Raw genomic sequence first — 67,694 nt, forward strand, 5'->3', positions numbered from 1 at the left:
ATAGTAACTTTCTGTTAAACTTGGATACAAGGCGAATAGGTATAAATAGTAACTATCTGTTAAATTTGGATACAAGGTGAATAGGTATAAATAGTAACTATCTGTTAAACTTGGATACAAGGTGAATAGGTATAAATAGTAACTATCTGTTAAACTTGGATACGAGGTGAATAGGTATAAATAGTAACTATCTGTTAAACTTGGATACGAGGTGAATAGGTATAAAAGTAACTATCTGTTAAACTTGGATACAAGGCGAACAGGTATAAATAGTAACTATCTGTTAAACATGGATACAAGGTGAATAGGTATAAATAGTAACTATCTGTTAAACTTGGATACGAGGTGAATAGGTATAAATAGTAACTATCTGTTAAACTTGGATACAAGGTGAATAGGTATAAATAGTAACTATCTGTTAAACTTGGATACAAGATGAATAGGTATAAATAGTAACTATCTGTTAAACTTGGATACAAGGTGAATAGGTATAAATAGTAACTATCTGTTAGACTTGGATACAAGATGAATAGGTATAAATAGTAACTATCTGTTAGACTTGGATACAAGATGAATAGGTATAAATAGTAACTATCTGTTAAACTTGGATACAAGGCGAACAGGTATAAATAGTAACTATCTGTTAGACTTGGATACAAGGTGAATAGGTATAAATAGTAACTATCTGTTAAACGTGGATACAAGGCGAATAGGTATAAATAGTAACTATCTGTTAAACTTGGGTACAAGGTGAATAGGTATAAATAGTAACTATCTGTTAAACTTGGGTACAAGGTGAACAGGTATAAATAGTAACCATCTGTTAAACTTGGATACAAGGCGAACAGGTATAAATAGTAACTATCTGTTAAACTTGGATACAAGGCGAACAGGTATAAATAGTAACTATCTGTTAAACTTGGATACAAGGCGAACAGGTATAAATAGTAACTATCTGTTAAACTTGGATACAAGGCGAACAGGTATAAATAGTAACTATCTGTTAAACTTGGATACAAGGTGAATAGGTATAAATAGTAACTATCTGTTAAACATGGATACAAGGTGAATAGGTATAAATAGTAACTATCTGTTATACTTGGATACAAGATGAATAGGTATAAATAGTAACTATCTGTTAAACTTGGATACAAGGTGAACAGGTATAAATAGTAACCATCTGTTAAACTTGGATACAAGGCGAACAGGTATAAATAGTAACTATCTGTTAAACTTGGATACAAGGTGAATAGGTATAAATAGTAACTATCTGTTAAACTTGGATACAAGGTGAATATTGAACGTGGCGCCATTTTTACTGTGGTTATGTTACTCAGCAGGACACTCAATATTCTCCTGATATTCAAGTCTAACAGATAATATCTATCCATCCCTGCATAAGATATGGAAATAAACACTGACATGTTCAAGAAAACATAGAGCAGTCTTATTGATATCAGGACGGCAGTTTTAACGATCAAGGAGAAGACTGGACAAAAGGGAAAGAGTGATGGAGGACTAACAACAAGGCTGGAATCCAGAGGGTATTCCAGGGAGTGTGTGAGGCAGATGCTAATAGTGTGTATGTGCATGTGTGAATGCAAAATATCAATCCGGGTAAATTCTCGTGTCTGAGATCCACAACTAATAGTAGTGCCTCGGAGCAGCAGACAGGCCGTGCAAGGCGCCCACAGTCGTGCAGAAACCCCACGACCAAGAGAACAGCCAGAGCCCAGGGCTCCGCAACCCCAGAGGAACACCGAGCCAACAGGGGGACCCAGAGGCCCCTAAGGAGCACATCCCAGTCCCCAAAGCACAAGCCGGAGCCGCACCCCCGAGGCGCATCCCCACCACCAACCCCCAGGCACAGGGTGCACCCATGTGCGTGGGACCTAGCAGCAAGCACAGACCGCCGACCTGAGGCTGGGCCTCGCGACTGATAGACCAACACATCGCCGTGACTACCCACCCAGCGGACAGGGCCCCGCCACCCCCTCACACCGCAGCGCCCATCACAGAAAAACCAGGCAGCGGAAGCAAGTCCGACAGCCACTACCCGCTCCGTGGCCCTCACCCACGACGACGAGCCGCCACCCGGCGGCCCTGGAATTCCCCTGGTAGCCCTCAGCACAGCAGGTAAGACATCAACCAGCAAGGAGGACAGAGCGATCCACCTGGACAGGGGTGCCCTCCCGGCCAACCACCCACCCACCCACCCACACCAACCCGCCCATCCTGGTAGTCCCAGTGCTTAATGTGCACTTGTGTCGTGGAGTTAAAATGGCGGAGTGCTGGGGGGGGGGGTGTCCAGGCTCATCACACCCCTCCTGCCTGACCTGGTAGTGTGTGTTGTGTGGAGTGCAGTTTGTGTGGATGGCTGTGTTTACTAAACCAGTGTGATTGGGATTCAAATTTATTCTCGCGGTACAGGTGGGGACGTGAGCGTCGCCAGCCAGATCTCAGCCTCCCGCACCACCTCCACCCAAATGGCTTGCACCTCACCTGTCCCGCAATCCCGAGGCTTGTCATTTGGTGTGTGTGTGCGCTGCTTATCAGAATCGGAGTCAGAAATACTTTCTTTATCCCCGGGGGGAAACTGGATAATTCATGCATTATTATATATCATATAAATTATGCATTCCAGAGCAAGGATGCATAACCCACGGTCTTCTTGCTGCGAGGCGACCGCGCCGCCATGCTGCCATCACCGGATATTTTCACGCATTTTATTTTGGACAGGTGTCCGACCACGTGGCCTACAGGTAAACCAGAGTTTCAAGTGCGTGCTGTCAACATAATCTCCTCCTGGTCAATTATCTTTATCTTCAGTAGGGATCTTCACCCAGCGACTACATTCGATGGGATTATTGACATCCAAACACAACAAAACATGTGACCCACCTCGCCCATCCATTAACCTCTGGCAGAGAAACTACTCACAGGTCAAGCAGATGGTAGAGATACTGCTGGTCCGGTTCTCCAGCTCCCATTAATCCCAGCAGACTTGTGGGATGCCAGATCTGTTTTTGAGATTGGCCAACAATCCCTCCAAAAAATGTTCTGCTGTATCGGTTGCGGAGGCAGGACTTGTACAGGTATTTACAGCTCCGTGATTACTTTTCTCAAAAGATAAAAGGTTCTGATCCAAGAGAGATTTCTTGATGCATATAAGTCAGAAAGCAACAAACATCTTATAAGTAAGTTGTACTATCGCATCACATCACTGAGTAAGGACTCTACAGACTGTGAAACAACGATGGGAACTGAGGACATGTGGTTGGATGCAGTGGCGGCTGGTGCTAAAAAAAATTTGGGGGGGGGGGCACAATTTACCTCGGCACAGCACACCCGACAGCTGCTGCTTTAATGTCCACACAGCCACAGAGTTACTAGGAAGGACAATGTAGCCTGTCGACTTTATCAGGGTTCGTAGACTTTGGATGATTGACAGTCGAGACGAGGCGTGGTGGTGGATGTGAACATGACTGACAGCCACGAGAGTTGTCCAACATTAGATTAAACCAAACATGAAAACAACACCAATTCGCTGCCGATAAAAGTGGGAGTGTCTGGGGCGGCACAGAACTGCGCCCCCTGGAAAATCTGAAGAAACCAATCAGACAGCAGCCTCAGGTCACCTGCTCGCCACAAGTTTGAGGGCTCACATAAGGTATGGTATGGGCGGCGCCCCATCACCCAGGAAGTATATGTATTCAGCTGTCTCTACACTACATCACAATACGTACATGTCAGAGGACACGTTTTTTGCGAGACCGAAATTCGTGTATATGGACACGTATTAGTTGCCACTGGGGCCGCAATCCCGTCTTCTGGCCACTGGGGGCGCAAGAAAAAGGGCGGACAGCGTCATGGTGGCAGCAGTCCTGGGCAGACCTAGTAGGCTACAGGGCGCCCCTAGCGGCATCTGTGAGATAAGTGTCAATGAACACGTATAAGTGACTTGCAGAAGCGTGTCCATACACACGTAAAGAGGAGGCGACCGGTCGGCTATTCAGACAGAAACCAACCAAATACCGTTTGGAACCAGTATTTAATGGCATTTAATGGTAGATTTTCACCTCTTGATATTTGAGGGGGGCGGCGCCCCCGGGGCCCTGTACTGGCCAGCCGCCACTGGTTGGATGCCTGGAAAACGCAGTCGTCCTCCACCAGCTCCCGGACCCGGAGAGACTTCTGCTGGAAAACCCTGATTTTTCTTTTTTTATCAGCCCTACACAGAGGTCCAAACCAACCGGCGCTCAGCTGGGCTGCTGGAGGGGATGTGGAGGAGTCATGGCTGATCCCGCTCGTGGTTTTTGGGTCGTGTCCCTCCATCCAGACGTTTTGGCAGGAAGTATGAGTTATCGTCTCAAAAAACCCCGGGTTTCAGCAGCAGTGCTACATTCTCACCCGTGCATCTTGGACGTGTCCCTGGCGGACTGAGGACAACTGATGTCTATCTTCTGAAGATCCTGCTGGCGGCAAGTAAGGAGGCCATTACAGAACGCTGGCCTCAGAACAATGGCCCTACTATTGGGCTCTTCACCAACACTGTCAAACAATTACACCTTTCAGAACAGATGACGTACTCTGTCCGGCTCCCAGAAGAAGTGGGAGGAAAACGCTGGGAGAAACGCTGCAGTGATCTGGCCAGTGAGGAGGAGAGCTCACAGTTATACGAGACATTCTACCTCTTGTTGCTGTAAAATACCCAGGAATAAAAGCACTGTAGCAAACTCGGGGGACAACGCAACCACAGGAACTGCCGCGGCCGGGACGCGAACCCGTATCGCCCGCACCGCAGGAGACATCGCTAACCGCTAGACTAAAGGGTCAGACCCGCGAGCCACGGCCAGCGTGTCTTCTTATCCATACACGTTACACTACAAACAAAACCCCAAAAACGTGTCGCTCTGTGACGGCTCTAGTGAGGCACGGACTGGTGGGAGTACACTGTCATAACCAGGGCCGGCGTGAGGCAAGCGAGCGCTCAGGGCAAAACAACGGAAGGGCGCCCCCGTGTGGACGCCACAAAACACGTGGTAAAACGCCTCATATGACTGCCAGCTGTTTAACGCCAGTACGCTGTTAACACCAACATGCAGGTTCTAACAACGCCCCCGACCGCACAACGACGGCAAATAAGCAGGTTACAGGCGTCTAGGGAATGAACGAGGCGCATGCGCCGTACGGCTCACAGGCGCGCGCGCTGCTCACTGGCTGAACGTCAGCGGCAGGCGCCGCCGTGCGCGTCGCTCTGACAGCACGTTTTATCGTCATGGAAACACGACGTTCAAGCGCCCCCGTGGTTCTAAAGACCTGCCGTCAATTAACACCGAGGTTATTTGCGAAATTAAACACACACACACACACACACAGCTCCCCCCCCAATTTATAATAAAACCGTTATAATGACCAGCTCCCATATTTTCATATTATTGTTTCATATTATTTGGCTCTTGTATCTTTTCAACAACATTTCATGTTCATGTCGACATTGAAATGATGTAACGTAACACAGTGACACACACTCAGGCCTAGCCCCATGCACTCAGGCCTAAACCTAGGCCTGGACCATGCACTCAGGCCTAGCCCCATGCACTCAGGCCTAAACCTAGCCCATGCACTCAGGCCTAAACACAGCCCATGCACTCAGGCCTAAACACAGCCCATGCACTCAGGCCTAAACACAGCCCATGCACTCAGGCCTAAACCCAGCCCATGCACTCAGGCCTAAACACAGCCCATGCACTCAGGCCTAAACCCAGCCCATGCACTCAGGCCTAAACCCAGCCCATGCACTCAGGCCTAGCCCCATGCACTCAGGCCTAAACCTAGCCCGTGCACTCAGGCCTAAACCCAGCCCATGCACTCAGGCCTAGCCCCATGCACTCAGGCCTAAACCCAGCCCATGCACTCAGGCCTAAACCTAGCCCATGCACTCAGGCCTAAACCCAGCCCATGCACTCAGGCCTAAACCTAGCCCATGCACTCAGGCCTAAACCTAGCCCGTGCACTCAGGCCTAAACCCAGCCCATGCACTCAGGCCTAGCCCCATGCACTCAGGCCTAAACCCAGCCCATGCACTCAGGCCTAAACCTAGCCCATGCACTCAGGCCTAAACCCAGCCCATGCACTCAGGCCTAAACCTAGCCCATGCACTCAGGCCTAAACCCAGCCCATGCACTCAGGCCTAGCCCCATGCACTCAGGCCTAAACCCAGCCCATGCACTCAGGCCTAAACCTAGCCCATGCACTCAGGCCTAAACCTAGCCCGTGCACTCAGACCTAGGCCTGGCCCATACACTCAGGCCTAGCCCCATGCACTCAGGCCTAAACCCAGCCCATGCACTCAGGCCTAAACCTAGCCCATGCACTCAGACCTAGGCCTGGCCCATACACTCAGGCCTAGCCCTAGCCCATGCACTATCGGATAACAGGTGGACTCACCCCCTCATACATGGACCTTTCTGGATTTGGCTGCAGCAGGCTCTTCGGTTAGCTTGGTGTAATCCGGTTGGCGGGATATTTGGTGCTCAACTGCAGTTTGGGCCAGTCCATTCAGTCGGTCTTGAGACAGCTGACCACAAGCAGGTTTTCAGGAGTTTGAGTTGAGAGCAGCTTCTCCCGCCTGAGGCTTTTGTCTTTTCGAGTGTACGACGTCTGTTTTGCGCCCCACTTAACTTCGACGACCGTTTCATTTTTTTTTTGGTTTTGTTTTTTTGTGTTAGCTAGCTTATGAACACACAGACACAGTATGCTAGCAGTAGCACACGCCAACGTTGAGATGGAGAGAGCGCAATTTTTTTTAACGGTGGCGCGGCGCCCTTTGGCGCCCCTAGTGGCTTGGCGCCCTGGGCAATTGCCCAGTTTGCCCAGCGCATGCGCAGTCCCTGGTCATAACATTTGGATATTTTGCTGGAAATCAGTAGTAATGGAGAAGCGATAGGGCCCCTCCAGGCACAGATGTGAGGGTCATGCGTGTGCGCCTCACATTTGCAGCTTCGCCCGGTGAGGACAAGTCCGCGTGCTGCATGCGCTCGAGGGGAGCGTTCACCACACGTGATGTTTGACATCGTATGTTTGATATCATATCATATCATATGATATCGTATCATATCATATCACTTCATATCATATATCGTATCGTATCGTATCATATCATATATCATATCATATCCTATCATATCCTATCCTATCATATCATATCATATATCACTTCATATATCATATCATATCGTATCGTATCGTATCATATCATATATCATATCATATCCTATCATATCATATCATATATCACTTCATATATCATATCATATCATATCGTATCGTATCGTATTGTATCATCATATATCATATCCTATCATACCATATATCATCTCATATCATCTCATATATCATATCGTGTCATATCATCTCATATCATATCATATTGTATCATATCATATCACTTCATATCATATATCGTATCATATCATATCATATATCATATCATATCATATCCTATCCTATCATATCATATCACTTCATATCATGTATCGTATCAAATCGTATCATATCATATCATATATCATATCCTATCCTATCCTATCATATCATATCACTTCATATCATTTATCGTATCGTATCATATCATATCATATCATATATCACTTCATATATCATATCATATATCATATCATATCGTATCATATCATATCATATCATTGTAAATAGTTTAAGTAAGTATTTATATTGTAAAAATAATTATTTCTCCCCGATATGGCTGCAGTGTTTACTACGAATGAACAGAGTTGTGACCTTAGTCAATGTTTTTTGTTGCGCTAAACTAGCTAGTTACCGTTATCTAGCTAGCTGATGCTGTTCTGACGTTGGTTATAACGTGATGCTAACGTTACTTGTCGGAGAATGTTCAGAAACTTCCGGAACCGCGTTAGCTAGCTAGCTAATGCTAGTAATACCGCATTTTTTTCTCGTACATGCGAGTATAACCGTTAATAAACGATGTCAAACGTCCCCTCGTGTAGGCTACAGTTTGTTATCTGCTCAGATTTAGCTAGCATCAATGGCTTTTCACAAGACTGTACACTCGAGAATATTTATGGAAACACTTGTAACCGGTTACTTTGTTGCCCGGTGCGGGATTCGATCCGAGTGTACTGCACCACAAGCCGACGTCACTAACCGCTCGGCTAAAGGGTCAGACCCGTTAGCTAGGGGGCTAACGTGTCCTTATTAGTAGTTTACACACTTTTAAAGATTAGATTGTAATCGGGAAAAACGATCCAGCAATCAGCCCCAGTAAGTTTAACTCCGAAACATTATTTTCTATTTATTTGGCAATTGAAGAGGAATGTTTTGGGTCATGTGGTACAACCCGCACTTGGCCCGAGCGACTCTAGCGAGGCAGAATCGAACGTGACCGAATTAAAAGTCTCGCTGGGGTCAGGCGCTCTCTGCTGGTGCATGGGGCACTCATCCATTCATCCATCCATCCATCCATTCATCCATCCATTCATCATTCATCCATCCATCCATTCATTCATCAATTAATTAATTAATTAATTAATTAATTAATTAATTAATTAATTAATCAATTCATACTGTCTTACCCTTAAGAGTAAATACACTGATAGTCACCTCTCCTCCCAGACTTACAAAATCGTTGCTGAGTCAAAAGACCTTTCAAAAGACAGCATCATTTTAGCATTTAAACCCCCCTTCCAACCCCAAATAGGGTACCCCCCCCCTCCATAACTGGTCACTCAATTCGAGCACACAAATATAGTTTAGATTGTGTGAAATTCGTGCATTTGTGTGCGACTTTGTGTATGTTTACATGCCTTTGTGTGTCGGAAGTTCGGGCCACTGCAGCAAGGGGGCGGTAACGGGAGGTTTTAGCTCTCCCAGCTGGTAACTCTTTCTAATCTGTTGTAGTGACGACAGAAAGGCTGTGGTGACGCTGCACTATACACTCCAGTGTAGTGCGTTTGTGATTTACCGTCAGCTGTTCTTGTAATTGGGCGGCGCAGTGGTCAGCGCGGTCGCCTCACAGCAAGAAGGTCCCGGGTTCGAGCCCCGGGGTGGTCCAACCTTGGGGGTCTGAGTTTGCATGTTCTCCCCGTGTCTGTGTGGGTTTGCTCCGGTTTCCCCCCACAGTCCAAAGACATGTAGGTCAGGTGAATCGGCCGTATTGTCCCTGTGTGTGTTGGCCTGGCGGCCTGTCCAGGGTGTCTCCCCGCCTGCCGCCCAGTGACTGCTGGGATAGGCTCCAGCATTCCTGAGAGCAGGATAAGCAGTTTGGCGGAGGGGTGGAATTTTTCCCTCCTTTTTTATCCCCTTTTCCTGCCCTCAATTGTTCCCGGCCAATTACCCCACTCTTCCGAGCCGTCCCGGTCGCTGCTCCGCCCCCCTCTGCCGATCCGGGGAGGGCTGCAGACTACCACACGCCTCCTCCCATACATGTGGAGTCGCCAGCCGCTTCTTTTCACCTGACAGTGAGGCATTTCACCAGGGGGACGTAGCGCGTGGGAGGATCACGCTATTCCCCCCCCCAGTTCCCCTTCCCCCCGAACGGCCGACCAGAGGAGGCGCTAGTGCAGCGACCAGGACACATACCCACATCCGGCTTCCCACCCGCAGACACGGCCCATTGTGTCTGCAGGGACGCCCGACCAAGCCGGAGGTAACACGGGGACTCGAACCGGCGATCGGAATGGACCGCTACACCACCCGGACGCCTTTGCCTGTTTTTGTTTTTATTATATATATAGTCTCTATGTGAGTACTAAATCTTGTGAAGAAATAAACAATAATACTCTTTCCTGCACAATACGCACAGCAGACCAGAGGTTATGCCCTGAAATTACAACAGGGGGGTCTTCAAGTGGGCCGCGAGCCCATTTACATATATCCATATAAACGGTCCTACATGTGTAATAATTAAAAGACAAAAAGTAGTTCCATGCATCCTTTATTCCATAATGAGCATTAAAACATCCAGTGTTGTGTTGGGTCAGCAACACACATACTAACAGTTTATTTTCACGGCACATTTAAGGCTTTTATTCGGTCTGCTGTTGTTGTTGTTGTTTTTACACCTTCACCGAAATCTGATTCTACTTGCCTTTCTGTGTCTGATTTGCATATTGCAGCTCCAGTGTTAAAATCAAGAGGACTAGAAGGACCCTTTACTCGGGGCTTATATATATATATATATGTATATATGCATATGTATGTATATGTATAGAGGAGATATCTGAAGTATTACATGACATAGGATTAACCTTACAAATCATTTTCAAACACAGTGTAAACCTATCAACATTTATACTGGAAAACCTTGTAAAAACGTCAGTATCAAAACAATAATTCGGACTAAAGCAGGGTTTCCCTGCCCTTCACGGGAGGGACTACAGTAAAACGTGCTGAGGAGCACGTCCTCCGAACCGCCTCAGCCCCGGCGGCTGAACGGCGGAACGGAAGGCGGCTGGAAAACCGATCAACAGCAACGGAAAAATCAAGACGATGCTCGGCTTGCCTACGCCTCCATCCTTCACACACAAATCCTTCCGGTTCAAACCAAACCGACTCGTTGTTCCTTCCTTCATTTGCAACAGCGTGACAGCGATACAATCAACACGCGCGTACGCGCCCGCGCCACTATGACGTCATCTGCGCGCGCGTTCATTATTGCCGGAGCGGCCCGCTCCCGTTTCCTGGTTAACAACGCGGGTCTTTGGAGTGAGAACCGGGATGAGGGCCGTCTAATGCCCCTTTCCCGCTACGTGTCCCGGCTCGGCTCGGCTCCACCTTTTTCCTTCCGTTTTCCATTACTGGAAAGTACCCGCGCTTTGGTAGCTTTTCTGGTACCAACTTCGTCAAGGTTAAAAAAAAAAAAACTGGAGCGGGAACCAAAATCAATGCAGACCTCTGATTGGTCAGAGACCGTCACGCGTCATTTTGCGTCATCAATGCGCGCATGGGCTATCATCCGCCATTTTTAAACACCGAAGCGGTCGAAATCTTGAATTCATTATGAAATTTTGGGGGGGGGGGATGGAGAGCCGAAAATCCGGCTACACCTAGGGGGCGCTGTTACGGTAATGGAAAACCACACAGAAGCGAGTCGAGCCGAGCCGGTGTAGTGGAGAAGGGGGCATAATAATCCTGGTGTTCAACCACTCATGGCTCCAATACCCGACCACAGAGGATGAAGAGGAGTGACTTGGCTCAGGAAAGACAAAAGGGGGGGGGTGGGGTGGGGTAAAAAGTGATCAAAGTCCATTTGGTTTTAGTACCCTTGTCGTCATTTCGGGTTTTCTTCCAAGCAGTGGGGTTGTCACAGTGATGGACTTGATTCCTCTAACGAATAGCAGCAGACGCGGGTTCTTCTGGAGAGCCCGCCAGAGTCGACGGGAGCGTTTGGGAGGGACGTCCACAAACCTAAGGCTTTGCTTCGTAGTGCCAAATGACTCGACTAAGATACGTGCACGCCCGAAACCAGACAGACAGGTGGCGGGCGGCGTGTAGAGTGGCGGTCCTGGGATGGGGGGATGGTTCACAGATCAACGAGGGTACATGTAGATGTTGTAAACAAACGCCTCTTGCGGTCGCGGGTGAACCCAGCGCCGTGCTCCCGGGCAGCTGTGGTTCTGTCTGATACCGCCGTCCAGCGCTTATTACACAAGACCTCCACCTAGCAAGACCAGCCGCCACACACAGTAGATGCACAGGGAGCACACTGAGTCACACACACACACACGCACGCACGTACACACACGCACAAAGTAGTTTTTTTCGTTTCTCTGGAAAGCAGAAAAACCTGGAATGCAAATTTTCGTAAGAAAAACAAACGATAAAAAACACATCTGGAAAATGAACCATTACCTGAAAACATCTGCACGTCAAAAGTGCATGTGTACAACCAACCCTGATTTTTAAATTATAACACAGAAGAAGAAGAAGAAGAAGAAGAAGAAGAAGAAGAAGAAGAAGAAGAAGAAGAAGAAGAAAATGTATATCTGAGGTGTGAATTCTGATAATCTTCCATCAGGTACAAAATAATAGAAAAAACAAAAATCAAGCATAATCATCATCATCATCATCATCATCAGAAAGTCTCTTACGCAGAAGAGAGGACTGCGTCTGTGAAATGGAGTAGTCAGCAACTTAAAAATGGCCGAGACTGAAACTGCGACACAGGAGTTGTAGTTGTAGACGCGCCTCACCAGAGAGGTCGAAGTCGACGACAACAAGCCGAGAAATGAAAGAGAAAAGCTGCGCGCACCCGAGGGCGGGAGTTGAGTCCAGATCCAGGATCAAGTGCAAACACTTAACAGCCCCTCACCTCCGGGCAAACCAGGCCCAGCTCGGACATATGAGCGTATGGACTACAAGGAATTGGCCTACGGTGGACTAGGCCTGGCCCGAACCCAGGCTACATCTTAACAATTCAAAGTCATCTCGTCTTCATTCTCCTTCACATACGGAACTGCAAATGGCTCCTCGCACCGAGGAGGGCGATGTGATGATCAGTCCTAACCAGACACTGTCCTCCTCCGTGTCCACTTCTGTCCATCTGCTTAAAGGGAGTTTAGAAGATGAGGAGGCCTTCTTGAGAGTGTTGAGATGCAGCCCCGCGCCGAGGCGGTCGGTCTCAGGAGGTGGGAAGCTCGAAGGAGATGAACTGCTTGAGCCTCTCCAAGTACTGAGCGTAGAGCTCGATGTCGTTGTGGCCGGCGCCCTCCACCCAGAGGGGCTCCACGGCGCGAGGGCAGCGCTCGTACATGGCCAGGCCGTGAGAGAAGTCGATCACCTCGTCCTCCGTACCGTGGATCACCAGCACCGGGGACGCCACCTTGGACACCTTGTCAATGCTGCCAGGAGACAAGAGAGAGACAGCACATGTTAAGAGAGGAAAAAAAACGAAGGACCAAGATAGATAAACCCAAAAAGGAGGAAAGCAGACAGAGACAGAAAGATTGAGAAAGAGAGCGACAGAGAGAGAGAGAGAGAGAAAGAGGCCGAGAGAGAGAGAAAGATTGAGAGAGCTGAGAGTGTGAGAGCGAGCGAGACAGAGAGAGAGGGAGAACGAGAGAGAAAGAGAGTGAGACAGACAGAAGGAGAGAGAGCGAGACAGAGAGAGGGGGGAGAGAGCGAGAGAGAGAGAGAGCGAGAGAGAGAGAGAGAGAGAGAGAGAGAGAGAGAGAGAGAAAGAGCGAGACAAGAGAGAGAGACAGAGAAAGAGCGAGACAGAGAGAGAAAGAGCGAGACAGAGAGAGACAGAGACAGAGAAAGAGCGAGACACAGAGAGAGAGAGAGAGAGAGAGAGAGAGAGAGAGAGAGAGAGAGAGAGAGAGAGAGAGAGAAAGAGCGAGACAGAGAGAGAGAGACAGAAAGAGCGAGACAGAGAGAGAGAGAGAGAGAGAGAGAGAGCGAGACAGAGAGAGAGAAAGAGCGAGACAGAGAGAGAGAGAGAGAGCGAGACAGAGAGAGAGAGCGAGACAGAGAGAGAGAGAGAGAGAGAGCGAGACAGAGAAAGAGCGAGACAGAGAGAGAGAGAGAGAGAGAGAAAGAGCGAGACAGAGAGAGAGAGAGAGAGAGAGAGAGAAAGAGCGAGACAGAGAGAGAGAGAGAGAGAGAGAGCGAGACAGAGAAAGAGCGAGACAGAGAGAGAGAGAGAGAGAGAGAGAGAAAGAAAGAGCGAGACAGAGAGAGAGAGAGAGAGAGAGAAAGAGCGAGACAGAGAGAGAGAGAGAGAGAGAGAGAGAGAGAGAGAGAGAGAGAGAGAGAGCGAGAAAGAGCGAGACAGAGAGAGAGAGAGAGAGAGAGAGAGAGAGAGAAAGAGCGAGACAGACAGAGAGAGAGAAAGAGCGAGACAGAGAGAGAGAGAGAGAGAGAAAGAGCGAGACAGAGAGAGAGAGCGAGACAGAGAGAGAGAGAGACAGAGAGAGAGAGAGAGAGAGAGAGAGAGAGAGAGAGAGAGAGAGAGAGAGAGAGAGAGAGAGAGAAAGAGCGAGACAGAGAGAGAGACAGAGAGAGAGACAGAGAGACAGTGGAAAGTGTAACGTCCATCAGGTGGCCATCTGCAGTTTTCTGCAGTGGTTCCAGTAACAGCGGTGTTGAAGTGAAGTAGCGCAGCACATCACATGGCCAAGCTATGTGTGAGGAAGAAGAAGTGGTTACTATAAACGCAGCTGCAAGAATACTTTCCACTCACATCTCAGGATGATTGATTTGAAAGAGAACTTAATTTAATCGTAATTACAATTATTCTAATTATGAGTTAACTTCCCTGCCTCGTTCTTCTATTTCTATCAGCGGCCGTGTCTCATTCTTGTAGGACCCGCTCTGCGGGGAGTGGTTGCTGTGTGGGGTGTGTTGAGTGGGCCTCTGCCTCTCGGTGGGTGCATGGAGAGCTGGTTTCCCTGCTGCTCTGCTCCCGCTGGACTGGGGCAGCGTGTCACCACATGCACATGATGCACAATATTCCCTTCTCAGCCTTTCAGCAGCACCACGAGCAGTAATATCAGGGGTCAGGAATATTTATTTGCATTTCATTCCATGAACCTGCACACATGAAATGACACGAAACATCGTTTCCCGCAGCAGTACAACACAAACACAACAACACATAGCCACACTATGAAAACTACAAAACACATATATCCAACAAAACAAAAAAAATCACTGTCCAAGAGAGCGAACGCCAGGATGACTGTCGGAACTGCCGGTGTGCATGAGCTAGCAGTTAGCTTAGCCTGCCCCACTTCCGCGTCCTGTCAGACCGCCCTCTGTGTTTCCTCCTCGGGCGCAGCTCTGGTCAGGGCCGCGGTCCCTGGGCCCACCGGATGCAGCAGACCACGCTCTCCCAGCCAGACACCTCCGACACACCTCCCCGCACTCCACACGACGACACCAAAAACACAGTAAATGCTAGGCGAGGCCGCCGCCAGACCGCCCGCAGTTACGGAACTGCTGGTCTGCATAGGTTAGCAGTTAGCTTAGCCTGCCCCGCTTCCGTGTCCTGTCAGACCGCCCTCTGTTTCCTCCTAGGGCACAGCTCCAGGCAGGGCTGTGGTCCCTGGGCCCACAGGACAGAAGACCAGCCTCCCCCAGCCGATCCAGCACCAGCTCTCCCAGCCATCAAATGAAGACACAAACTTAGATGTGGACAAAGACACTGCATGGACGGTACTGGGTGAGGCCTCCGCCAACATGAATTTGCAATATATATCATATACTATATATAATATGAATATGTTATTTTCGTTAGCATGTGATAAATGTGGAATGAGCTGGAGCCGCTGTGCCGACTCATTTTGAAAGAGTAACGGCCAACAGGGGGAGTCCCACTTCCTTGTTTACCAGTGACATCGTTAGTCGGCCGAACAATCATGTAGCTTCAATAACGTCATTGGTCACCTGGTCCAGCGGAGCAATCATGTAACTTGATCATTCCATGATCAGCCAGTCACAGACATTCATGTTTGCAGGGCTGGCCCGTTAGTCCAGTCCAGCCACGAAGGTTTTGAGCAGGTGTAGTCAAGGCTCACACTACATACTGTCACGACCACAAATGTGCAGTCACGACTCACGACCAAAATATGGATGTTTTATCAGAAATAAAGTACACCGAGTCATCAACTAAGATACCATGATAGTGTCTGGTTCAATTAAAACTAATGAATCCTTAACTTTGAAACCAGTATGATCAAATTTATACCCTTCACGAAGAAATACAATGAATCTCATGAAATAGATTTACTTTTTAAAAAAAATTGAATAGTTATTGATTTACTTGGGAAAACATTGATGAAATAGCACAAAAAAAATATATTTACAAGGTAGATGTAAACCAAATCTTCTTCTTATACTATATATTATAGTGTTTTGGTAGTGACACATCTTGGGAGAGAGAAAAAAATCCCAAACTGAAAATACCAGGGGTGGGAAAAGTCACAAATCTCACGATTTCCCTTCAGGACGATACGGTGGACGCCTGGATAAGCAGGAGACTAAACACCATGGCAGTTCTCCGTTTTTCATTTACTTTAGGAATTCAGGCCCAACGTTTTGGCATCATCAAGGCACGTACTCAAACGTAATGCAAGTGCAGAAGCTCTAACAACACTTTGTGCCATCTTTTCTTGTTGTGTAACACAACTGCATTACGTTAAAACTTTAAAAACTACTAGAACGACCATGGCGGTCATTATGACCGCTTCGGATTTTCAAAGTTTAATAATTTTGTGAAGGAAAAGAAAGATACAGACCCGCCGCTCCCTGAATGCTCCTAAAATTGCATGTATTTGCATTAAAATGAGTTTTAGATCAATTGCACAAAAAAGTTGTGATAAGATCTCCCTAAAACGACCACCAGCGGTCAAAATGACCACATGTAATTTGTGTGTCATGTCACTATTTATGACGTGTGTTGGTCGCATCATTTCCTTCACACCACTGAGTTCTTTTTTTACATTTCCTGTTTTACAGGCCTTGTTACGTTTGTTAGATTAGCAATATGTGTTTTCCATTTTGTTTTTCGGGTGTTATTTCCAATGTGTCTGGGTTACGGCCGCCGTTTCAGACGCAGCATGACTACCACCGAGGCATCGCAGTATTTACAGGCGTTGGACAGCGGCCATTTTAACTTGTTTGACAAATAGTATTGTAATGATCACAGATGTGTAGACTCGCTAGCCCACGGACCCTTTAGTCGACTGGTTAGCGCAGTCGCCCGTGGTGCAGTCGCCCATGGTGCGGGCGACCCGGGTTCGCGTCCCGGCTGCGGTGGATTCCCGGCTGCCTCCTGAACTTGCTACAGTATTAAAGTTGTTCAAATGTTAATTTTGGCATCAGTCGTTTCCTAACAGACATACTAACATATGTAATGCATTAACATCTCAGTTGGGTATTTATCTTGACAGAATATAGAGTTTAAAAACCGGCGGTCATTTTGACCGCCCATGGTCATTTTATGTAGGAGTGAAATCCCAGTTTTTCTGAAACGGGGAGCGTCTCGAACCGTGAAGACCGTATAGAATGATTCGGAATTCGATCCAGTATCGTCCCACCCCCAGAAAATACAATGAGAATTAACTGCACAATTACAGGAAATGTGCACCTTGGATATCATACAATTTACATACATACAAAGTTTGGGGGGGAAAGACATTATTTATTTCTAGATGCTTCCAACTCTGATTTTGAAACAGTTCTGTAGAATGGCCCACGTAGAGAAACCTCTGAAAGGACTAAATGATGCTCAGCTCTTCTGTACAGCCTCTATGGAGAGGACCCAGCGCTCTCTGTGCGAACCCCGGTCCCTGTCATGCATACCAATTCCTCGCTAATCACCCCGGTCTATCAGTAAGTGTTATGGCTCAGCCTCAGTGGTGCCCTGCTATTCACACAGAGGTGAGTCGGGAGATTAGCGTTGGGAATCATCAGGAGCTCATTACATCCCAGATGGACTAAAACTACTGCCATGTTCTCTCCACACTCAGGACGTAAAGACAGACCATGGCATGTCCAGAGACTGCCATCACACACACACAAACACTGCATATGTATGCCTATAAGCACAAAGACACACAAACACAATCACGCATACACATTTGTTCACATCAGCAAGCGGAGCCAACGGCATTCCCTACCCAGTGTGATCCAAGTCTCACCTGCCAGATTTAACGGGAATCCCCAAACTGGGGCAGTTTACAATCTCCTGGACATGGCACCAAATGGCCATCCACAAGATCTCCATGTTTTTGTTTTGTTTTGGGTTTTTTAGCCCATTTCCTCACCCAGGTCTCAGGTGTGGAATGAGACCACAGGTCAGAGAGACCTCCACTGGTGTCAAACTGAGAATGAAACAGCCCATATACAAACACTAGGGCTGCCCCGGATACCATTTTTTGGGCTCTGAAGGTTTGGTAGTAATCAACAGTGAATATTTGGAGCTTGGGGGGGACACGACTCGGGAAGAGCTCAGCCAGATATTTCTCCGTTGTTGGCTGAGCTGGACGGCACAGCGGTGCAACACGTGTCTTTCGGTTTAATTAAAAACGTTAATTGACAGTTGGAGACTTAAATGTTCCTCCCTGCTGTATGTGGTCTGTGCGTGGGTGCTGGAAACTAAACAAATAACAAAAAACAGAACAAGTACAAGTGCGTGAAGAACCGAGGCCACTGTCCACAGTGCCATCTTGATGAAATGCCTCCTAGACTACTAATGTTGGGATCAGACTACACGAAGTCAGCCCCATTTTGACATGATTTTGTGATTGCCGACAAATTTCCTGCGTTGGACCCAATTACGAACGCCGGGAACGATGAGCGGGCGTCTTTACCTCGTGTAGTGTGACATAATTGAAGAACAGCGATGTGGCGTCTGAGACGCCCCAACACCCCGACGAAAAGTCTGGCATGTCAGAGAGTTTGTGAACCCTTCAGAATTTTCTATATTTCTGCATAAATATGACCTAAAACATCATCAGACTTTCACACAAGCCCTAAACGTTACACAACTCTTACATATCAAATGTTTAAAAAGCATAAAAATAGGCAATAAGTGTTTAAAACCACTACTTTTTCCTTTCCGGTTGAATATTCCACATAAATTCTCCATTTATTCTGAAAATACAATTTATGCTCTTGATGATAGTTGTAACAGGACAATAAGTGCACACACTCCACTCAAACTATCTGAGCAGCAAACACGAATTAACATCTAGTCAGACTGTTTCAACACAGATAAAATAGTTCATTTAAATAAAGTGAAATAACAGCAAACTGAATTAGTGTTGCAGTGAACCAGAGCATAACAAAGGGGCCATGAGTAGAAGTAAAAAAAAAAAGTTAAATGAATTATCATATTTTTTTTTAAATCCTGGTTCAGTTTTTTTTTTGGTTTGGTTTTTTTTTTTTGGACATTTTCCACCTTTATTAGACAGCGATAGTAGAAAGAGACAGGAAAGGCAGGGGAGAGAGAGGGGATGACATGCAGCAAAGGGCCCAGGCCGGATTCGGTCCCTGGCTGCTGTGTTAAGGACTCAGCCTTATGTGGTACCACTCTACCAGAGGAGCAACTGGGGCGCCCCATGAATTATCATATTTACTAAGTGTCCCAAGACATCCATCCATCCATCATCTTAACCGCTTGTCCTGCTCTCAGGGTTGCGGGGAGCTGGAGCCTATCCCAGCAGTCATTGGGCGGCAGGTGGGGAGACACCCTGGACAGGCAGCCAGTCCATCACACACACACACACACACACACACACACACACACACACACACACACACACACACACACACACACACACACACACACACACACACACACACACACACACACACACACACCTAGGGACAATTTAGTATGGCCGAGTCACCTGACCTACATGTCTTTGGACTGTGGGAGGAAACCGGAGCCCCCGGAGGAAACCCACACAGACACGGGGAGAACATGCAAACTCCACACAGAGGACGACCCGGGACGACTCCCAAGGTTGGACTACCCCGGGGCTCGAACCCAGGTCCTTCTTGCTGTGAGGCAACCATGCTAACCACTGTGCCACCATGCCGCCCTGTGCCAAGACATGCAATATAAAAAAAGAATTAAAAAAAAAAAACAATTGTAAATATGCCTGCTACCAAGGGAAGTCACACTCAGCTGACAAAGGAAATGTACACGAGGTTTAAGTAAACCAAATGAAATGGCCTTTACTGTAAAGAACACAGATTGCAAACACATTAGTTCAGAAACCTATCGATGGTTGGGTTCTGACCAATCAGAACCATTATAATTACCAAGGGTTCTAGATACCCAGTCAATCACTCTATTGACAACAACAGTAAAGATAATAAATTGCCTAAACCATTTCTGGTATTATTATTTATTTAGGACATGGTAAAGTCTAAGATAGGTCAACTAAAGGCTTACTTCCCAAACTCCACTGTCTACTACTACTACTACTACTACTACTACTACTACTACTACTACTACTACTACTAGTACTTTCGGCTGCTCCCGTTAGGGGTCACCACAGCGGATCATCCGTTTCCATCTCTTCCTGTCTTCTGCGTCTTCCTCTGTCACACCAGCCACCTGCATGTCCTCCCTCACCACATCCATAAACCTCCTCTTTGGCCTTCCTCTTCTCCTCTTCCCTGGCAGCTCCATATTCAGCATCCTTCTCCCAGTATACCCAGCATCTCTCCTCCACACATGTCCAAGCCATGTCAATCTTGTCTCTCTTGCTTTGTCTCCAGACCGTCCAACCTGAGCTGTCCCTCTAATATACTCGTTCCTAATCCTGTCTTTCTTCATCACTCCCAGTGAAAATCTTATCATCTTCATCTCTGCCACCTCCAGCTCCACCTCCTGTCTTTTCGTCAGTACCACTGTCTCCAAACCATACAACATAGCTGGTCTCACTACCATCTTGCAAACCTTCCCTTTAACTCTTGCTGGTACCCTTCTGTCACAAATCCCTCCTGACACTCTTCTCCACCCACTCCACCCTGCCTGCACTCTCTTCTTCACCTCTTTTCGGCACTCCCCTTTACTTTGGATTCCCCAACTCCACTGTACGACAGCTAAAGTCTGTGCCTCCAGTCCGCACACATACCTACACACATCCTTCTGTGTTTTCAATGTCAATGGACATCAAACCACTGGAAATGTTTTGACCAGTGCTTGATATGCTTATTCCCGTCAGAAGTTAGGACCAGAGAAACATAAGTCTGCACTCTGCATACTGCAATGACTTAAAACAGCTACGACAAATCACAAATACCTTAGTATTTCGATGCCAGTTACCCCTAAACCCTTATTATTAACACCACCTAGCCATTGGTTCAGAGCTGTGGACGACACCTGGGTTAAATTAAATCTCGGGACGTACCACGTTTCACCGACCACATGAACTCTGTGGACGATCACATCAAGTTCACCAGGGAGGACGTGAAAAAATGACAGATTCTTAAGACTTCTTAGACCCTTCTTAGACTGTGAAATTGCAGGTGGTGATGGGGGACATTTGATTGTTGATGTTTACCATAAACCAACAAGTACTGATCAGTACTTAAGGTTTGACTCTCATCATCCTTCATCATTCATCCTCATCACACTTCATTGAGTCTTGAGCAGATGATGATTTTATACTTAGCTGTTGTGTTAACTTTTTATCGTCGACCCTGCTTTGTTTTGATTTTATGCTGTCTGATACAGTGCTGCTTGTTTTTTACTGTCTTTTGTAAGGTGTCCTTGAGTGCTCTGAAAGGCGCCCACAAATAAAACATATTATTATTATTATTATCCACTGGAGCACAAACTAGGAATCATTGGGACGCTGAACCGCTGACCTGACAACATCCTCACCGACACAGCAGACGGGGAAGGGGAGAAATCCCACATTAAACAGGCCCTGTGGTTAAGTGTGGTTATGGTAACTGGGCGTTTATCAAAGCCAGGAAGACGCCCAAACAGTGCGCCAGCCAACTGAAGAGAGGAAAAGGACAACAGCTGTTTAAGTGTAAACCAGTGCCGATTCCGTGTGTGGCAGGAGTGTCGGAACAGTTGATCACATTTTCCATTTGGTATTTTCCTAGCACGTCTCAGTTGCTTTCAACCAAATTGGTCCACCCCAAGGATCAGGTCTCCCGGCACAGACAGAGCAATGTAGTGTACGCTGTTAAGTGCAGGGAAGACTGCCGGGAATGGTACATCAGGGAAACCAAACAGATGCTGGCCAAGAGGATGGCACAACACATGAGAGCTAACCCAGCAGGCCAGGACTCCACAGTCTACACCATGTACAGGCCAGTGACCACTCTTTCAAGGATGAGGATGTGCACATCCTTGATAGGGAAGAGTGCTGGTTTGAACGGGGAGTCAAAGAGGCCATCTACATGAAGTGGGAACGACCATCCCTGACACTGGGGGGGGGGGGGGGGCTAAGAGTACATCTGTTGCCATCTTAAAATGGTGTGAGTGCAACCATTCCCCAATCCTCTGTGAATAGTACACATGGCCATTGTAACTCTAGTTAATGATCACGGTAATCTGCATATAAAACCGACCATTGGTTTCGGTCGTTATGCCACTGCATGGTTTATAAGGGTGGGGATACCTGCAGTCAGTTGAGACTGAAGAGGTCACTCAGATGAGTGATGAAACGTTTCTCTCAATGAACCTTGTGTCCAGATGTACTGATTCAACTTTCTGCGTAGCTCCAAAAGATCTCAAGTCCAGTGTAAGTCAATCAGAGTCTAATGGGGTCTCAGTCACTAATTTCAAGTCTGGTAGACAGTGTGAGGGTGGTCAGTTTGAAAATTATTGTTCCATTAAGAGGATTTTAAAGATTAAAAAAGTGGCATGTTGAAGCACGTCTGCCTTGATTGACAGGTCTACGAACCTGTCTGCCACCGAGGTTTTGCCCCAGCTTCACACATGGTCCACCCCGTTGCCCAAATTTGGATTTTCCGGCTCCAACAACTGACAAAAATGGCAACAAGCATAAAGCCAAACTTCAGGCTTAAAAATGGCCCTTCACAAACCAATGGGTGACGTCAACAGCATGATGTCCCATCTTTTTTATACAGTCTATGGTTAGAATATTGTGCCTGCCACCTAGTGGTCAGAGATGTAACCAATACAATGAAGTAGTCCTGTTGCCATGTCTCTGTGTGTAATCCTCAGAGCTGATGCAGTATTTTTGAAAATCGATAAAATATTGTGAAAGATAGTATCGTGATACTCATCCTCTAAAATGCTTCTGAAATTCTGACTTTCTGTTGGAATGGCAGCTCACTGAAACAATGTAGCCAATTATAACTACTCAATAGCAGGGTGTAGAGACTAAGCCCACACTTAAAGCCCCTGAGGGGTTGCTAGACAGGCACCTAATTGACGTGCTTGTAGCCACTTCGCGTTACGTGAGTCTATGAAATAGTATTCAAACTTGTTTAAGTTGAAACTCTATATTTATTACTCACCGCAATGAATCTATAAAACGTCATACATCATAAACAGTCCAATATTCCAAATTTACACTTGTATCGCTTGCCAGCCTAGCGTGGCCTGCAGCAGCGAAGTGGTCAAAAAACTGTGTGTGCTCCCCTCCGTCAAGCAACACCTATCACCTGATTGAATGTTCTCACCTATATTGCTGTGAGCCCATAGCAATTAGAGTGACACCTGTGGACCAATTAAGTGCTTATGAGATGAGACCAAATGGCTCCTACACAGGGTATGAGCATGTGTATATGTTCTCCTCACCTTGGGAAAGCATCAAAGCAGTAGGTCTTGCGGGTATCGGGGAAGGCCACACGCAGCCCTGACATGAGCGGAGAATGGAGGATGACAGCAGCACACTCGTAACGAGCCGCCAGGTCCACCGTGGGCACTGTGCCGATGCTCTGACCATAAAGGATGATGTTCTCAGGAGTCACGCCATACCTGGGCACCAGAGGAAGAACGAAGAGACAACAGTGAGGCCAAATTTATTTAAAGATAGTCAAGTGAAAAGAAAGAACAGAATAGAATACACTTTACTTGTCATTTGTACATACACACAATGAAATTCACTCTCTGCATTTAACCCATTCTAGCTGTGTAGCTAGGAGCAGTGGGCAGCTGCCATCCAGCACCAGGGGACCAATTCCAGTTATTTCTTCCTATTGCCTTGCTCAGGGGCACAGACAGGAGTATCAACCCTAACATACATGTCTTTTTGAGAAGATTAACTAAAAACAGATCCAAACTGTGCAAGGATGTCTGCATGTAGGAATACAAATACAGTCTGGGGCAACACTATGGCAGGTCTGAAACTACAGCACAAAAAAGGCTTGCAGGTAGTAAGATGAGCTTTACGGTCCCTACAGCTGGGGAGGGAAGAAGAGGGAATTGCCGCTATGCCTGCAGTAAAAAAAAGAGTTTTGGAAGCAGACAGTCGATGTGAAGACAGCCCGAGGAACAAGAGAAATCAGAGGGAGGAATATAATTCTGCTGGCACCGGGACCCACACAATGCCATCCCTTAACAACTAGATTTAGGAGGCAGTTTGGCTGCATAGCTCGACAACAATGAACCATCTGAGACTGAGATAAAATTGTCTTCTAGGTTTGAGGGAAAATTTGCCCTTTACAAGAAATGACAATGTGATCCTCATCAAAAGAGGATGGTTATGTAGTTTTAAGAATGGGTCTATGACAGAAGAAAGGGGGTTGTTACTTAGGATGTTGTGTACTTGGGTTCTGTGGATGTAGTGTGAAAAAAAGAAAAGGACAGTCTGAAAGTACGAGCTGGGGAGAGGTCAAGTCCCTAGGTAGTTTTTCTGTCACTTTAGGAGCCCCATTTAATTATGACACTCCAAAGCACGCAGACGAAAGACCAGGCTTTGACAGCTGGTCTTTTACACTGACAGATTTGAGCCATCAGTTCAGCCCGATAAACTCCACAAACTCCACTAGAGATAGGGGGAGAGGGAGGGAGAGAGCGAGAGATAGGAAAGACAGTGGAAAGTGGAACTGCAGTATGAGAGTACCACGCACAAACACTTTGTCTCTTGGCAGGCCTCCCTGGTGCGGTCAGCCACAAGGGAATGTGAGCCTCAGGATCCCTTGTCTCAGGTATGCACCAGGTCGCACATGATATTGAAAACACATTTGTTACATGACCTGGGAAGCGATAAAGCTTTTCACAGGTGTTACGCTCCTGCAAGGTGAGACAAAAAAGGCAATCAAGCTACAGAGGGACAACATGTTCTCTGGCCACATTTTCACATTCCGGGGAAGAATGCCGTCTAGGAATGCAGAGAGATAGATCAGAAATGTCCAGTCCGACCAAGTAGATAGAGACATGACAAAAAGATAGAAGCAAAGAGACGAATTACTGTCCAATGCAATGATACCATCAAAACAGCTCCTCAACAGAACAGCTGGGGTCTGACAAATCCATACTAACTGCACTTGATTCAACGTGGGAAATCAGGATTTCACATTGGAAGTAAAAACCTCTGAATTAAACATGTTTTAGTGCATCAGCTTGGAGCAACCCAGAACACAGATGTCCATTAGAAACAAATGTTTGTTTGGCAAACATCTGTCTCTCAACTGCAGAGGTAATTTTACCCACTGAAGCTAAATTAGCATACAGGGCCAACGCATGATTAATAGGGATCAGGGTCTGACACGGCACGGTAGCCGAGCGGTTAGCATCTCACAGCAAGAAGGTCCTGGGTTCGAACCCCAGGCCATTCTAGGTCCTTTCTGTGTGAAGTCTGCATGTTCTCCTCATGTCTGTGTGGGTTTCCACCGGGTGCTCCATTTTCCTCCCACCATCAAAAAGACATGCACATTACGGTTAATACTACTGCCTGTGCCCCTGAGCAAGGCAATGGAAAGAAGAGCTGGAGTTGGTCCCACGGCGCTGCAGCTGCCCAGTGCTCCTATACAATATAGGATGGGTTAAATGCAGAGAATATATTCATTGTAAAGAATACAATGTCAAATAAAGTGGCTTTCACTCTTTCTGGCCCGGGGCCAGAAAAAGTTTATGCAGGGCAAGTTGATTGGCCAGTCACTGGCCTGTCTGGGCCAGTACCTGGTCATCAGAGTCATGGTTAGGTCCCTTTAAATCTTTCCCGCCCTAGCGTCATTCATCCATCATACTCGCACTCGAAAAAAATGTCCGCGAAAGACACATACATACACCTGGGCAGAAGTCAGCAACTATGGTATGTTTTGTACAGTTTGCCAGCAATTCCCTGCACAGGCTGATCGAGGGGGTTTGTATTTTAAGGGACTAGCAATTATTGAAAACATGCTCTCGAGACGTGCATGACAAAAGCAGAAACCACTTGCCATGTATGCTAATCAAGCAGATGGTGGACAACCTTTCATCAGGCCCACTTAACATCTGGACAAGACAGGAAGTGGACTGCTGTGCTACAAAGACATTTCTCTATGCCGCCTATCTCCTCTGAAATCTGTGTATGCACGCAGCACTGTACACGGGTATGGAAAGTGAAAGCTGAGCGGCAGGGGAGTGGGGGACATACAATTGTACTCAGGCACAGTATGAAGCAATCGTACTTAATATGCAAACACCCCTAGAGTCACCAGAGGATGGAGAAGCTTATTAACACAGCCTACCACACCGTAAAGTGTGAGCAACCCTTCAGTGCTTATCAAAAGACTGTTGCTCTTTTAAAAGAGGAACACAGTGGACACAGGATCTCAATACATTCCCAATGTGGCATGTGAAGGCACACAAACAAATTTTATAAAAAAAATTGAAATTTTATAAAAATTCATCAGTTGCATATAAGAATCAATTTTAATTTACTTAACACATTATATGAGAAAAAAACAAATGTATAGTATTTAATAAAGCGAATAAATCACCAAAACTGTGGAAAAAAGTTTTTTTTTTTTTCCTGACTTCCTTTTAACTTCAAGTACACACTGGAGCCCTGTATTTTGAGAGTGGAGGGCTTGAGATGGACTATACGGTTTAAGGAGATCAGACAGGTATGATCAGCAGAAGCACCTTGAAGTCTGATCTAACATGGATAGGAAGCCAGTGGAGGGGGGCAAGAATTGGTGTAATATTATAAAATTTTCTTGTTTTAATTAGGAGGACATGGCAGCACCACCTAGTCTAAGAGAAGTCCAGGATGCCATCAGGAAGATGAAAATCAACAAGGCTGCTGGTCCAGAGGGAATACTGGCAGAAGTACTGAGGACAGGTGGACCTACACTCCTCATACATATCCATGCCCTGCTACCTAAAATATGGGAATAAGGTAAATCCCTGTGCAATTTAGGGATTCACTCATTGGCTCTATCTTTAAGAAAGGGGACAAAGTTGAGTGCAGACATTACTGTGGCATTTCCTTGCTTTCCACCACAGGGAAAGCCCTGGCTATGGTCTTGGCCAGCATATTCCTCCCAATATCAGAGGTAATTCTGCCAGAATCCCAGAGCAGTTTCCGTCCTAACAGAGGCACCATGGACATGATTTTTATTGCTCGCCAACCCCAAGAAAAAGCCCAGGGACAGAATCAACCATTGTACATGGCCTTCACAGACTTAGCCAAAACTTTCAATTCCATCTAGCCCTCTGGCTAGTTCTGTTAAAAATTGGCTGCCCTGACAAATATATCAAGAGTACAACAACTACTGCATGACAATATGTCAGCTAGAGTACTCAGTGTTTATAGAGACAAGACAGAGTCCTTCAAGGTCCACACAGGAGTTAAATAAGGCTGTGTCATTGCCCCAACCCTGTTCTGTCTTTATTGTCACCATCCTCCAACTCACAGGTCCCAATCTGCCACAGGGAGTCAAAATCATGTACAGGACTGATAGGAATCTTATGAATATTAAGAGATTCCGGGCTAAAGGTAAAACCACCACCACATCCATCATAGAGCTGCAGTACGCAGACGACAATGCCTTAGTGTCCCTCATAGAAGAGGAACTACAGAGCATACTGGATGCCTTTGCAAAGCAGCTTGGCCTGGCCATTAACATAGAAAAGACCCATATTCTTTACCAACCCCCACCCAGCAGAAATATGCCTGCTCTGCCCCCATCCATCTCTGTAGACAATACCACACTTGAAAATGTGGAACAGTTCCTATAGCTTGGCAGCTTTCTCTACTCCAAAGCAACCACTGACATTGAAATATACCATTGTCTCAGTTGTGCCAGCTGGGCCTTCTCAAGATTGAGTAAAAGGGTTTTTGAAAACCGCGACCTTTGGGCCAGAACAAAAATCCTGGTGTACAAAGCGGTAATGCTGCCCACCATACTGTATGGGTCAGAAATCTGGATCACATATAGCAGGCACCTGAAGGCACTCGAGGAATACCAACAGCGATGCCTCAGAGGATCCTTAAGATCAGCTGGGAGGGTAAGCGCACCAACTTGAGCATCCTCGAGGAGGCCAACATGCCTACTATAATTGCCACCATCGCACAACGTCAGCTGAGATGGACTGGCCATGTCTTCCGCATATCTGACTTGCCTCCCGAAACTAGGCCTTTTACTCTCAGGTTATGACAGGATGCCGTGCCCTAGGAGGCCAAAAGAAGCGATATAATGATAACATCAGGGCCCACATCAAAAGGTTTGGCATATAACTTAACAACTGGGGACCAGCAGCAAAAAACAGGGACGCCTGGAGACTGGCTGTCCCTGAGGGTGCTTGGCACTACAAACATGACCTCCACTGTACTGCTGAAAACAAGCGCAGACTCAGAAAGGAGCGAGTTACCAGAAAGGCTCAAACCACATCCTCAACAATTCTTCACACCCTAGCCCACACTGTTCAAAATTATGTGGCTCCAGGATCGGCCTCTACGTCCACCTGAAGACCCACAAGGACCTAGAACAGTGGTACTCACTAATTTTCTTAAGAGAGCCACTTATGAGTAAGACCATTCCTCAAAGAGCCACAGAGCTTGCAAAACATTTTGCAAATACAAAGCTACACACATAGGCTATACGGCTACCCATGATCCCACGCTGTTACGTAGCCTACGTTCTTTGACGTATCTTCAGTATGCTACCATCTGCTGGATAATTCATTTCAATGTGCTAAAATGGGACATAAACGGAACCTATAGAAGTAAGGTATAGCTATGTTCTTATTGTTATCAGTGGCTCTATATGAGGTGCAAAACAAAGTCTCACGAGCCGTGTAAAGAGTAACACTGACCTAGAAGGTGGACAATCATACTTGACCCCGAGTGACCGCCGATGATAATGATGATGATGACTAACGTACAGTGGAAAATCCAGACTGGATTTAAATCATCACAAAACTCCAAGGCACTCTTTTAAAAATTGGGAGTGCCTTGAGTGCCTTGGAGTCTTCTTGTTATTTTTACATCAACACATATCCCCATTCAAAGAGCACCTCAAACAAACTATTTTAGTGTAGGAAGCGCTCCTACCCAAACATGTTTTTGGATTTAAATCATGCTTTGCTTACATGCTAGTGCATCATCACATATATAAAATATCACTGATTTAATCTTTAAGTTGTTCAACATCAGAACTTTTGAAAAGCCAAAGAAAACAGACCATTTTACTAAAATTCACCAAGAGATTCTCCTGGGGGAACAAACCCTCAAATCTGCCTGGCAAAGAACAACCATTTCTACACTATCCGAATCCTCCCAGAGCTGTCACCTATTCTCAGAGGTAACGGCAAATTTTTACAAGTCATCAAATTACAAATTACTGTGACCCTGAAATAAGTAACTTCTTGTTCCCCCAAACTTGATCAAAGAAACAACACTAAATCAGCCTAAACCAAGCAGAACTAAGACGACTCAATATAATGATGTCAGGGCTGTCACGATTATGATTCTAAATTGATCGAAACGAGCTTTCGATTTTGACCTTCGAAATAAAAAACAGGATCGGCGATTCTCCCAGTGTTTTTTTTTTCCCCTCTCCACACTCTACTTGCACGGTCCGGAGGGAGACACTTCAAAGATGACACAACGAAGCCCAGGAGGTGACATGGACGTAATTTATTTATTTTTTAAGCCGTTGTAAAGCACTTCAGTAAGGTGTGTTTTATGAAAAAAATTACGCCCACGTCCCCTTCCAAGCTCCATACGACACAGCGTAGCGTACCGATAGCCTGCTGCTGCACTTTTCAAGATACCACGGCCACTGACTGATGACGGAGAAACAACAGAACTGGAAAATCCTTCTGCTTCCCTGTGGCAACATTTTGCCTTCCCCGTGAGTTATGTCAACAACGAACATATCGTTGACACAAAAAACAGTTTGTACTTTTTTTCCCCAATTGACTGGTGAAATAAGTTATAACATTTTAAATAAACTATTTAAATTTGACCATATGGCTTTAGTGTGGTACATAAAAAAATGGATATATATATATATATCCATCCATTATCCAAACCGCTTATCCTGCTCTCGGGGTCACGGGGATGCTGGAGCCTATCCCAGCAGTCAATGGGCGGCAGGTGGGGAAGACACCCTGGACAGGCAACCAAGCCGTCACAGGGATGACACATTCAGGCCTAGGGACAATTTAATATGGCCAATTCATCTGACCTACATGTCTTTGGACTGTGGGAGGAAACCGGAGCACCCGGAGGAAACCCACGCAGACACGGGGAGAAAATGCAAACTCCACACAAAGAACGACCTCCAAGGTTGGACTACCCGGAGCCTGAACCCAGGACCTTCTTGCTGTGAGGCGACTGCGCTAACCACTGTGCCACCCCTATATATATATATATGTGTGTGTGTGTGTGTGTGTGTGTGTGTGTGTGTGTGTGTGTGTAGACTGCAATGCATTAAAACTTTTTTCCTGTATCTATCAAAATATATATATATATTAGCAGCTGATTTTAGCAGGAGGATTTTCCATTAGCAGCTGATGCACGAAACAGGCCCGTACTGCAATGTATTAAACGTTTTTCCTGTATGAGTATTGATATTCCGCCTCTCATTAGTTGAGCACTTATAACAACACCATTGACGGTTTCAGAAAAAAAACTCTATACATATATATATATATATATACACACTACACACACATACATATAGCGGTTATATCACAGTTGATACCATGTAGCACATCTTTTTAAAGAAGAATTTGAAAATGTAAATGGAGTTGTAAGGGCATAAAAGCAAGGATCCGTTGATCTTTACATATCAAGATTCGATAGTCAAACAGTGGCATAGTCATCAGCGATGGGGGGGGAAAAAAGAAGTTTAAATTGAAAATACAATCGAATTGTGACCTTAAAATTGGGGCTAAATGATGTTCTTTGGAAAACTGACCGACTGATGGCCAACAAAGAGCACATAAGGTTGACGTGGCAGAAGGCAATGGCTTTCAAACCACACACTGTTACAGACAACTACTGCCTAAAACAACAGTAGTCACTAATGACCACCAAGCGGACGAGAGGAAGGCTTAAAGAGTCAGAGAGAAGGAGACAGACGGGAACAGAGAAAATGAAGTCTTCGTTTTCTTTGACTACAGAAACAGCTGAAGTGAATGAGTACCTTTTTTCATCTCCACTGACCACAACATGACTGCTTTAACAACATCCTACAGCGCCAAATGTCAGTATTTTACAACAGAGGGGCACTCAAACGGTCTGGCCATTACTCCCGTGTTTAAACCATGCACTCTACATGATGACAAGTCCACATCATTTCACTTCCCTGAGACTTTGAACCAGATGTAGTCATCTTTCACACAACCAATACCTGGTCTTTTCACTGAGGTCCAACACAACATGGTTCACACCTGGTATGTGTAGCCCTGGCTTGGCTGAGCACTGCTCCAAGAATATTTTCTTTGTTATGATACCAGCTTATTTATAGTGACCGCAGTTAAGAAATGGTTGCAGAGCCACATGGGTCTGGAGGGGCTGGGGTGGGCTCACTGCTGTTGGAAAGAGGGCACAATATCTGTGCACGCATGACAATAACCGGGCTATAGTTTCAAAAGAACCCTTCCAAGGCAATCTACTTCTTTTCATGTGAAAACCGGAGCATCGGTGCCAGCAAAGCCGGCGTAAAAGACAGAAATAAGATTTTTGGTGTAAACAAAACAGAGCTATTTGTTCCACTGCGGACTTGAGAGGGAACAAATCCTTTAACACGCTTTTGGATGATCGACTTCATTCCAAATGAGGATAAAGAGATACACAATGTTTAGTGAAAACACTCGTCTAAATACTTGAGACTATAAATGGAGAAACAGAAAGAGAGGAAAAAAAAGCTGTGTTTCCATACGCAAGCTCAGGCCAGTGTGAAGCCGCCTGTCCAAACATCCCGTGGTGGACTTCCATGGAAATATCGACTGCTAGCAGGACATGGCAACCTCAGAGTCCACACCAATTTAAAACCAGTTTCAAGTAGAGGCAGGAGCTAAATTGTTTTTGTTTTTTCTCTCCCAAAGGAAAAGCAACTAGCAAGGCAACCTATAGGCAGATCACTTATGTACTGATCACTTATGTACTTCTGACACTGTAAATGGCAGATAAGGACTCAGGCCATATTACAGTGGGGCTGTCCAATGAATATTCCAAATTGGAATATATAACTGAAATACACAAAAAAAAACCAAACGCAGATATTTGAGTGTGAAAATTAATATTCGTTTGTGGAAAAAAAAGGCAGCACTACTGCGGCTGTCTGCTTTGCAAATTCTCGCCTTGGCCGCAGCACTGAATACGCTGCACGACGGACAGGAGTCACACAACGTCACTTCCATTGGTCGAAAATGAAATTTAGGTCAAGCTGACACAAGCGAATAATTCAACAACAACCGCGTGGTAAAGATGGCGGGGAGTTTTTGTAATGTGTAGGTATTGTGGATCTTTTAAGAGACGGTTTACGTTGAAACAAATATACCTATACGAGTAGTTGTCTCTCATCGTATTGGTTTGCCCTCCTGTGGACATAATGCGCAAAAATATATCCGAGGGGCGTCCGGGTAGTGTAGCGGTCTATTCCGCTGCCTACCAACACGGGGATCGCCGGCTCGAATCCCCGCGTTACCTCCGGCTTGGTCGGGCGTCCCTACCGACACTAGGGGGTCCATGAGCTATTTTTAGCCCTTCCGGGGCGGAAGCGGGAGCTTCGCAGCAAATGGAAGTCAGACATCGGACGCACTAGACTACATTAGAAGGAAGCGGTTTGTTGTAATTTTCTTCGTTTCTTGCGTAATTTTTTGCCGTTTTCATCTATTTTTTTCTAGTGTGCTGTGGTGTACATAAAACATTGCTGCTATAATACTTGGTGTGTCTTGTAGGCACAATACAAGAGAAAACAGCAGCAAATACTACAAAATACTGCAAAATTCAGGTTTAATATTAATCGCAATGTTAATCTAATTACCTATCATGTATTGGAATATAATCAAAAGTATGATTCACACATGGTAAAATAATAATAATGGCATTAAAATAAATCAAAACATTTTTGAACACCGATTACACACACTCTGTGTGTTACTGCCTTTTGCATTACTGGGGTAGTATTGTTATATTGTAAATATGGAAAATGAATAAACAGAATCTTCAAGATTAAGTACATAAATAAATAACGGATTCACCATTTAGAAACTAACACTTTTTTTTATATAGTCCCAGTATTTCAGACCACTTAAATTACTGGGAAAAGTTAACATTATAAAATAAAATATTAAAACATTAATAAAAGCTAATAAAACAAATCCACTAATTTAACTGTAATCAAGTGTTCATAAAACCATGAGCGATGTGCAATCGGTACTGTGGCCCGGTGCTCCCTGGCCAGTCCGCTACCGACAGGGTCAGTAATAGACGCTAAACCCTGAAAAGCTGTACTTTAACCTCATATGAAATTGTTTGATTTCAAATCTAGTAGTAGCCTACATAGCCAAATGAAGAGAAAATTGAAAACCTTGTGCTGTGTGACAGCTGACACACCCCCTCAACGAACCGGTCAATCAAGTCCTGTTTGTTTCCTGTCCTCGGCAGTCCACGACACTGCAACCATCTTTTTAGTTGCAGGTTACTGTGCACCTCAATCTCCAATGTAAACTTTGCACCGGGAACATCATTCGGGGTCAATATTGTCGGATTTATGGCAGCATATACGTGAGTTGGTGTTGTAAACACAGCCATGCTGTACTGTCCAAAGTGCTCCGCATGTCTGACTTCCTGTGACGCGTCCATCATGACAGCGATGCTGTGACATCACTCGGACGCTGCCCCATTGGCCGTGTCTGCGGGTGGGAAGCCGGATGTGGGTACGCGTCCTGGTCGCTGCACTTAGCGCCTCATCTGGTCAGTCGGGACTCGGGACGCCTGTTTGGGGGGAGGGGGAACTGGGGAAAATAGCGCTACATCCCCCTGGTGAAACTCCTCACTGTCAGGTGAAAAGAGGCAAGGAGCAGCTGGCGACTCCACATGTATCAGAGGAGGCATGTGGTAGTCTGCAGCCCTCCCCGGATCGGCAGAGGGAGTGGAGCAGCGACCGGGACGGCTCAGAAGAGTGGGGTAATTGGCCAGATACAATTAGAGAGAAAAAGGGCAGCCCTAATATACAGTAGCCTGTATTTTGTGAAAAAGTCCCCTATCCAAGACAGAGATCACTCTGGTCTCAACATATTTCATACGAGCTCAACATTTTCGCGTGATTTCATGGGTCATTTATTTAAGCTAGTAGAGTCAGGCATGGCTCTAGATGGAAAACGACAACGACGGTAGGTTGCTATCCACAACACCCTACATATCTGAATCGAACAGAACTACAAGAGCATATGAATTAAGCAGGAATGCATTGCATTACAGTGTGCCTTGAGGGTAAGAATCAACCCGGTAGAGTGTAGATCCAGTGTCACTGATTTAGAGATAAGCAATGACCAAAGCAGGGTATTCCTGGGACATCCTACACAATTCTAGACACAGAGGACCAAAACCAATGCAGTCTGAAACTCTGAATTTTACCGAAAACCAAAGAGGGACAGTTGAGTAATCTAAACTTGTGCAATTAAGATGGATTGATGATTATGTATTTCAGGGCCATGCCATTTCAATGACACTTTGAGAGGACATCTATTTAAACGCATTGTGGGGAAAAAATTACACAACAGACATTTGATTTAGTATAGGTCTTTGTCAGTGGGTAAGTCCTGGTTATACTGTTAACGCAAAGCCTGAAGCACTCAAGACTGCCTCTTAAGTCTGGCTACAGAAGATGAAGGAGCATTGCGTCTTTCAGATCGACTCCAAACACATTTTGAAAAACCCAGTCCGATAACACTGTCATCAACACAACAAGGGTTAACTCTCACACCCCTTCAATCCCAACAAAGAAAAGCACTCAGAAAAAAAAGACAGTCCTCCTCAACCACCCAGTGTCCTTTTTTATATACAGTACATCCGGAAAGTATTCACACCCCTTCACTTTCCCCACATTTTGTTATTTTACAGCCTTATTCCAAAATAGATTAAATTCCTTTTTTTCTCATCAATCTACATACAATACCCCATAATGACAAAGCGAAAAAAGTTTTGTAGGAATTTTTGCAAATTTATTAAAAATAAAAAACTGAAATATTGCATGTACATAAGTATTCACACCCTTTACTCAGTACTTGGTTGAGGCACCCTTGGCAGCGATTACAGCCTCAAGTCTTCTTGGGTATGAAGCTACAAGCTTGGCACAACTATATTTGGGGTATTTCTTCCATTCTTCTCTGCAGATCCTCTCGAGCTCTGTAAGGTTAGATGGGGAGCGTCAGGTCTTTCCAGAGATGTTCAATGGGGTTCAAGTCTGGGCTCTGGCTGGGCCGCTCAAGGACATTCACAGACTTGTCCCAAAGCCACTCCTTCATTGTCTTGGCTGTGTGCTTAGGGTAGTTGTTGTGTTGAAAGGTAAACCTTCGCCCCAGTCTGAGGTCCTGAGCGCTCTGGAGCAGGTTTTCATCAAGGATCTCTCTGTACTTTGCTCCATTCATCTTTCCCTCGATCCTGACTAGTCTCCCAGTTCCTGCTGCTGAAGAACATCCCCACAGCATGATGCTGCCACCGCCATGCTTCACTGTAGGGATGGTATTAGCAAGGTGATGAGAGGTGCCTGGTTTCCTCCAGACGTGACGTTTGGCATTCAGGCCAAAGAGTTCAATCTTGGTCTCATCAGACCAGAGAATTTTATTTCTCATGGTCTGAGAGTCCTTTAGGTGCTTTCTGGCAAACTCCAAGCGGGCTGTCATGTGCCTTTTACTGAGCAGAGGCTTCTGTCTGGCCACTCTACCATAAAGGCCTGATTGGTGGAGTGCTGCGGAGATGGTTGTCCTTCTGGAAGGTTCTCCCATCTCCACAGAGGAATGCTGAAGCTCTGTCAGAGTGACCATCGGGTTCTTGGTCACCTCCCTGACCAAGGCCCTTCTCCCCCGATTGCTCAGTTTGGCTGGGCGGCCAGCTCTAGGAAGAGTCCTGGTGGATCCAAACTTCTCCCATTTACGAATGATGGAGACCACTGTGGTCTTCGAGACCTTCAAAACTGTAGACATTTTTTTGTACCCGTCCCCAGATCTGTGCCTCGATACAATCCTGTCTCGGAGGTCCACTGACAATTCCTTTGACTTCATGGCTTGGTTTCTGCTCTGACATGCACTGTCAACAGTGGGACCTTATATAGACAGGTGTGTGCCTTTCCAAATCATGTCCAATCAATTGAATTTACTAGAGGTGGACTCCAATCAAGATGTAGAAACATCTCAAGGTTGATCACTGGAAACAGGATGAACCTGAGCTCAATTTTGAGTGTCATAGCAAAGGGTGTGAATACTTATGTAAATGCAATATTTCAGTTTTTTATTTTTAATAAATTTGCAAAAAATTCTACAAAACCATTTCACTTTGTCGTTATGGGATATTGTGTGTAGCTTGATGAGAAAAAAAAGGAATTTAATCCATTTTGGAATAAGGCTGTAACATAACAAAATGTGGGGAAAGTGAAGGGGTATGAATACTTTCCGGGTGCACTGTATATAAATACCAGATACCAGGTATAAAATACAACATGTCTCTATTTTTATGTATTTATTTATTGGTGGATTTTTTTTTTATCCGTTTCTCTCCAGTTGCATCCGGCCAATAGCCCTACTCTTCCGAGCTGTCCCGGTCACTACTCCACCCCCTCTGCCGAGCTGGGGAGGGCTGCAGACAACCACATGCCTCCTCTGATACATGTGGAGTCGCCAGCCGCTTCTTTTCACCTGACAGTGAAGTTTCGCCAGGGGGACATAGCGTGCGGGAGGATCATGCTATTCCCCCAGTGCCCCAACTGACCAGAAGAGGGGCTAGTGCAGTGACCAGGACACACACCCTAATCTGGCTTCCCACCTGCAGACACGGGGATTCGATCCAGCGATCCCCGTGTTGGTAGGCAACAGACTAGACCACTATGCTACCCAGATGCCCCCAAAATGTCTCAAGTTTTGTCAATATATGATCAGTGGTGTTTAAGCCATCACAGGTTGCACATAAAAACAATGTGGTGTTCTTCCCGTACCATTCCAAACTTCTGTCAATATCCTCTCAGCATTATATCAGATGTTAAGTGTCATTTGATTTGCAGCTTTATCTAGCCAACTTGTAACTGACTCCCCTACTATTATTACTGCTTTCAATGTTGGTGATCTGCCTAACTCACACTTACCCTACATGCACTTGACGTTGCCATGCACTCAACAATGCTTTGTGGGATTTTCAAGCTAATTTGAACCACTCGTTATTGGTGATCTACCTATGGTTCACTTAAGAGTAATTTTGCACTTGGCCTCCCACGCAATCTTGACTGTCATATAGCTATATAGTCTGTTAAATGAGCAAACTTAAATGTAAGCGTAACAGCAAATTAAATTAATAAATAAAAGGAAGGACAATGTGGATTCTTAATGGGGATCCACAGCAAATGTTTTTGTAACTGAGCCAGGAGAAGTACGGGAGTGGAGGGTATTGACCCTGAGGCAAATTTGTAATTTGTGATATTGGGCTATAAAAATAAAACTGACTTGACTTGACATGCCAAAATGTTAAGCAGGCTGGGTAAGTAGAGTCAGGGTTCACCCATTGCTGTTAGACTCAACTAGCTTTGTAAATGATTGATGTTTTGGCCCAGTTAAGTACAGGGAACCAGCACACCTTCTCGGAGCAACAAGCAAGGCCTTAGCTGCTACATGCTACAAGCCTTTTGTCATGACAGCACTGACTGATAACAAAACACCCACAGAAAATTAGAGGACTCCAGAAACCTAACAGTGACTGGATGTCAGACCTGATACTCCAAAAATATTCTGTAGTGTGTGTGTGTGTGTGTGGGGGGGGGGGGGTAGATTATAACTGGCAGAAAAAGATTAGCAGAAAGCCGCACAAGCCTGCTGATAAGTTCCATTTCTGAAGTAATTTTCTGTAGAAATCAAATCCCCATGGATGAATCTTCAATGTTATGGCAAGCTCTTGTATAAACACAATGAAAAGGGTAAATTAATTTAATGTGATTGATAAAGTTCAGCCACAATCCAATGAATAATTTACTGTCATGTAATTAACTGAACATACAAAGCCAGGCAGCAGAAGGCCAAAACATTTGCATAAACGTGCAGGTTCATTTGTAAATGGCTATGCTGCTAATTTACAGAGATTGTAGACTGCATCCTAATTTCATACTTTAGATGCCAACGGAGTGTGACAATGACCTACTTCACCTGTTCCTCAAAAAACCCTCGGTGTTTATGTGCATCTTAAATTATCTATAAACTGTTTAACACTGGCACCATTCTGACCAAGTAGCCATTCGAAGATACCACAAAATGAGGAAAAAAGGGGGTACCCAGGTAGTGTGGCGGTCTATTCCAACACGGGATCGCCGGTTCGAATCCCTGTGTTACCTCCGGCTTGGTCGGGCATCCCTACAGACACAATTGGCCGTGTCTGCGGGTGGGAAGCCGGATGTGGGGATGTGTCGTGGTCGGCGCACTAGCGCCTCCTCTGGTCGGTCGGGGCACCTGATCCTCCCACGCGCTATGTCCCCCTGGTGAAACTCCTCACTGTCAGGTGAAAAGAAGCGGCTGGTGACTCCACATGTATCGGAGGAGGCATGTGGTAGTCTGCAGCCCTCCCCGGATCGGTAGAGAGGGTGGAGCAACGACCGGGACGGTTCAGAAGAGTGGGGTAATTGGCCAAGTACAATTGGGGAGAAAAGGGGGGGGAAAGGAAATAGATGACAGAGCACTGCCACCAACTTTGAGCAATTGTTATAACCTCCTTCAGAGGTTGAATTAAATGCTACACCTCTCGAAGCCTCATTGATGCCGAGTTTTTTTTTTTAACCAACTGGTGGTATTAACTATAGCCTTGTTCCTCCTTGTACATTTACATATAAACACCATTTCTTTCCTCATGTAGTGGATTTATATGGAGCTAAATGTGGAAAAGGCTTACATGTCAAATAAATGCAAATAATTCCTGTGAGGCTACACGTAGACTACACCAGTGGTTTTCAAACTCTAGGCCAGGTGGGTCACAGGATGTCTACAATAAACACATTTTCTTGGGGGATGGAATTTAAATTAGAGGAAAAAAATAATTTATTTTCACACTTAATAATTCAATGAAAACTTAATGATTTAATTGTATTCCGTAATATCGCTGAAATATTTAATGTTTCATTGAGCATTCATGAGACCTTTAATCTTTAATCACGAGGCCACGATTAAAGACTGAAAAGAGGGATACTGTAATGATGAACAGTATAGAAAGGAATGTTAATTATCTTGCTTTTTGACCGTTAATGAGAATTTATTGCTTAGTTTACTGCACAAAATATTTGGTGGTTCCTGGGCCGAAAAGTATCTCCACAGCTGGGTCATGGCAGAAAAAGCTTGGGAACCTCTGGACAAGGCCAGAGAACCACAAACATGTGCAGCGAAACACAGCATGTGTAGGTGTACACGAGTCCAAGAAATAGTCTATGATGTCATCTTCCAGAAAAAGCAAGCTGGGAAAAGCACAGATCTCACCATGTGGCATTCAAAAGGCTGAGCACAAGGTCGTTTATAGCATGTGGGTTAGGTTTGAAAATGTATTGGGTCACATACCAACTAATGGGTATTGGTGGGTTAGTGTCAAGATGGTGCCATTTTTATACCATTGTTGGTACATTTTAATACTGCTGAGAACTGGTTTTACTGCTTTTTACCTCAACAGGGGGTTATTGGTCTTTTTAACTGGGGGCTGCATCATGTTGCATAATGACCCTCCAATTTTGGAAACACTTCTGCTCGCATGAGCCTGTAACTGAACCAAGGTTGTTGTTATTTAATACGAGCAAACAATATTGCATGACTCGACTTTGACATCAGTTCTCTCTCTGCAGTGCAATGTGCTGTTTAAGCATCTGAATAGAAGTCATTCAAGTGCAGAAGGTATCAGGACATCAACAGGGTAATACTGTAGAGCAAATGTCACTTTAGCACAGGGTTAACCCTAGGTATCTAATTAATGTGAGATAACTTCAGATGCAGTACATTTATTTGGTTACAGCAAGTTTAGAAGAAGTTTCTTGACATTAGACGACATGCTGAATTCAATGTCAAAAATGTAGCCACAACATAGCTGATGGTGCTGTATCAAATTGGCATATGCATGTTATTAGCTTATAGTACAAGAAATTTTAGCTTGAGTTCAAGTCCTGAGAACAACTTAACAATTTGTGCGGTATGTATGAGCAAGCAGGGGGCCTGGACCAAGTGGGAGCATACAAGCGGCCGAAAGATTACCTGGGCAGAACTCTGGAAGGTGCAATCACACCGAGTCAAGTTTTTGTCCTTCCAGCCTGTTCAGCTGGTGCCTGGCGGACTCAGCTGCTTGCCAACTCTGCCAGAAAAGGGGATTCTTGGAGCACATCCTGAGCTGCTATCCAAAGGCCTTGGGAGAGGGGCGGTATCGTTGGCGCAATGACCAAGTTCTGCGGGCAGTAGCAGACACCATCTGCACTGGGATCAGCTACACCAAGCAGCAACACCCAACAAAATGCATAATCACCTTTGTTCGAGCAGGAGAGAAGCTCCAGCCCCAGCCAAAGGCCCATGGTGGGCTGCTCACAACAGCAAGCGACTGGCAGTTCCTGGTTGACCTAGAGAAACAACTGAGGTTCCCAGACACCATTGCAGCTACCACACTCAGGCCAGACATGGTCCTGAATTCCATGGCAACCAGGCAAGTGGTTCTGCTAGAGCTAACTGTCCCCTGGGAAAATCGGATGGAGGCGGCGCAAGAAAGGAAGAAAGCCAGGCATGCAGATCTGCTAGCCGAGTGTTGGAGGAATAGGTGGGAAGTTCACTGTGAGCCAGTTGAAGTGGGCTGCAGGAGCTTTGCAGGACAGTCTTCTACACTGGGTTCTGGGACGCTTGGGGATTTGTGGGCTGCACAGAAGATGAGCCATTAGGAACAACTTAGAAGCCACGGAAAAGGCTTCCCGTTGGTTCTGGGTGAAGAGGAGTGATGCATGATGTATTGCGTTACCTGGACACAAGTTGGGGCTTGATCACCCCCAGCTGGGTCACTCGTTAAGATCCGATGTTAAGATCCAAAACACCTGATGACCCCGGGTTCATTACTGACGATGTGTCCAGGTTGCACCACATGGTGTGTCAAAGAACTAGCAAAAATGTATGATTTGCTTACATTTTTACAAGACTACTTTGTTATTCAAAAACCTAAATAAGTGACTTCTGATAATGGAACCCAACTCTATAGATTTAGTCAGGTCCCAGTATTAAGAAGGAAAGTAATCTTTTAAAAGAATATGACAATCACACTTCATTGATGCATTGCCTGCAAATGGGGGGGGGGGGGGGGACAAAAAACAAGGCAACATCACGAAGCCATTAACCTAACCTCAGAGGCAAAACATTTACTTGCACTTTTGTTAACTGATAAAAAAACAGAAAGAATTTCAAAAAGCCCAAATACATTGATGACGCACTTTGTTAAGGAAAACATAAAATTCACAACACGACATTTCGCTGTTCTATGATTCATGGAAACAACAGCTCAGCTAAATGAACGTAAAAATTCCAAGATTTGCTTAATTAATAAATCCTTGAGCCATTTCATTTTTCACTAAGTCAATTCCTATGAACATCTGAAGTAATGTTGGAAGGAAAAAAGACAAAAGAAAATCAACATACTCAAACCTCTTTTAAAAAGATGGAGAATGTGTGAATTATGCTCAATTGGCCATGATCAAGCAAACTAGTGTTATTAATCAAGATTTTAACTGTCCCACTGTGGATGTGCTGGTCCAATTCAGCAGACCCCTAAAGGCTGAGTAAAAGGCCTACCACTGTGAAATCAAATTGGTGTTTTAAGGCACATTCCTTATGATTTTTTTATTAAGTGTAATTAAAAAGGATATTAAATAAACATAAAACAACTTTTTCAAGTACTTTGGTGCCCTGAAGAAAGGATAGTGATTAACAGTGCTTTTACGCATGGGCAGGCTGCTCTCTTCACAGTTCAATGAAGAGTCGCAGCGTAATGACACATTTCCTTTTTATTGCTTGGTGGAAGGAGATGCTCAAGCCCTTCTTTCTTTCAATGGCATTTAGACTACATGTCATATGAAAGATTAATCTAAAGGCATGTCGGGAATAAGATCTCTGCTGTTCTGCACTATTTTATGATTATAAAAATTTAGCCGTTGGGTTACATAGGAATAAGACATGTGATGAAGTTAACAATTGCCCAATAATGCCAAAGGCTAATCTACATCAGAATTATATTAACTCTCAACTGTGGGTTCAATCAATGTGAAGACATACACATTTCAGAGGGTGTCATAATGGGCATCACACACACACACACACACACACACACACACACACACACACACACACACACACACACACACACACACACACACACACACACACCCCACTCTACGCAATGTGCTCCTCGGGGGAATGAAAAATGGAAGGAAACTATACTAGGGGAGTTCTAAATTTGCTAGACTCCAATCATTTTTACCATTTTTTCGACCAATGACCTGCTTGGAAATTGCATGTTCTTGGGCCTCTTTAAGTAGTTAAAATGAAGAGACTATACCAGCAGTTGGTGCTTGGAAAAGTAGCCTAGTTCTGCACAGACAGCATTTTCATTTTCTCCTTGGTTAAAAGAAAATTAATACAGTTTCCCTCGATTGCTAAGAATAACTTAATGAAACTGGGATCCACTTGATCTTCATCACCACCTTCTTGGCACAGCAGAAGTCTGCTTTTGCAAAATGTGTAAACACTTTTCCATTGGTTTCACACCCTTTGTCAAAGAGTGTGAATGTCCTTATCCATCTATATAAGATGCCACCTCTGTGTTGTTATTTGCAAGCATGGATCAAAGAGGCCAAAGGTACATAAGGAGAGTAAGAGGCCGTGACAGAGGAACCCGAGGAAGAGGAATTTGCACGTGTGGTGGAGGAACCACAGTAAGAAGAGAAAATAGAGCTCAAGTTTCAAATGAAACTCGGGCAACAATTGATCAGGTCATCAATCATGACTTGTCCTTTAGAGAGGCTGGACAAAGGGTCCAGCCCATTCTGAGTCAGAGCACTGCGGCATCTATTGTCAGACTTTTTCGGAATGAGAACAGGTAAGTCACAATGTTATCATATACCACTGTGTATTTCAGCTTTACTGTATTGCCCTGTTGGCAGAAGAAACTGTCTACAGTAATGCAGTTGTTTCATCAAGCGCATTTACGTGACTGTCACAATGTCAGTTTAGACATGCTTTTAGCAGTTACTTTATAGAATCCACAGAGTGTCCACACACTGGTGGTGGTGAACAGGAGGCTGCCGATATGGTCGTGGCAAACAATGCGATCAGACTGCATGAAATCCAGGCAGCAGTAATTGCAGTTTAGGGAGCATTTAGAAATATCAACAGTGGGGCGTCCGGGCGGCGTAGCGGTCTATTCCGTGCCCTACCAAGACGGGGATCGCCGGTTCGAATCCCCGTGTTACCTCTGGCTTGGTCGGGCATCCCTACAACCACAATTGGCCGTTTCTGCGAGTGGGAAGCCAGATGTGGGTATGTGTCCTGGTCGCTGCACTAGCGCCTCCTCTGGTCGGTCGAGGCGCCTGTCCAGGGGGGAGGGGGAACTGGGGGGAATAGCGTGATCCACCCATGCGCTACGTTCCCCTGGTCAAACTCCTCACTGTAAGGTGAAAAGAAGCAAGGAGGAGCTGGCGACTCCACATGTATCGGAGGAGGCATGCGATAGTCTGCAGCCCTCCCCGGATCGGCAGAGAGGGTGGAGCAGCAGAAGACAGAGTGGGGAAGAAGTGAAGGTATCATGGAAGATCAAGCTCCTCCATGGGATGTACCATCAACAGATAGAAGACGTAGCTGATAGAGAAATCCTACCACTGGCTTGAAAAGGCTGGACTGAAGGACTGCACAGAGGCTCTGATCATAGCAGCACAAGAACAGGCACTCAGGTCCATATCGATTGAGGCAGGGGTCTACCACACCAGACAAGACCCAAGATGCAGGCTGTGCAAAGATGCCCCTGAGACAGTCCAGCACTTAGCAGCAGGGTGTAAAATGTGAGCTGGGAAAGTGTACACCAAAAGGCATAACCAAGTGGCTGGAATAGTGTACAGGAATATCTGTACTGAATACAGACTAAGTCCCCAAGTCCAAATGGGAGAAACCGCCAAAGGTGGTTGAAAATGGCAGAGCTAAGATCCTGCGTGACTTCAAGTTCCAGATTAACAAGCAGGTGCTGACTAACCAACCAGACACTGTGGTGGTTGACAAGGAACAGAAGACAGCAGTAGTGATTGATGTAGCAATCCTGAGCAATGACAACATCAGAAAGAACGAGCATGAGAAGCTAGAGAAATACCAAGGGCTGAGGGAAGAACTAGATCAGATGTGGAATGTGAAATCCACAGCAGTCCCAGTGGTAATAGGAGCACTAGGAGCTGTGACCCCCCCCCCAAACTGGGAGAGTGGCTCCAACAGATTCCAGGAATAACATTTTAGGTCTCTGTCCAGAACAGTGTGGTCCTAGGAAGAGCTAAGATACTGCACAGAACCCTCAAACTCCCAGGCCTCTGGTAGAGGACCCGAGCTTGAGGAAGATACACACCACCCCAAAAAAAGGGGTGAGGGGGAGATTTTTTTTTTAATAGATATTAATAAAAGTCCCAAAACAACTTTTCGAGGAGAGCCAGAGAAGATGAGTAAAGTCCAATCCAGAGCTTGGATACTCAACACAATTAATTCCATTATTGGCTACCATTCCCTCTTCGTTTATAATTTGTTTCCTTGATGGTTAAGAAATGTTAATACAAAAGACAAGGCAGCATCTCCAAGACAATGTTCGAACATTCTCAGTCTGCAATATAAACCAAACAGAGCTGAAATGTTGGGTTCCAGAAGTAAAAATGCCGTTCATAGTAACCATAAGCCATCTGATTATTAACCATAATGTATGAACCATCCACAAGGTAGAATTACCATGAGTTACAAGACTGAGACAACAGTTTAAGCTGCTGGAGAAGCCATGTCAGTCCAATTTCAACTTTGTTTTTAAGAAATTGTGTCATGTTTCCGAATTTATGGTGACGAACAACACAAACCATAATCCTAAAGCAAGCTCCACTAGAGACGTTGCTGTTACCATGGAGATGTAAACTACTCCGATGCTGCGCAGTTGGAAGCCAGAACATAGCCCAGCAACCTGCTCAACCATGTTGTCTGTCAGTCATGACGTGTTTTGCTTTTGTTTTTTAAAGAAGAGAAGACAAATCCCAAAACACAACAATATATACAGGAACGCATTGAAGAGAAGATGTACATGACTGCAAAAAGCGGTTGAAGCTGCCTGAAAGTGAGGGGAAAGCGATTCAGTGACATCATTCACAACACTATGAGTAGGTATGAGTAGTTCGTCCCGTCAAAATGTTAAGTACACAGTTTTGTACCTTTGATATTTAAAAAAAAGAAAAATCAGGATCAACTTCTACAAGATCATAATTCACTTTGTGGCAGGTTGGATTTGTTCTAGGCTTAAAACCTTTTATAAAAAGGTATTTTCTGAAATGTCTGAAATGAATGTGTTGTATTAACTCTCAGATGTCTGTCACTTTGGATAAAAGGGTCTGCTAAATGAAAATGTAAAATTGTGAATTTACTTCTGGAACCCGGGCTGCTGGAAAAGTAGGTGGTCACATTTCATCTCTGAACAATAGCACAACTTTTTTCGCACGGCTCCAATTCATTGACTTCTGTGTGGACAAAGACAGGAAGCTGACGCGTTGTTGTTACTCACTGTACTCCACTTTAATTGTTGGTGTGTTGCTATGGCCACCGGTCATAATGCCTATGCAAAACCCAGCACTGAGTGGAAGTGAATGTTTAACTTTAATGGGGCAACTCTTCCAACAGAAATTTATGGATAGCATTTTTACAGCATCTCACAGAGGTGTCCAAATAATACAAACACTATAGAGGGTCTATATTGCCCTCTGTTTTTACTTCACATGGAGCTCTCACTTGAGCTCGCATGCGTAATACAGTTGCTATGGTAACCCATTACCTGCCGGCTGAGGGAGAGGATAGTCTTATTGATAACGTTGGCTCACTTAAAGCTCCCACACACTGCGACTCTGGCCTTCTTGCAGCTTTATTGTATGCTACACTGTACAGTGGGGGAAAGGTAAAATCTCAATACATCCATCTTGTAAGACTGTGAAGGGTCTACTGTCACAACCTGCAAACAGGTCTACATCGGGCGGTGGCGAGCCAACCGCACCTGCTGTAAATTGCAAAAGCAACCCAGGTATAGTCTGGCAATTCTCCAAAAACAGGGGTGGACCGATACCACTTTTTTACAGACCAAGTTTGCATTTGGATAATTGGCCAATACCGAGTACCAATATGAGTACTTAATACCATTACAGTTCCAACAATGACTTGGAAAACATCTTTTATTTTCATCAGATGTTTCTCACTTTCTGGCTGACAAATTAAATACACAGCATGACGCTGTTGCTGGCATTTTAATCTTCAACTGTGTGTCCCTGAACAAACACGGCACTGCCGCACATTTTAATGTAGCCTGTGACGCATTCAGGGGCTCTCAGTACAACATACACCTGTAGCAGAACAACTGAATGATACGATATCGTATGCTAGTGCCAGGCACGGGCGCGGCATGTCACGTCGGCAGGGCGGGGCCGTTTTTTTTTTTTACCTGCTTCACCAACTGCGTCTGTGTTGCGTGCATATTGAGTTTTGTCATGTGATGATGCAGTTGGTTTTGCAGGGTTTGGAAGTGTAGGGCTCTATTAACTGGTTCTGAAAACTAGACCAGATCATGTCACTAACTAGATCATTTTAACTACAGGATCATGGATACACTGATTCATTTTAATGTGCAATGAAAAAAAACAAGGTTGCATTGCTGCATCGTACTGCCACTGGTATAATGAGGTATTTCTTCTAATAGTTTATAAACAGATTGTACTCATTTCTTACACAGTTCTATGTAGCTTTTAGCAGAAAACACAGCTGGCACACAACCACATGCAACACAGATGCAGGTTGGTGTAGCAGGTAAAAAACAAAAAACAAAAACAAAACCCGCTCCGCCCTGCTTGCGTGATGCTCCGTGTCCATGCCTAGGCTGTCTTCGCTCATCCAAGTTACACACACTTGTAACTCTGTCATTTCTGGCTCCGTTTGGACACACGACACGTCGACATGTTCACCCGCTTCACGGCCGTCACCCCATGTCATCTACCTGGCTCCATCGCCTCCTCTTCCCACACGAATGGTGGAAAAAAGGCAACGCTCACTTTTCATCAGGAACTGTCTAGTCGGGTATTGGGTGCGGTTGTATCGGAGTAGTTTTACGGGTACGAGTGCATGAGGACAGTATCGGACCGATACTGGTATCGACGCAGCATCCCTACTCCCAAGTTATCTTGAGGTACAGTAATATCTCCAGCTATTTTTCACTTAACTATCTGCACACAAGCACTCCAGACTAGTACATGACTTTCACAACAGCTATAAACACACAAGGACACAAAGCGAAAGAAAGGGAGCGAGTACCGAGCAGTGTAATACTTTTTGTTAAAACTGGCATGCTAGGGACGTCAGTATTTTCTACCATGCTCCCGTTGGTTACTCACCAGGATGCCGCTGTGGACGTAGTTTGGATCGTCTTATCCCCTGCCAGACTACACAATCACAGCCACATTCTCTGATACTGGTAGAACTACACTGGCGCCTTCGACTGTGTGGGCTGGCTCAAAGTTAGCCGTCCTGAACCCAATCACGATGAACCACCCAGGACAGGCCACCGTCGGTCATGATGAATACCGCCACGGCTTAAAACATCTTGTTTGTGACAGCGCTAACACAGCAGAAGACGGCAGTGTGTGAGGGCCTTTATGATGGGGGGGCCAGGAAAATGTGGCTGTTTTGTAAAGGCTAGCAGAAATGCTATATGTGCAACTAACTGTATACTTTTTTTGTATTTCTTGTATTTCGTTTTACGCGGGAAGGAGTAACCGAATGAGTAACTTTCTTGTTTCTGGATTATGTGGAATATGCTCCACACAACCCAAACAGCTTGGCTACAGGCGTTAGCAGAGAAGCAGTTTTGCCACGCTCAAAACAATCCATGCAGGTCTCTATGGTGCAAGAACGCATTTCTTAGTGAGTGAAAGTTTTGTGTGCAAAAAACCCACAGAAAAAAGGGGGGGGGGGCAAGTGAGATTGTGGAGTGTTTTGTTTTTTTGTGTGTGGCTGGGGCATGAGAAGTTGGGAACTGCAGTTTACATAATGGGATAATTTGGACTGACTGATATACGGTGGTATGGGTCCCTCACCAGTAGTGATATTAATGCATCAGTACATGGAGATTAAAGTTGATCAGCGAGCGCCGTGGTCACACATCTGACCGGCAGTCTCAGCGAGTAGGGCCAAAAAATTAACAGCCGCAAGCAGGGATCAACATTTTGATCCAGGTTAAACGCTTAGAAAAAAAAACCCCAATGAATTTCCGATGCACAAACCACTCTACATGGAAATACTTTGTTGTTGAAACCTGCTGGTGTATTACTGTGCGATGGAGTGGGCTCCCACATCACACCGCATATCGCTGGTTTCAAACAGAACGCTACAATGGGCTATCTAAGTCAGAGCCTTTTTCATAAAGGATTTCATGTTGGACCATCTGCGGGAAAAAGTAATGGTTGCTGTCGTCTGTTGATTACAGACTACATCTTTGACCGTATTGCCCAGCACAGTGGGCAACAGCCACCGACTCAGAGCTGTGCTGTGGGGTTTAAGTTGTATTTGATTCTCAACCGATGTTCCTGAAAGTACATTTTGAAGCTCTTGAGGTACACTCCACTTGTGCAGCAGTCGGACAACGTCTGCAAGACCAACAGGCCTGGAGAGGAGATGTCACTGGTAACCATCCATCCATCCATTATCTGAACCGCTTATCCTGCTCTCAGGGTCGCAGGGATGCTGGCGCCTATTTCAAGAGGCTCCAGTGTTGGCTGTTTGCTTGTTTTCAGGCTACAATTGCCACCAATAATGACTTTCTCAATTCAACGCTTTTTCTTGTAATAAATAGGGGGACATCCAGTACAATAACTTGCAAAAAACAAAAAAATCACATTAGTAACAGGTCAGTAGGATGTCTAGAGAGCCCAACCTAAACCTGCTGGGGCACCTGAGTGTTCCTCCCGTATCCCAGGAATATTCTCATGACCAGTAAACGAAATAATAAACATGCGACCAGTCTGAAACATTTTCAACAATTTTGCTTGATGTGTATTTAACGTGGCCCTGTGACGGCCTGGCGGCCTGTCCAGGGGGTCTCCCAGGCCGTCACAGGGGGTCTCCCAGCAGTCACTGGGAGACCCCCTGGACAGGCTCCAGCATCCCGCGGCCCTGAGAGCAGCATAAGCGGTCTGGATGATGCATGGATGGAAACAGGTATCAGAGATATAAAACCGATAAATCACTTCGATATATCAAGCAAACACAAAGTTAAACGTGGGCGAGTCAAGCAAAAGCTGGGTTTTAGGGCGCCTCTCTTAAGGGCGGAGGGGGGGTGCTCCAGGTCGGGGGAGGAACCGGGCGGTTCCGTGTGGAGCCGGATACTAATGGCTCCGCTTCTACGTCCGCTTGAGTAAGCGGTCGTGGCAGCACTAGAGACCCACACTGCCCCACAACATGCGGGCAAGCTCAGCCGACTCAAGGCATCCCGAGGCCCGCATGAGCAGCTGAACGGGTTGATAACGCCCCGCTGGGGACGGCTGGTTAGCCGGCTGCGCAGGAGGGAGGAGGAGGAGGGGGGGGTGGCGGCTTCCCATACTCACTTGTTCCGCAGAACTTGCCAGGCCGCCTCGATGTCCGCATACAGGTTCTTCTCCGACGGCTTGCCGCTGCTCACCCCGTAGCCCGAGTAGTCGTAGGAGAAGACGTTGCAGTTGATCCTGGAGCCGAGGCCGATGTAGAAGCTGCACATCTGGCCCAGGTCCACCGCGTTGCCGTGGGAGAACAGCAGCGTGTAGCGGCCGCCGGGGGCGCAGCGCACGAACATGCAGCTGACCCGGTTCCCGCGCCGGCTCCGCGTGCTCACCACCTCCACGGCGTCCAGCTCGCGCTGGGAGTACTGCCAGTCGGCGCGCTCGGTCAGGTGCAGGCTGGCGGCGCCGGCGGCGTCCGTGTGGACGGAGTAGGTGGGCTCCGGGGGCAGGAAGGCCAGCTTGGCCGCGATGCGACCGGGACACGGCGGGCAGCAAAACAACCAGCACAGCTCGCCGAGAGAAAAGCCATTCATCCTGGGGCCTTGTTCGGGCATTTAGGGCTCGGGGGTCACCGGGCGGAGCACTTGTTTTAGCTTCAACGACCGACGCGTCGTCGCCTTTGCCGGGCGGTGCTGTCGCCGTGTGTTTACGGCGTAGGTGGCGGGACAGGGGGGGCCGTCCTCGGTCCGGCTGCGGGCTGGGCTTCGCGGCTAGCAAAGGCTGGCGGTTAGCCGGCGACGAACGACCTCGTCCGCCGGACGCGGACAAAAAACGTGTCGACACGGAAACGCCACAGGCGAGCTCATCGATGTATTCCCCGAGCACGGCTCGACGCAGCGGACGGTCTCGGCGCGACGACTCCCGCGACACTAAACAACCCGCTCGCTAAGCGCCAAGGTCCGCCGCCGACGTTAAGTGGCCATATCGCTCGCCACCGAAAGCGAATACGGGACTTCCGGCTGGACCGGATATCCTGTTGTGATTGACCGGGGCCGCGTCGTTGCGCCGAGGTCCGTCCGTCTCCGGCTGAAACTGCGACGGCTTAACTGTCTCCGTCATCTGTCGAGTCACGCGTTAATGAGCCACGCGGCCCGCAAAATAACTATAACACTATATGGCAGGCAATTAGCGTTTATCTCGCTTTGATATCAGAAATAAAGTTTTCAATAGTTGAATTATCCGTTTTTTTTTTATATTAGATATTACTTTTCAGATGTCAAAGCCAAGTCGAAGGGTCTTTATTGTCCCTTACAGGGAAATTAGTTTGCAGCCAGTATATATATATATATATATATATATATATATATATATGTGTGTGTGTGTGTGTGTATATATATATATATGTGTGTGTGTGTGTATATATATATGTGTGTGTATATATATATATATATAAGAACCCCGCTACAATGTAGCGGTTTGGTTATCCACCCGTCTAAATCTCCCTCCTCTTCATCCTGCCAGCTAACCGCCTTCCCCCTGCCCTTAACCCCCCCACTCCAACTCCCTCCCCCAAATGCTCAGAATCATCTGAAATGCCGAGAAAAGTGGTTTTTTAGCCATTTTTACAAAATGCATATTTTACGTAATTATGCATAATTATTATAATTATTTTAATTTCTGCTATTTTTCTGGTCCTCTCTGGAAAAATACCTACCACCTCCAAAAAAAAATGAGGATCATAAGTGCATTTTTGCAAAAATGCATATATTTTGCATAATACCAAAACATTTTTAAGACCCAGAAATGTTTCTTTATATAGGTGAAAAAAATCAAAGCTGCTCAGAATCATCTGAAATGCCGAGAAAAGTGGCTTTTAGCCATTTTTAGAAAAATGCATATTTTGCATATTTATGCATAATTATGCATAATTTTAATTTAATGTTCTGCTATTTTTTATAGGTGCCCCTGATCGTCCCCAATAACCTCCCAAAAGAATCAAGGCCCCAAGTGCTTTAGTTTGGCCGTTTATAGACTCTCACACAGACACACACCACACACACATTGTGAAAATACAGGAGTAGATATGTGTATATATATATATATATATATATATATATATATATATATATATATATAAAACTCCCACACAAACAAAACATACAGACACCGAGGCAGAATTGACACATCCCTGATGGACAAAACAGAAAAAGAAAAAAAAATCAGGCCATAATGGGCAAGGAGAACCAAAGGAGTTCAAATATACAGACCACTGAAACATTTAAATTCCCCTCAACAATTGGCATTTTAAAACTGCAATCCGTAAGAATGTGCGTTATTTTCTCCATTACCAATGTTACAGTCGTTGGTTCTGTTGGACCGTCAGTATTACAGCAGAACAGGGTCCATCACAGCGGATGTAGGAGGCAGAGAAGTAAAGCTGAGGACACTGATGTTGTAGGACTAAGCAACAAGACGAGGCAGCCCTGGTGGCTCCTGGCTCGTTGGAGCTGGCGTTGGAAGGAAAGGGAGAACAGCTGTAAACATCACTAGTCTAACTTACATTCTGTGATGCCAACATTGGAATTTCTGAGATCATTAGCTGGCATTCTAGGCAAAATATAAAAAAATTTAATATAAAAATTGTACTTTAACTACTCAAAATTGAATTGTATGTCGCTGTATGTTGTAATTCAATTTCCTGTATTAAAAACTGATACTTTGACTAGTTAGAAATGAATTTGTGGTAAAAAAAAATGATCAGAACATAAAACGGAAATGACGTAGTCTCTGAGTGAACGTCGTCCAGTCTTCCTGGATGTTCACACTTCGCCGAATGTGCTTTGATTTCACAGAACACTCAGAAATTGTTTTTACATTGTTTTCTAGAATTTTTGCCTTAATTCCCAGCATATATCCTAAATATATCTTGTGAATATTAATTTCGAAATACCGACTTTATTCTCAAAATTCAGACTTTGTCGTTTAAAATAAATAAAAGATATTTATTTTCGGTATCCATCCTTCGTACGACAGCGACTGAAAAAAAATATCAGGCTAATAAAGGTACAACAAATTTTAGTTTTTAGATGAATATATCCAGAAATGTGGAAGAATTGTGTTGCATTATATATATATATATATATATATATATATATATACACATATATATATATGTATTTTTTATTTTTGTTTTTGCCTCTTTGAAAAAATTAACAATTGATTTAATTGTTAGTAGGTCAAGTTAAGTCAATTTTATTTGCCCAAGAGATGGTCTTTCACACAAAATGTCCTTTTACACAGTATGGACACTGTCTTGGCAGTTACGTAATAAAACATTTGCAACATCTATTACTGCTTTGGGCTTGTGAAATAAAGATTTTCACCAAGAGAAACCAGTGTGAGCTTTTGACAGGTGTACTGCCCCAGCTTGCATATGATCATTAACCGAGTATAAAATACCCATTACAGGCAGAACAGGTAGAGAAACTGAACAGCTGATGTTGGGAGATGGCTGGGAATCCTGGGACGTCTCAGCAGCGTAGGAATGTGTAGGGAACGTATCCTTGGGTTACCCCTGTCTACTTCAACAGAGGAGTTCAGACATGCAAAAGGTAAGAAATCAAATCCATGCTAACAGACTGACTCTAAGCACAGACACAGAAAGACTAACGTCTAGTCAGACAAGCTGTAACAGAGACCTCGACAAAGACAGTGGAAAGACACAAAGCGAGGACGTGTAAAGCGACGGGGCAGAAATGGACCCCGGAGCAGTTTGGCAAGAACGAGTGTAGAGCGGGTCTCGGCACGAGGAAACCCGGCATGGAATAGTAATGCAGCATCAGGGGTGAGGCAGAGGGTACGTGGAGAGGCTGGTCTCGGCTGTTTATCGGGCTAACGGACAAACTGGAAAGTTTTTCAGAGGGAGACGCTTCGTCGTAAAGAATACTTGGGAGGCGTCCGAGGATTAGCTTCGTCATCGGGGCCACAATCTATGTGTGCTGGCGTTGTTCAAAAACAGCAAGGCTTTCAAGGACGCGGCGTTATCCTTGTCCCGAGACCGCACAAACTGTGGCCCAAACAAGTCTGGGAGACGGCATCCGCAAGCGAACGAGCGATTTCATAACAGCCATCGTGCGGCCTTTCACAGTGTTGCTGCTCTGTTGATTTCTGAACTGCGTGGCGTCTCACAGAAGCACCAGTTGTGACTGCCTGCTGAGAATACAGGTGGCCTCTAATCTCTAGTCATCTCACGCGAGAAATGCAGCGCACAAAGAAATTGGTCTGCATCACAATCAGGAGAGTCTCAAGCCGCTCGCTGCCGAACAAAAACGTTCACCCACTGGCAAGAGGGCCGGGCCTGAACCGCCGTGAATCCACCCGGGACGGTGGAGGACATGTCACACCTACACAGACTGTATCAGTATAGGGAAACAGGACTTGACTGGGTTTGCCAAAGCCAGGAGGAGGAGGAAGCCCACTAAAAGATACTGTAACGTGTCCAAATCCACCAGACCGCACAAACGTGGTCTGGGACCGTTGTATCAGAAGAGCTTGGCTCCGGGAGAAAAGGGTACATCGCTCGGGCCCATCTGGTTATTTGGAGCGAGTCAGGCTCTTTTTATTTTTTTTATTTTTGGTCTCCAAGCGTAGCTGGAATACTTGTCGTCTTGCACCTAATGGAAATGGCTTCCATCCATGCATCCATTATCCCAACCTCTTCTCCTGCTCTCGGGGTCACGGGGATGCCGCTGCCTATCCCAGCAGTCATTGGGCAGCAGCAGGCGGCGGTGGGGGGGGGGGCATCCTGGACAGGCCATCACAGGACCCACACACACTCATACCCAGGGGCAATTTAGTTCAGCCGAGTCACCTGACCTACAGGTCTTTGGGCTGTGGGAGGAAACCGGAGCCCCCCGGAGGAAACCCACGCAGACACGAGGAAAACATGCAAACTCCACACGACCCGGGACGACCCCCGAGGCTGGACCACCCCGGGGCTCCAACCCACGACCTTCTTGCCGTGAGGCGGCCGCGCTAACCACCGCGCCGCCGTCCCTTCAACCAGAGTTAGTCATACACGTGTTGTCTCTCACTCGGTTACGTAGCTTTGGCTCTCCGGTGTGTCACACAGTTTCCAGGTACCTCAGAAACTCTGATAGGCCCAATTAGTTTACACGAGCCCGAAAAGCCAGACGGCACAGATAGCCGATAACGATCTTGCCATTATCAAACATCCTCAGCCCAATTAAAGCAGAGCTGTCACACCGTAACTCGGCGAGCAGTCTCTGACTTCTCCCTGTTTTCCTTTTGAATAAGGGCCTCAGCGTTTCTCTCGCTCGCCGTGTTCGTCGGGGCTCACGCAAGTGTGCTCGGTTAAAAAAAGAAGAAGAAGAAGAAGAAAGAGACTTGGATGATTAAAACAATGAAAAGGAAAAGCGAATCGAAACCCGCCCCTGATCTCCAAGTCATGCCAGCTCGTCGTGCATCTCTGCAGCCTCGGGTGCACAGGAGACACATCCGATCCTTCGTTTGTACGGTGCGAGTGTGTTTAAAGTGGGAGCGGGCAAAACGGCAACAGCAAGCATGAAAGCAGCCTGGCTCCACCTCTCTGCCCTTGAGAAATGAAGGGCTCTTCCATACGAGGCATCGCAATGAGGCCGAGTGTTACACGGTAGTTAAATCCTAGAACCCCATAAGCCCTGACGTTACGGGGGCTATAGTTACTGGTTCCTGTACTTTTTTTTTACTGCTTCTTGTTACTGATGAAACATGCTAATGGTGATTATTGAAGAATCTGACTTCAGCATAGCATAGGGGAGACCAGTTGGAGGCCATGACCGAGACCATGTAGGGTCGTCTGACAATATGCACTAATTCCGTCATTATTTACCCACAATTGTGTCTCAGGCCTGATCATCAGCTGAACATCAGCTCAGCAATATCTCTACTACTGCTGCTACTACTACTACTACTACTACTACTACTGCTACTACTACTGCTACTACTACTACTACTACTACTACTGCTACTACTACTACTACTACTACTACTGCTACTACTACTACTACTGCTACTACTACTACTACTACTACTACTGCTACTACTACTACTACTACTACTGCTACTACTACTACTACTACTACTACTGCTACTACTACTGCTACTACTACTACTACTGCTACTACTACTACTACTACTACTACTACTACTTTTGGCTGCTCCCGTTAGGGGGCGCCACAGCAGATCATCCGTTTCCATCTCTTCCTGTCCTCTGCATCTTCCTCTGTCACACCAGCCACCTGCATGTCCTCCCTCACCACATCCATAAACCTCCTCTTTGGCCTTCCTCTTCTCCTCCTCCCTGGCAGCTCCATATTCAGCATCCTTCTCCCAGTATACCCAGCATCTCTCCTCCACACATGTCCAAACCATCTCAATCTTGTCTCTCTTGCTGTGTCTCCGAACCGTCCAACCTGAGCGGTCCCTCTAATATACTCGTTCCTAATCCTGTCCTTCTTCATCACTCCCAGTGAAAATCTTAGCATCTTCATCTCTGCCACCTCCAGCTCCACCTCCTGTCTTTTCATCAGTGCCACTGTCTCCAAACCATATAACATAGCTGGTCTCACAACCATCTTGTAAACCTTCCCTTTAACTCTTGCTGGTACCCTTCTGTCGCAAATCACTCCTGACGCCCTTCTCCACCCACTCCACCCTGCCTGCACTCTCTTCTCCACCTCTCTTCTGCACTCCCTGTTACTTTGGACAGTTGACCCCAAGTATTTAAACTCAAATGCCTTTGTCACCTCTGCTCCTTGCATCCTAACCTTCCCACTATCCTCCCTCTCATTCACATATTCCATCTAGCTCCTACTGACTTTCATTCCTCTTCTCTCCAGTGCATACCTCCACCTCTCCAGGCTCTCCTCAACCTGCTCCCTACTCTCACTACAGATCACAATGTCATCCGCAAACATCATAGTCCACGGAGACTCCTGCCTGATCTCGTCCGTCAACCTGTCCATCACCACTGCAAACAAGAAAGGGCTCAGAGCTGATCCTTGATGTAATCCCACCTCCATCTTGAACCCATCTGTCATTCCAACCGCACACCTCACCACTGTCACACCTCCCTCATACGTATCCTGCACCACTCCTACATACTTCTCTGCAACTCCCGACTTCCTCATACAATACCACACCTCCTCTCTCGGCACTCTGTCATAAGCTTTCTCTAAATCCACAAAGACACAAAGCAACTCCTTCTGACCTTCTCTGTACTTCTCCATCAGCATTCTCAAAGCAAACATCACATCTGCAGCTCAGCAATATATGGATATAATATGGTGACATGAGACTGTGGTGTGGGATTATGGGTATTGTGGGAGTGCAGGAATGAGGAGACGGAGAGGTCGAGTCGAGTCCATTCCGTTTACTTGGCCGCACAAAACGACACCGATACAGCACAACCTCTCGTGGCAACCAGCTAACCGCTAGGCTGCTGCAAACATGGCTCCACCCCAGAAACTCTAAGCAGTGCCTACATCACCACTCTGAATGCCTGCCTTAAAGGAGCCTCAGCCCCTCATTTGTGTGTCACCACAGTATAGTAATATGGTGATATAACTTTAATGTTGTCATTCCCTGGTCTTAATATTGTTCAGTCCTAGCACCTGACATCTATGATCATACACAATGATGGACCAGCTATTTGGTAAGGTGGGCAACGCCAGAAATGGTGTTGAACCATGGACTGCTTGGGCTGCTCAGAATGGATTATTACACTGATCTAAAAAAAGAAAAGAAAAAGGCTTTGATTATTTCAAAATAACATTTCAGCAGCCCAACATCTTGCACTGGCCCCAAATACTGTGGCTGGGTCGCTTTCTTGATAGGCAATATTATCATGAGCTGGCTGATACGACGGAGAGAAGAAAGGTCGGTATACTGTGTGTGTGTGAGAGACCAGGTGGAAGGGGAGTAAGGCCAGGAGCGTCAGGGGTGGGTTCAGACCCTTCTACCATGGTGTGAATGGCAGGAGAAATGGAGTAGGGGTAATTCTGAAAGAAGAGAATGTCGAGAGTGAGTTGGAGGCGGAGAGTGTTAGACAGGGAGATGAGTATGAAGCTGGAGTTTGAAGGTGCGATGATGGATGTTACCAGCGCATATGCCTCACAAGGTGGGTGTGAGATGGAGGAGAAAGAAGAATTATGGAGCGAGCTGGATGACGTGGTGGAGAGGGTACCCAAGGAGGAGAGAGGGGCGATTGGAGCGGACTTCAGTGGTCACGTCGGTGGAGGGAACAGAGGTGATGAGGAGGTGATGGGCAGGTCAAGGAGAGGAGTGTGGAAGGACGGATGGTGGTGGCTTTTGTGAAAAGGGGGGAAATGGCTGCGGTGGGTACCTACTTCAAGAAGAGGGGGGAGCACATCATCCTTCGACCGCAATCAAGCAAAAACCATGCTTGTCGTTTGCTGGTAGTGTACTGAGGCCACAACTCCTTCGGAACCCATTTTCTGTCCGGGTTGGTCCCATAGCCTTTACCCCTCCCAGGGCGTCTACAAGGCAGTAGTTCGTTTTGCTATTCAAGCCGTAACTGGGGTAACCTTGACTCAATTACCAGCACATGTCCACGTTCAAGTGGGCCATAGTAATTGATACTCCTCCGGAGGTTTTCTGTTGGGGTTTGCCCCATCCTTAGCCTTTGGCTAAATATACTATCCCACAAGGCAGCGGGGGGCTGTTTACTTCCTAGGGCGCCGGCGATTCGCCCATAGCCAGAGCCCCCTTAGTGATAACAGTCTGAACCACGAGAAGGTGGGGTTGACTTGCCCGGGAGAAGCTTTGTGTTGCGCTAGCCATGTGCGTTTTTGACACCCGTCACACCAGACCAGCTCAGACCAAGGTGGAGGAACATAGGGTGACGTATAAGAGTGGAGGAAGGTGCACACTGGTGGACTATATCTTCTCTAGAAGGGGCCATTGAAAGGGATTGGAGACTGTACGGTGGTGACAGGGGGAGGACGTAGCTAGGCAGCATCAGATGGTGGTCTGTAGGATGACTCCGGAGACCAAGAAGGGGAAGAGAGTGAAGGCAGAGCCGAGGATCAAATAGTGGAAGTTGAAGAAGGAAGACTGTGGTGTGGAGTTCAGGGAGGAGGAGTTCAGACGGGCGCTGGGTGCTGGTGAAGAGTTGCTGTGAAGCAAAACAAACGGCTCTGTTTACATGAAGCTATTGAGGTTAGAAGGGGAAACTACCGGCGAATATCCAACGTGAAGCTAATTTCACCGCGGTAACGGCATTGGGTTCGGAAGTATGTCTCAAATGTAAGTGCTGTCTTTTTGATCCCAGTCTGTCACTGGGTTTCATAATACAACAAAATGTTAGACGACATAAGCCCGAGGAGAGCCAGGAACATGGACTTTACGGAGATGAGCTATGTGCACATGTCAAATGACCGGCCGTGCTCTCAGCTCAGCATCCCCGGGGGACTGATAACGCTAATGCCGTCCTTCCAAGGCCGAGTTTGGGCTGTTTGACTGTCTTGGTTTCAGATTTAGTCTGATCAGAGCCGGCCCTCAGCCGTGGCTTTAGGGAAGCGGTATCAGTCGAGAATGTTTCTAGAGATTAATTCCAGGTAAGGACGTTTCCCAGCCCGGGCGCGGGAGGCAAAATGCCGTGTGGTTTGGCTTTAGACCGAGGTCACCGCCAAAATATCTGCGGGGGGGGGAGGCATCTTACCGCCAGACATTGTAATCAACCGTCCAATCCAAATCCTTCCCTTCCCGGCATCCGAGTATTAGTTCTTGGGGTCTTGACGTAGCGGCATTAACTGTTGCTCGAGGAGACTCAAATCCACGACTAAAGCAAACAGTGGAGGTAGAACATTGCTTTCATAAATCCTTGTTTTGGGAAGGGAAGCCTTGGTTATGATATGATTTTACTCACCCACTTCGTTTTGGAGAGTTTGGACGAGGGTGAAGCCAGTGAATAGAATGAAACCATAACCAACATGCCCGATGGCAAATGAACAAATAGATAAATAAATAAAAACATGAAAATAAGCCCCAGGTAGTGAGTCAAGGCTTCTCTTACCAATAACAGGATTTACAAGAGCCATGCTCATAATATCCTCAGTATGTATTAAAATATGGTGGCAGAAGAGAGGGGGGTAAAACCCGGGCTGGACCGCGGACCTCGTGTATCACAGCACCTCCTGTGTCCTGTTTCTGAAGGTGAAACCTCAGCTCTCGTTAACCTTTACTTCATCGTGCCCCCCCTGTGATGTCATGCTAGCCTGAACACGGAGGACAGTCAAGGCAGGGCCGTCCAGGCGGTGCGGGACAAACAGCGTGAGGAGGGCGGGGACAGGGCGCTCAGCAGGTTTTGGTCAGAGTTACATGAGGCTCGTCCGTACAAACCCCCACCTCGCCGATAACCACGTCTCCTCTCCCTCACGGCACAGCATGGGCTACACCAGCAACACCAACAACTACACCTTCAAGCCACCAAGTGTGTGTGTGTGTGTGTGTGTGTGTGTGTGTGTGTGTGTGTGAAGATATCACATGATATGTATATCAAGATATCACATGTGGTTCTTGTTTTTGCTCTCTTCACATTTAAAGTCAGGTGTGAACTGACGCAGACAGACCGGCAGGCAGACAGACAGACAGACAGACAGGCAGACAGACAGACAGACAGACAGGCAGACAGACAGACAGACAGCCAGACAGGCAGGCAGGCAGGCAGGCAGATAGACAGGCAGGCAGGCAGACAGACAGACAGGCAGGCAGGCAGACAGACAGGCAGGCAGGCAGACAGGCAGGCAGGCAGGCAGGCAGAGACAGACAGACAGACAGACAAACAAGCAGATGGACAGACAGACAGACAGACAGACAGACAGACAGACAGACAGACAGACAGGCAGGCAGGCAGGCAGGCAGACAGACAGACAGACAGGCAGGCAGGCAGAGACAGACAGGCAAACAAGCAGATGGACAGGCAGACAGACAGAGAGACAGACACAAAGACAGACAGAAGGGCAGGCAGGCAGGCAGACAGACAGACAGGCAGGCAGGCAGGAAGACAGGCAGGCAGACAGACAAGCAGACAGGCAGGCAGACAGGCAGGCAGGCAGGCAGGCAGGCAGAGACAGGCAGGAAGACAGACAAGCAGACAGGCAGGCAGACAAGCAGACAGACAGGCAGGCAGAGACAGGCAGACAGACAGACAGACAGACACAAAGACAGACAGAAGGGCAGGCAGGCAGGCAGACAGACAGACAGGCAGGCAGGCAGGAAGACAGGCAGGCAGACAGACAAGCAGACAGGCAGGCAGACAAACAGACAGACAGACAGAAAGACAGACAGGCAGGCAGGCAGGCAGGCAGGCAGACAGGCAGACAGGCAGGCAGACAGACAGACAGGTCTCCATATTGGCAGGCTGCAGTCAGTGCAGTTACCACGTTCCCAGTCGGCAGATCATAATCTCCAGCCTTCTTTGCCCATGATAACTTCCCTCCCACTTCTCCATTTTCCACTTCTCCATCTTCTACCTCTCCATCTTCCACCTCTCCATCTTCCACCGCTCCATCTTCCACTTCTCCATCTTCAACCTCTCCATCTTCCACTTCTCCATCTTCCACCGCTCCATCTTCCACTTCTCCATCTCCAACTTCTCATCTTCCACCTCTCCATCTTCCACCTCTCCATCTTCCACTTCTCATCTTCCACCTCTCCATCTTCCACTTCTCCATCTTCCACCTCTCCATCTTCCACCTCTCCATCTTCCACTTCTCATCTTCCACCTCTCCATCTTCCACCTCTCCATCTTCCACTTCTCATCTTCCACCTCTCCATCTTCCACCTCTCCATCTTCCACTTCTCCATCTTCCACTTCTCCATCTTCAGGCCAGTTGCTTTTGTTTTTATTTCTTTGTCATTATTGCAGTCAACACTGCAACACTTCCTGTTGCACATGATATATCAAACATGTGAACAATCATGCACATGTACAGGCGAACACACACACACACACACACGACTTGTTGCTATAGAGACTCAATGCACGTTAGCCAGCTAATTAATATATTTGTGAATCCTTCCCATCTGCAGACAAACCACATACCCCACAGCCCTCCCAGCAGCACTGTGCAGCTACGACGGCCGCATGCCTGACAAATAACAAACACGAGAGAAGGATGGTGAAAACACTCTGGCCTTTTCATTTGCTCGTCAAGGCCATTACTCAGGCTGGCGGCCGCCGACGCCTCAAGGCCCTCCTCAAATGAGGCCGAAATGCAGCAAGGAGACATCCATTTCCTAACGAAGGCGTGGGTGGGCAGGAAGTAGCTGTTCAGTGCCACTAACACTCTTGTTTGAAGGCAAGATGGATTTTGAAGCGTCCTATTTTACGAAGGGGACCGAGGCCGTTGTTAAAGGGCCGTCCAGTCCTTGTATAACCAAATTGAGAGCTGTGTCTCGGTCGGCACAAAGTCACACACGTTTTCGGGTGGGTGTCGAACTCCGCCAAGGTTGTCCCTCGTGTCCGATTCTGTTTGTGGTATTCACGGACCGGATCTCAAGGTGCAGCCGGGGTGAGGAGCGTGTCCGTTTTGGGAACCTCGGAATTGCATCTCTGCTCTTCGCAGATGATGTGGTTTTGTTGGCGTCGTCAGAACGAGACCTCCAGCCCAAACTGGGGCGGTGTGAAACGGCCGGGATGAGGGTCAGCACCTCCAGGTCTGAGGCCGCGGTTCTCTACCGGAAAATGGTGGATTGCTCCCTCCGGGTTGGGGATGAGTTGTTGCCTCAAGTGAAGGAGGTCAAGTATCTCGGGGTCTTGTTCACGAGTGAGGGTAAGGTGGAGACTGACGGGTGGATTGATGCAGCATCAGCAGTGATCCGGACGTTGTACCGGACCGTTGTACCGGACCGATTCACCTGGCCTACACGTCTTTGGACTGTGGGAGGAAACCCACGCAGACACGGGGAGAACATGCAAACTCCACACAGAGGACGACCCGGGATGACCCCCAATGTTGGACTACCCCGGGGCTCCAACCCACGACCTTCTTGCTGTGAGGCGACCGCGCTATCCACTGTGCCACCGCGCCGCCCATGAGATATATATATATATATATATATATATATATATATATGTATCCTTTTTGAAAACACAAAGATCACGGCCTAAATGTTACACGTTTGATTAGAATCTAGTCACAAGCCGTGCTTTCTATCAAGTTAACACGACTATTTTCCATTCTCGCAAGTATGTTTTCCTTGCTAAAAGCCGCACCGGTCTCTCAAATTGTGCGACTGAAACTATGTGTAGGCTAACTCAAAAACGTTGTTCCAGATCAAATCCGATTTTGCCCCTTTGAGAAACATACTCTGGATAAACATAAGATAAACGAAGATGGGTGTAGCCGCACGATGAGCTCCCATTTTCGACAAGGAGATGATAAGACGATACGTCTCTTGATGCTGCTCAACAACCCAGGTGGAAAACCAAAGAAGGCTGAATCAGCTCATCTGGACACAGCGTCTATTGACAGATGACCTGAGTCAACCTTCTTCGAGACGAGAGCTCGTGGTGGTTTGGAGGCTTAATTGCTTGTCCTCTGGACTGCGCTGAAGCTCAGTGAGAAGATTCAGCACTATGGGGACTTCCTCCATACTGAACTAATCTGGGCGGCACGGTGGCGCAGTGGTTAGCGCGGTCGCCTAACAGCAAGAAGGTCCTGGGTTCGAGCCCCGGGGTAGTCTAACCTTGGGGGTCGTCCCCCAACGTTGGAGGTGTGTGGAGTTTGCATGTTCTCCCCGTGTCTGCGTGGGTTTCCTCCCACAGTCCAAAGACATGTAGGTCAGGTGAATCAGCTGTACTAGATTGTCCCTAGGTGTGAATGTGTGTGCGGGCCCTGTGACGGCCTGGCGGCCTGTCCAGGGTGTCTCCCCGCCTGCCGCCCAATGACTGCTGGGATAGGCTCCAGCGACCCTGGATAACAGATGGATGAATTAATAAGGGAGCTTTTTTTGTCTTTACGAATCTAAATGATGCCCGACAATATTTTAATAAGGTCTCGGCGTCAGACATAGATAATCATCACGCCTTCCTATCAGGTCACTTAGCTCGACACAGTGCAGCTGGAATGGGGGGGAAATTAAGTTAATATATCTTGGAAGCCTAAATTCATCAGCTTTGGTGTTCATTTATCAATTTGGGGGGGGGGGGCTTTAGAAAATGAAAATGATAAGCTTCAATTTAAAGAAAGCTTAATTAAAACGAGCCCCAACTAGCTGAGTGTGGCTAGTCCATGGAAAGTGCAGTATGGCTGGACTTTAGCGTAGCTTAACTGAATAGGAAGCTTGCATACACACAACACAGGTTTGTAGGCGCCTGCTGAGACGAGGCAGAGGATCTGATGCCTCCGTTCACTGCACCACCGAGCCAGAGGAGGTGTATGCCCAAACCTGACTTCCACGAGCGGAGAAGCTAAGCAGACAACAAGTCTCTATGAGAACTCCCAGATAGCAAAACTGCTGTGGCCCGGACCCGCCCCACACCCGACGCTTCATCCGGCCCACATACCGCGTGGAATAGTGGCACTCGGGCGGTCCGCTCCTGTTTGCCAGATCTGGGCCAGAACCAAGCCATAGCAACGCCGCATGTGCCACATATTTGCCAAAGGTGGCCCATATTTGTTGTGTGATATTTGGGCCATATTCACCATTTACCACATGGGGTCACTTCAGGGTCACATCCAGATCACATGTTGCCCAGAGCACCGCATCTTTGCCAAAAAAGGCCCCACATTTGATTTGGCATATTTAGGCCATATTTGCTATTATACGTGTGGGCCACTTCAGGCTCACATCCATTTTGGCAGGACCAGAAGAAGGCCGCCAGTGCCGCATCACTGCCTGAAGTGGCCCACATCCGGATGCTGTCTGGGCTGCATCTGGTTTCAACATGGCGGCTGCGTAACAACTGTCACCTTGCTCAGAACAAATCTGGCTAAAAAAAGCCCCCACTTTTCACCAAACTGTTTAATTCATTATGTATCGGGTTAAGGTTAGATTTAAGTACTGGGTTAAGGTTAGATTTAAGTGCTGGGTTAAGGTTAGATTTAAGTGCTGGGTTAAGGTTAGATTTAAGTACTGGGTTAAGGTTAGATTTGAGTACTGGGTTAAGGTTAGATTTAAGTATTGGGTTAAGGTTAGATTTAAGTGCTGGGTTAAGGTTAGATTTAAGTATTGGGTTAAGGTTAGATTTAAGTATTGTGTTAAGGTTAGATTTAAGTACTGGGTTAAGGTTAGATTTAAGTATCGGGTTAAGGTTAGGTTTAAGTACTGGGTTAAGGTTAGATTTAAGTACTGGGTTAAGGTTAGATTTAAGTGCTGGGTTAAGGTTAGATTTAAGTACTGGGTTAAGGTTAGATTTAAGTATTGGGTTAAGATTAGATTTAAGTATTGGGTTAAGGTTAGGGTTAAGTATTGTGTTAAGGTTAGATTTAAGTACTGGGTTAAGGTTAGATTTAAGTATTGGGTTAAGGTTAGATTTAAGTACTGGGTTAAGGTTAGATTTAAGTACTGGGTTAAGGTTAGATTTAAGTGCTGGGTTAAGGTTAGATTTAAGTATTGGGTTAAGGTTAGATTTAAGTATTGTGTTAAGGTTAGATTTAAGTACTGGGTTAAGATTAGATTTAAGTATTGGGTTAAGGTTAGGTTTAAGTACTGGGTTAAGGTTAGATTTAAGTACTGGGTTAAGGTTAGATTTAAGTACTGGATTAAGGTTAGATTTAAGTATTGGGTTAAGGTTAGATTTAAGTATTGGGTTAAGATTAGATTTAAGTATTGGGTTAAGGTTAGATTTAAGTATTGTGTTAAGGTTAGATTTAAGTACTGGGTTAAGGTTAGATTTAAGTATTGGGTTAAGGTTAGATTTAAGTACTGGGTTAAGGTTAGATTTAAGTACTGGGTTAAGGTTAGATTTAAGTGCTGGGTTAAGGTTAGATTTAAGTATTGGGTTAAGGTTAGATTTAAGTATTGTGTTAAGGTTAGATTTAAGTACTGGGTTAAGGTTAGATTTAAGTATCGGGTTAAGGTTAGGTTTAAGTACTGGGTTAAGGTTAGATTTAAGTACTGGGTTAAGGTTAGATTTAAGTACTGGATTAAGGTTAGATTTAAGTACTGGGTTAAGGGTAAGGTTAGGGAGAGGCTGAGGTTAAATCAGGTTTAGGTAGGGTAGGTTAAGTTTAGGTAAATTCAATGAAACAGGGTTGAGGAGGATGTCAATGAAATAGCGGTCCCCCTTAATAGCTACCACTAAAACAAAAACAATTAAAGGTAGAAAAGTAAATATTAAAGTAGAAAAGTAAAGTGGTTTGGCTGCCACATGATTGTGTAATAATGAGGAGAGCAGTTGGGTGTTAAAGCGGGCTACGCGTAGCCGGCTATATGGCGAGCTAGCTGAGCGCTAACGCCTAGCTCCTGTGTTGCCGCTGGGTCACGTGCTCGCTGGGACGGGGGGCTCTGCTTTCACATCTTGTCAATTCAAAGGGGATGTGTTCAACTTAACAAAGTGATACCATTACTTTGGAGGTTTGGAGCAGAGGGGGGTGGGAGGCTCTTCTTCTTCTCTGGTGTAGAAACATTCAGGTGGACTGACGCAGGGCCTGCTGAGCCTCACCTTCCTGCCTGACCAGCATGTAATGCATGGGGGGGGGGGGGGTTAGAGGCCGTAGTGTGGACTGTTGCCCTCCTCCTCTGCTCGTCCAGTGTACCTGAAGCTCCTGTGTTCAGACACACGAAGTAAACTGTACACACCGACACACACTTCAGCAAGTTCGAGCCAGATGTGTCATCGCTTGCCCAGTGCACCAATTAGCTGCAGGAGCGCTTCCAAAACCCAGAATGCTGCAGCGCTCTCATCCGGGTTTTGATGTTTCCAAAGCCCCCAGACCAAACAAAACCAGATGAGAGTTTAAAACCCTCGTAGTTCTTCTACAAGTTTTATAAATAACACAGAACAGCGGACGCTTCAGTGTAGTTTAGCCAGCTGGAAACGACGCCGGCTACAGAATAAAGGGGAATGGCTGCTCGCAAACCTTCTTGGTTACAGTCCAGTCGTTACGCGGAAATGATTAATTCATATACTGTAAGTGGGCAATACACATAATATCACAACAACACCCGGGAATGTACGAGTAACGTCGCCCCAGTAAAGACAGAAAGACATTTTGATGCTCACTTTTTTTAATTACTTTTTAAGTCTGCAACACTAATTCAAAGTCTTTCTGTTTGGCACGATGCAGTGTAGGAATTCAGTCAATAAAATGTTTGATGTTGGGTCACATTCAACATCACATTAAAACGACAGGGGAGAAAACCCCAGGAAAGCCCCCATTTCACTCAAATAGGACTCGTTAATGACCAGCCACCATGCTCGTTTAAGTCCACCCCTAGATTTGTGAGTGATGAAAGGGTTAGTGGCTATTCAGACTATAGGTCTCACTCTCGCCAGTCATTTATGAACTGCTACAAAAGTCAAGTTCTGCAACTTAACACCTTAAATCAGTGAAATGCTGCAGCTATCTAGATGCAGATTGGGTGTATGAGAGTCTACGCAGAGTGCCTTATTCACAAAAGGGCCAAAACAACGACCAGCTGTAAGTTTGGCTGTGTGACCGTCAGCAGTTAAAGTGTCGGGCAGTACACACAATGGTAAAATGACGACAAACCGGTTTTGTTGTGTGTCCTGAAGAGGAGCCTGAAAGACAGCAGTCATCCTCATTGGTGCCATCGTGTCAGGTTTAAGGTATAGGAGGGCTTCC

At 46.2% G+C, this 67,694-nt stretch overlaps 1 protein-coding gene across 1 annotated transcript; it reads right to left on the minus strand.

Annotated features, from left to right (window-relative positions):
- Positions 1 to 9,965: 9,965 nt before the first annotated feature.
- abhd17c (abhydrolase domain containing 17C, depalmitoylase) lies at positions 9,966 to 50,841 on the minus strand. The gene is made up of 3 exons (XM_056278578.1): positions 49,987 to 50,841; positions 23,285 to 23,464; positions 9,966 to 12,878 (listed from the first exon to the last, which is right to left on the minus strand). Exons 1-3 carry the CDS (start codon positions 50,469 to 50,471, stop codon positions 12,659 to 12,661), a joined length of 885 nt encoding a protein of 294 aa, XP_056134553.1. The 5' UTR covers positions 50,472 to 50,841; the 3' UTR covers positions 9,966 to 12,658.
- Positions 50,842 to 67,694: the final 16,853 nt, after the last annotated feature.

The sequence above is a fragment of the Lampris incognitus genome, chromosome 4, assembly GCF_029633865.1.
Source record: "Lampris incognitus isolate fLamInc1 chromosome 4, fLamInc1.hap2, whole genome shotgun sequence".
NCBI classification, from domain to species: domain Eukaryota; kingdom Metazoa; phylum Chordata; class Actinopteri; order Lampriformes; family Lampridae; genus Lampris; species Lampris incognitus.

What these genes read in the sequence shown, in the direction of transcription:
- abhd17c (XM_056278578.1), bottom strand. Translation starts at nt 50,471, where the DNA reads ATGCCCGAACAAGGCCCCAGGATGAATGGCTTTTCTCTCGGCGAGCTG. An exon ending in TGGCAAGTTCTGCGGAACAA is followed by an intron (nt 23,465 to 49,986) that starts GTGAGTATGGGA and finishes TCTGGTGCCCAG; the next exon opens with GTATGGCGTGACTCCTGAGA. An exon ending in TGCTTTGATGCTTTCCCAAG is followed by an intron (nt 12,879 to 23,284) that starts GTGAGGAGAACA and finishes GTCTCCTGGCAG; the next exon opens with CATTGACAAGGTGTCCAAGG.